Source organism: Anoplopoma fimbria, chromosome 8 (genome assembly GCF_027596085.1).
Source record: "Anoplopoma fimbria isolate UVic2021 breed Golden Eagle Sablefish chromosome 8, Afim_UVic_2022, whole genome shotgun sequence".
Classification (NCBI taxonomy): Eukaryota; Metazoa; Chordata; class Actinopteri; order Perciformes; family Anoplopomatidae; genus Anoplopoma; species Anoplopoma fimbria.
Genome location: NC_072456.1, coordinates 20,269,159 through 20,332,717, shown reverse-complemented (window position 1 = coordinate 20,332,717; position 63,559 = coordinate 20,269,159). Strand labels below are relative to the sequence as shown.

At 42.0% G+C, this 63,559-nt stretch overlaps 2 protein-coding genes across 5 annotated transcripts in view; both read right to left on the bottom strand.

Moving 5' to 3' along the window:
- Positions 1–3,912: 3,912 nt before the first annotated feature.
- Positions 3,913–40,927, bottom strand: tle5 (TLE family member 5, transcriptional modulator). Of its 3 annotated transcripts, none has more exons than XM_054603171.1 (8): positions 40,127–40,927; positions 39,881–40,039; positions 23,319–23,407; positions 18,901–18,964; positions 14,635–14,679; positions 9,144–9,206; positions 8,244–8,318; positions 3,913–6,736 (listed from the first exon to the last, which is right to left on the bottom strand). In XM_054603171.1, the coding sequence occupies exons 2-8, from the start codon at positions 39,905–39,907 to the stop codon at positions 6,509–6,511; spliced, it is 591 nt and encodes a 196-aa protein (XP_054459146.1). In that variant the 5' UTR covers positions 39,908–40,039; positions 40,127–40,927; the 3' UTR covers positions 3,913–6,508. The 3 variants fall into 3 exon arrangements, with proteins under 3 accessions (XP_054459146.1, XP_054459145.1, XP_054459147.1); XM_054603170.1 differs by having other exon boundaries at positions 40,148–40,927; XM_054603172.1 differs by having other exon boundaries at positions 3,913–6,733; positions 40,148–40,927.
- Positions 40,928–47,426: 6,499 nt separating this feature from the next.
- The window catches only part of LOC129094874 (guanine nucleotide-binding protein G(q) subunit alpha), a 25,361-nt gene continuing 9,228 nt past the window's right edge, over positions 47,427–63,559 (bottom strand). The window contains exons 2-7 of one of the 2 annotated variants that reach the window (XM_054603168.1): positions 57,521–57,705; positions 56,673–56,827; positions 55,950–56,078; positions 52,338–52,467; positions 48,217–48,370; positions 47,427–47,653 (exon numbers count right to left, since the gene is read on the bottom strand). In XM_054603168.1, the coding sequence (XP_054459143.1) occupies positions 47,463–47,653; positions 48,217–48,370; positions 52,338–52,467; positions 55,950–56,078; positions 56,673–56,827; positions 57,521–57,705 (944 nt within the window). In that variant the 3' untranslated portion in view covers positions 47,427–47,462. Of the gene's footprint in view, positions 47,654–48,216; positions 48,371–52,337; positions 52,468–55,262; positions 55,392–55,949; positions 56,079–56,672; positions 56,828–57,520; positions 57,706–63,559 lie in introns of both variants that reach the window. The other variant, XM_054603167.1, reaches the window with a different exon arrangement.

Below are 63,559 nucleotides of genomic sequence, written 5' to 3'. Positions count from 1 at the left end.
CGTTTGGATATCTGGATTTCCCACCAACCCACGAACTGTAAAATAAGAGAACCCAGGCAGTTTTTTTGGTATGCCTAGATCAGAAAACAAGTGATTTAACAAGCCATTCAGATTTGGCTCCCCTTCCTCTGACACAAGCAGGCTCATTAGAATATACCACCCCACATCCGAGTACCTCCACCCACTGCTTGAGAACTACCTCAGCAAAGGTGCACTATATTTATCCATGCAAGCCAATCAGAGCAGACTTTTTAGAGGTGGGGGCTTAAAGAGACAGTCGCTTCAACGCAGCGTTTCAGACATAGGGTGAAAACAGGTATATTCAAACAGACAGTATGAAAAAAATAATGTTTTTTGATCATAAAAGCATGTAAACGTGTTCTAGTAGAAACCCAAAATACAAAAAAGATGAGCATGATATGTCACCTTTAAAATAAACAACAGTGCCTATGTTTATTATAATGAAGAACAGTGTGACTCTATGATGCGTTTTTAATAATTTTTGGACAACAGTGAATATCTATGGCACAGAGGAATAAGCTTTATTAGTAGGATAAATTCATTGTCGGATTTGGTCTTTTCATGGGATTTGTTGACAACAACCAAAATACAGAATATGATCAGTGCTAACCTTTAAGGTGCCGCTAATTAAATAACTCCAGTGTGATCGTGGAACTTCTTTTATCTTTTTTCCACAGGCTGTAATGTGCTCTATAGAAAAAGACTGGATGAGAGAAAAACCTCCCCTACGCTGCCTCTGCGTCGCAGCTTGTGAGGAGCGTGTGAATCCTCAGACAGAAAGAGAAAAAATAGGGCACTTTCATATTTATTCAAGTGTCAGATCCAGAGCTGTCTGTAGGGAGAGCGAAAAGAGAGAGAGAGAGAGAGAGAAAGGAGGGGAGGAAGAGGGGAAGGAGGGCTGCAACCACAGGAACTCTGAGGTTTCACAAGCCTGCCTTTTCTCTTTTTCTATCTCTGAACACACACACAGTCAGGAATACACACTCATGTGCCCGCATGGACACACAGAGGGAAAGGCAAACAGGAGGGAGCGAGGGAGAAGGGAAGATAAAGAGAGTGAGGAGGAGATAGAGGAGGAAGGATGTGCTGTCATTCACACTTAGAAAAGAAAAAAACAATTAATAAAAACATCCTCTGCATGTGCATCAGTCTGCCTATCATCAGTGTGTGTGTGAATGAATGAGCTGTGAATTCAACACGCCAAGTTATGTCTCAGGAGTATTACACCGAGCATCTAAATGAGGATTACATGCAGGTGCCAAACAGGCCGTGATCCACCGTTTCTACGAGATGTCACATGAATTCTGGGTAAATGCGGCGCTGAATAGATGAACCTTCATCAACGCAGCCAAAAGAACAGGAAGCGCCCCTCTTCAATGTGACACGCAAACGCTGAAGCACATGGAAGAATACCTCAGAGCAATTACCTGCAGGGTTTTCAGAGTGCAGGTGCTCGTAAACGTAAATCAACAGTTCCTCCTGGTGGATGTGATGTGAACTACAGGAACCCTCAGGCAGTCAGAAGGAGTCAGAATTCATCTTTCTGTATGAAACTAAATAAGTTAAAGTTACTTTGAGGAACGTTTAACTTGTTTATGAAAACAGTCTCAATTTGATACTGATGCCTATATGACCTTCATAAGCAAACAAGACCATCAGGGCAAAGATTGTCTATTTATTTAAAGTTATTCTTAATATAAATAGACTCATCCAACCTTCGACCTGCAGTCAGAAGCTCCGGTGGGAGGAGGAGAGCTAAGCAGCCAGCAGCATTTAGTCTCCTCCACCGGCCAGAGAGGTTTTCTAAAGGGACTCTGGTGTTTGGAAACACTACCAGCTTTGTCCACAGGGACCGCCAAAATCATCACAAAATAAAAGTTCTATGTAGTAGCTTTAAATCGTGGATCTGGTCTAGTCATTTACACCTTGTTGGGTCTTATGATCTGAAGACATGTCCGTGCCCAATTTCTGCCGTTGAAAGCCAAACAACATCATGAAAACTTGCTTTATATCGTATGCTATGAGATTGAGGAAAAAAACGATGAGAACCTGGCCTGCTTCCTCTACAATTGCCTAAACAGCTGAGCAACTCCACACTGCTGAGGAGGATTGTGTGTATTGACCAAAATCTCCAGAGTAGCCACTAAATAGATCTTCTGATGAGTTTGCAGTTCACCCTTTAAGTATTTCAGATTATTTTCCAACCCTTCAGGCGGACGTTAGTTTCCAGTCATTTTTACTCGGTTACAAAAATCAGTTTTTTGAAACTTAGCTGAGATTTTTGTCAAAGCTGATTCCCCAAAAGATTTAAATAATGATTGGTTTGATGTGTTGGGAAAAGAAATTTGAGATTTAGCTGCCTAAAAGGTTTGCAATGATGAATCAACACATCTTAAAACAACCACAAGCAAAAATATGGATGTTGTCAGGACAATATGCATTTGGTTGTTTCAAGCATTACTGTCGGTTAAGACGTTAGACTGTTTCTAATGTTGCACTTTTCCCTGCTGCCTCTGCTTGAAACTAAACTAACATGAATTTATTAACCACTGCAGTGTGCCAAGACGACATTTAATAAAAGGAAAAAGGCCACATCCGATTTGAAATCTGATAACGAAATTCTGTGGGCAAGCTTTCAAAAGTGCAGCTCACATTAAAAAACTGTTTTACAAATAATTGACTTCACTGCATAATGCACATGCGCTTATCTGTGATATTCAACTCATGAGTTCATAGATACCAAATATTTAACTGTGCTGCTTAAGGTTTGAGATACAGCCGTTTTCTTATCATACTCTATTTAGAATTTATGCAAAAGGGACTAAAATAAAATGAAATATATGGAATAAAAAAAGTATTCCCTTAATGTGTCCAAGATCTAAATGTGGTGTAATAAGAAATGATGAGATGAACTGGAACCAATATCTGCCAAAATTTGGGACGTTAAAATAAATCTTATTTGGCTCACTTTGCTAAAAAAGCAATGTGTTTAAACACTCAGAGGATGCAGCACTCATCTTTTAATGGGGGCTTTTTTTGCCTGGACGGTCACCCTAATAAAGTTCACCATAATACCTGCGGTTACCAGGGCGACTTAAAATAAAAGGTTAATACAGGGGGGTAAAATGCTTTTACAGGAATCAAAGTCGATGAGTCATTCAGTCACAATAAAGACCTTCTAACCATCGACCACACAGGCATTGAAAAAGAGACACAGAAGACTTTCTTATGATTTGATTGACTTTATTTGTAAGGCACCAGAAGTCCTTCCTTACTGCAGAACATTTCATATTATTTATAGTAAATGTTTGATGTACTTTTTTAATAGTTTCTTTTTTTTGTTGTTGTTTCGATGAAGCTATGATTTCAGACACAAAACATTTTTTTTTTTGCCAAAGTACACACTTTCAGGTTTTACATTATGCACAAAATAAGTATTTAAAAAAAGACCTTTACAAAGCTCAAAACGCTTACAATGCTTCACGCTATGGGGGCAAAAAGTCGGGAAGGTGGGATGTGGCGTGGGAGTAGAGGGCACGGGGGTCAGAGAAGAGAGGAGGGGTCAAAGGGCAAAAGGTCAAAGTACTGCAGTTTCCCCCCTGGTGTCACATCAGTTTTGTAACACAATAGCACAAGAATCATCCAGGACAGACAAGAAAAAGATGCAGCTATATACACATAAAGCTTTCTATGTATAACTGTATACAGAGGCAAGCGCCTCCAACTACTTGAACAAATACATAGAATTTAATTTGTATGTTTATAACGTCAGCTTTGTAACTCTCGTTCTAGTTCATATTGATTAATATTTAAAAACAAACAGGAGGGGGAAAACAGAACGAAACAAGTGCATCGATCACAGAAAAGTTTGAACCAAACATTCTTTTGAAAAAAAAAAAAAAAAAGTGTCTCAACTAGAAAGAAATCAATCTTGTTTCCCCGGCAGACATGCATTGATGCGTGTGTGTGTGTGTGGGGGTGTGTGTTTGCTGCTGTGTCCACACGCTCTGCATATCACTAGGACGACTACAGTATGGAGCTAGACACACACAGTATGTGGGAGGACGATGTGCTGCAAGCTTAATTCACAAGCAGATTAGCATGTTAGCTTTAGTTGTAGAGAGACAATAACCCGTTTCATCTCTGTGCATCAAACCTGTACAACTGCTAATACACACCAACAATGAGCCTCATCGAAGGAGTCGTTCCACCAATGTCCCCAACAGTATGTCAAAGGGTTTATTCTGAATGCTGTTACGTGCAATTTGTATATTTCTGTCCTTTCTAAAACAATATAAATGTGCTTTATCGTCAATAAGCCAAAGATGGTTTGGAGTGGCGTTTTCCCAAAATTCAAGGATTGTTTATTTTCACACGTCACATCAATTCATTCTCACAGTGTAGCCGTTAAATCGGAGAGAGGAGACTAAGAAAGGGTGTTTGTTTCTGTGTCTGTATGCATGTGTGTGTGTGTCTGTGTGTGTGTGTCTGTGTTTAGGGGGTTCGTAGAACAACAACTTCATACTTTGTCAGGCTGTCTTCAGAATCAAACTGTGTGTATTGTACGTGGCGTTTAACAGGACGCCCTCAAATGTGGGAGTTTCTTTGAACAATTTAGTTGACATTTTAAACACAGCCAGAGTTTGCTGACGTCACATTATTCCCAGCATAGTTTCACCAAACTTCCACCTGACGAGCGGCCTAAGCAGACAAGCTAATTGAAAACAGGGCCCGTGAGGCTGAGGGGGAGTTTTTACTCATCGGAGCAGCTGTGGAGGACGCTTTGTGCTTCTTCTGTGTGATCTGATATTATTTTGTAAGGTCATGGAAATTTCCCGCTCGGTATTGTACGTAGGTGTTACACCGGCTGAATTATGTAGTGTTAGTCAAACGTGACAGATCTGTACAGCGGATCAAAATGTACCGTATTTAAACCAGAAATCACAGAGGGATTTAAAAAAAAGAAAAAAAAAGGGGGGGTCCAGTTGTGTCGCTGAGATGTTCCTTAGAAGAGATCAAAAGGCTTTTTCCTCAACAACTGCATCATGACCGACTCTGTAACGGACCGCATGCTGAGCTTAACGTCACCAGTCTAGTCTCTGTATATTACGTCTGTACACACAGAGTGGATGAATAAGCTATTTCTCCCCTTTGTGACACAGACTTTACTCTGTCATTGTCCTGTCTGTTTATTTTATTTATTTGTTTAAGCTCTGAACCCATCGAGGAGGAAGACACACACTGCCCTCTGCTGTCAAACACGCAACATGCACACTCTCTCTCCCCTCGGTGCCTGCTGGGATATTAGTGCACATTAAAGATGCAGAAGGTTTAATGGGAGGGTGCAGGAGTCCAGCAGCATCTCTGTTCATTTAACTACTGAAGCAAATGTTGCCTTTCGGTTGAGGTGCGGGTTGGATGTATCGTACCTAACGCTCCTCACAGGGTCAGGAAAGGTTGGCCATGTAGAGGTGGATTACTACCTAAGGTCGGTTTGTTAACTACCCTGATGGATCTCAGCAGGAGGTTTGCTCTAAGAAGGTGCTTTTCCTTTCTTAATATAAATGTAGGATTATACACAAAACCTCTAGTGTCAACTGGAGATGTCTTCCCAATATAACAATCCTGCTGTAAAAGCAGAGGTTTTTTTGGTTCGGACTTGTGTGTTTTTGTGTTTGTGATGTTTCTCTCTTCAGCCACGAGGACACGAGGGCACAATTTAAACACTTCTCTGCTCCACAACAATCCACCGTTTAAACTCAGAGCCAACTTGTATCTTGGAATGAATGCATGCAATCTCGACTGCCAAAAAATATCAACACTACGGATCTCCGTCAGATCTCTCTGTTGGGAAAATGAAGTTCGTAGGAGTCCTGTGTTGTGTTGTGTCTGAATAGTATAACAGGTTGCCAGAGAATGTTTAGCCTGCGGTACGGTGCGTTCAGTGTCACAGATGAGTCCTGCATATCAAGGACCGGCTTAGAACAGAGGCAAGAGGTGGGTGCGAGTGGAGGAATAGAGTTATGGAGAAAGAAAAAAAACTGAAACTAAACAGGAATAAGAACTGAGAGACAGAGCGACAGGAAGGCAGGAAGGAACAGAAATAGAAAGCAGTACTTGTAAAAAAAAAAATAAACACAAAATAATTGAAGCTCAATCACATGCGGGAAAAAAAGAGACAGTATTTAAAGAAAAGACACGGGAGACACTCTGATGGCGACAGAGAGAAGGGAGGGTAAAGAAATAACCTGTGTGGTAGACATGAAGCGAGCAGGACTAGTCTGGCGTTAGGGGACCGGAGCCAAAGCCCTCCCAGTAAAAGGAGGTGGTTATGGGGTCTGTATCTGGAGCTGTGTTGATGGGATAGAAGCCCATGTTAGCTAAGGTCAGAGAGAGGGAGACCAGGGGAGAGGCTGTAGACCAAGGGGGGCTCAGATCTAGGGATTCAGGTCTCTGGACAAAAACGGGGCTGCATTGGGGACACCTTCTAATCAGACTTGTCTCCGTCCTCCTCGCGGTGGCTGTCAACTCCTTCGCGTGAAGCTTTCTCCTCCTTGGCCAGCTGGGCTTGGGAGGCCAGCAGGGAGGAGAGGGAGAAGAGACCGGAGGAGGTGGTGACGGCGGGGAGGCTTGGCTGGCTCAGGCCCAGCGGCAGGGGGGTCATGGGCAGGGCCAGGCCCTGGAGCTGAGACAGCTGGTGAGCCTGGAGCTGCTGCTACATGGAAGACAACCAGACGCAACTTAGGCACAGCAGGATAGAGCCGACACACAAATCACCACAAAACACTGAGGGGAATGCAAAATCTGCAATGCACAGACCCATTATACATCACAAATTATGTGTAACATATAACCCCCGAGGCACGGCGCTAATAGCTCAGCCACAAAAGGATAGATGGAAGGCACATATCAAAGCTAAAATACATGCTCGGGAGGAGATGGAAAGTCTGCAGCACACATAACTTATTTATAACAGATGCAATTTTCAATCTATATAGCTCGAAGAAAAGAAGCAAGAGGGGAGAATAGTGTACAAAAATGAAAAAAAAAACAACAACAACAACCTGTCTTACACTTAAAACTGTCTTACAGAGGACACAAATGCTCCAAAATATAACACATAGAAATACCATGGGATACACACGTTACATTTTAACATATAGAAAGACACATTGTTACTGCCAAGCCTCATCATTTTCATCCCTCCCTGGTGTGGTCACACTTGACGTCATGACACATCAGTGGGTTGATGTTATGACAATCCTAACTGATTTATTATTAACTGTATCTAAATGCCCCAGTTTGCACAAGCTACACCTATAAAAGTTAAACCAGAGCTCATATGCTCCATGTCTCTGGGGTGTATATGATGTATAAGTATGATATTAGCAGCTATGGAAGAAAAATATACATAAGCATCAGAAAATTAGGCTTAGGCTCCCCTATGCTAAGAAGAGCAGCTCCAGTCCTAAAAACAGGCCTATGTAGACCAGCATCCTCTGTATCTGAAGCAGCAGACACAAAGACAAAGGCAAGGCGCCTCTTTGAATCATGCATCACACTGATGGAGTGGCTAAGCTAGCTAACACTAGACCCATAGTGAAATGATGGAGTGGCTCAGCTAGCTAATACTAAAGCTCTGGTAAAATGATGAAGTAGCTAAGCTAGCCACTACAAGGCTTACATTGATAAAGTGTAGCCGGCTAACATTAAGCCCCAGAGATGAAGGATTTCAGCTAGCTGGCTAATGCCCCCTCCGTATTGATTCAGTATTTAGCAAGCTAGCTAATCCTGCTATTTTAATGATCAAAGTTGCGCCCATTTTGTGGGGGGTGGGGGGGCTGGAGTAGGGATGCACCGATCGGATCCATGACTTAAACATTGCTTTGCTTGCTTTGTAAAACAAAACATAACAAACAAATACATAGATATAAATGTAATGTAATGTTATTTATCAAAATAAAGGTTTCCAATACCAGATCAAACCATTGTCACCGATAACTGTTCCAGCTGTTTGAGTCAGTATCTGACCAAAAGCAGTTAAGGAAGGGCAAATTTAAATTTGTGTGTTTTAAAATAGAGACATTTAATATTTCAAACTAAAAGCCAGTAAATGAAGGTCATTAAAGAAAACAATACAATTAGTGAGAAGGATCAATAATTGTGCTTTCTAGCCATCATAAGACCCTCAAGCGGGGCTGCTGGGGGCTGGAACATCATACCCTTATGATGGAGTTCATCTCTGGGGGGGTGACCTGCTTGGCCCTCTCTATGGCTGCCAGGACCTGCTGCTGGTGCTGGAGACGGCGGGTGGGTGGGGGTGGGGGTGAAGGCGAGGGGAGGAAAGTGAGAGAGACAACAAAAGCGAGACAGAAACAAGGAGAGGAGAGTTTGGGAGGGGGGGGAGAGAGGTGGAGAGGTTAGATCAATATCAATAGTCCCCAACAGAGACCGACAACCCTCTATGGTGATGCATTCCCCCCCCCCTCCCTCCGGCCATTCTGCTATTCATCTAGTCATACACGCACACACACACACACACACACGCGCACACACACGCTATCCTTGTGTGACATCAGTGAATGGATGGTTGGCTGGTGTGCTGTAATGGGTGGAGGTCAACGCCCTGGTGGGCAGATAAGAGCATGGCTTATCTGAATCACACAACCATTTATCACGCTGACACACACAAACACACACATGTATAGGGGAAAGGAGAAGAGGGAGGTGGAGGAGATGGTGGAGGAGGAGGGGGAGGAGTCAGTCAAAAAAAGGGAAGGGGAGGGAAGACACTGGGAGGACAGATTGAATATGGCAGAGGAGAGTGGGGGGAGGGGGAATAAAGTGAAAGTGAGTTGGAAGAGGAGGGCGGGAGGCGAGTGATGATGAATGACGGGAGGAGAGAAGTGGAGAGGAGGGAAGAGAAGGAGGGAGGGATGCTGAGCGAGGGGGGTCGAGAAAGGTGGAGAGGTAATGAGGCGGGAATGAGGGTGATCTCATTCCAGGATGTAAGGAAACTGTGCGGAGGGTCAGAGGGTGTGTGTGTGTGTGTGTGTGTGTGTGTGTGTGTGTGTGTGTGTGTGTGTGTGTGTGTGTGTGTGTGTGTGTGTGCGTGCGCTTACCTCCTGAGACAGGTAGGGGAGGACTTGTGCGCAGATCCCGTTCAATCTCTTCACTATCTCAGCCTGCGGAAAAGAGAGATCATTGAGTTGATGGGTGATACAGGCGTTACTCTATGTTTTAGTTGTGTGAATAAATTCCCTAGAAAAGACCAAAGCCACATCACCCTAATCCTGCCTTCCCTTCATTGGCTCCCTGTTTGTTTTACAATTGATTTTTAGATTTTGGTCGGGCCCCAAAAATACATAGCAGAAATGTTGACCCCTTATGATCCAGCTCGCAGCCTTAGATCCTCAGGTGGGGGGCCCTTCTGGCTGTTCTAAAGTCGAGGCTAAAGACTAAAGATGATTGTGCTTTTGCCATCGGGGCCCCTCGGCCTTTGAATGACCTTCCTGAGGAGATAAGGCTCGCAGAACCAGTAATCTCTTTTAAATCACTTCTTAAAACCCATTTTTACAGACTGGCTTTTATACGATATCGCTTCAATGCATTTTTTCTAAATGATTTGACTATGTTATTCCACGTATGTGTGTCATAATAGACGCCGCATCCGGTTCACCTATCAACGTACTCTTCAACTGTAAACATGGCCATGAGGGATGATGTGAAAGATAAAGAAGTTGTCTCACGGCCAAGTCCAGTCAAGCATTAGTCCGCCCACACAGGTGTTTTTCCTGATTTGCCCTCATCTCAGGACTATGTGGGTGTGAACAGACTGTGCGTGATTGACAGCTCCCTCACTCTGGTTAGATTTGTTGCACCATTAAGACGAGCCAGCGTGACGTTTTGCTACGTAGCAGCAAGGGGCGGAGAAAACCTCTAAAATGGAGTGCAAATGGCAGATTGTTTATGTTTTTAAGAGACGGTGCCCTTTTCACAAGCAATCAGCCTCAATAAGTCATGTGAAAGGTGTTTATTACTCATTATTGATTTAATGCTTTTGCTTCACATCCACTTATGCTCTCATCAAGACTATCCTGATCCTATCCGGAGCGCATCAGTTTTAAAGCCTTATTTTGACATTTCAGTTTTAAAACGCACAGAGGTAAAACATTCATAAATAAATATATAATCAATCCATTTTCAGTTTTGGTCTTTTCATGGGAATTGTTGACAAAGAAAAAACTAAAAGTACGTCACCGGATTCATCCTTTAAACCCTTGTGATTCAAACCACGCTCATCAGTATGGGAAACATCTGCTATGACCTTCCCAAACTGGAGCACACACATCTTGAATCACACACACACACACACACACACACACACACACACACACACACACACACACACACACACACACACACACACACACACACACACACACACACACACACACACACACACACACACACACACACACACACACACACACACACACACACACACACACACACACACAACACCAAAATCCCTTTATTCACCTCATTAATTAAGTTGCTTGTACTCTATACTCTTTCTCAAACTATTGGGCACACACAAACACACACACATACAGTAACAATCCCCCTTGCAGGCGCACACACACGCACGCACACACACACACGCACACACACACACACACTTTCCTGTTTCTCCTCTCGCACATTCTCTATCTTTCTCACATGCAGGTCTATTATCACATTTGGTTGGTAATCATCCAATCCGTCTGAGATATGCAAAGCAGCAGTAATTGTGTTAGAGCCTAATTCGTGGCACGATGAGGAGAGAGGGGCCCTCCTAACAATCATTAGGCATGCAGAGCACAGCTCCCCATCAAGCGCCTCGCTCCTATCCTGCTCATCATTACACATACACACTCCCTGACATCTCTAAAATGTCTCTCTAAAATGTCTCTGCGGGACTCGCTCCATGCTAACTATGGCTCTTCCTCTTTTTCAGTGCCCTTTATGCCTCTCTCTCTCTGTTTCTCTTCCTCTCTCCCTTTTTTTCTCTCCCCAACCCAGCCTCTGTTTCCTCTTTTATCTGTGCTCTCTATTATCCTCCTCTCTGTGTCTCCCTCAGCTTTTATCTGTCTGAACGCTTCTTCTTCCTCTTTTGTCCAGCCTTTACATTTCACTCTGCTTCTTTCTAGCTTTCCTCAAGTGCAACTGGAGCACACATTCACTGACGAGAGCGTTGTATGTGTGCAAATCAAAACGCACATAATACAAAAAAGTGGGATAGGGCACAAACACAGCAAGGATGTTCAAAAGCATTCATTTCTGATGGAGATGTTTTTATGCCAATTTTGAATCTTTGTCTACATTAACCAATCTTATCTTTTAATCTATGTCTACATTATCTTTTGTAATTTGAAAACAGTAGACTCGCAGGGAAAGCAAACATGGATACCGTAACGTGTTCAAGTTGATTTAGAATGTGTTTTAAGGAAGCGTGGAAGGCCGCCCAAACAAACCTAACATTTCACAGACTTCCTCAGGGAGTCTGTCCTGCTTTTGTCCCTGAATGAGCTTCCCTGTTTGAGTGTGTTGTGCTACGGCGCCCTGCCATGAATACAGCCGGATAACATACTTCATCATTTTTGAAGTACCCTAAAAAGATTGAAAAACCTATAAAAGCTCCTTCCATTGTGCACAGTCACAAAATACTGTTACGCACCGTTATTATTGCACTACATTTAATTGACTATAGTAGCTTATTACTTTGCAAATTCGGATTTTAAATACAAATATATGATGATCTTAAAAAAAGATTAATTTTATATAGATTTAATTAGCAAAAATGAATTTAAAGTAAATCCGTTGAACTCAACTCAATCAGCAACATCATTAAAATGCTGCCTGAAAGTTAACACATCAGTTAATCTAATAACATGATATAAAAACAATAATAACAGTAATAATAATAGTAATATTAATATATGATAATGTAAAACTTTGACCGTGGACATTGGACCAACGTCCATTCTGCCTATTGAGTACTTTTGATAGTCATACATTTGCTTAGAAATGACTAAAACTAATAATCAATTATCAAAATATATTTTTCAGCTCTACTACTTTTACTTATGGATCTAGATACTTCTACCACTACACCCAAACAAGAGCATCGAGTCCAGAGGTCTTCTGCAGTTCAACCTATAGGCACAAGTCCCCTCATTACAGATGTATACATTGGGACTCGGGAATACTGTACAGTGTGTGTAGTGACAATTGCTTTTACATTATTTAGACAAACAATGAAAGCTCCTACACTGTATACAACGTAAGCAAAACATAGAGGAAGAGTTATGTTGTCAGGCAGCAGGACAAACATCCAAGACTAAACATGGAGGGAAAAAAACAAAACAATGGAAAAGACAAAGAGGGAATCAGCTACAACGCAGCTTCATTCAACATATTCCCAGTTCAATCCACGACTCAACCTTGCTTCTCTTCACCGAGACAAAACAGGGAGAAACAGAGAGAGAGTAGAGAGTGAACGGAGAGAGGAGAGGCATTTTTTGAATTGAGTGGGACAGAGTGATCAAGAGGGAGCAATTGAATGTGTGAGAGTGTGAGCGAGAGAGAGAGAGAGAAAGAGAAAGAAAGAGAGGGAAATAGAGACAGAGGTGGAAAGGGAGGAGGAGGAGGAGCAGAGATGGAAGAGGAGGAGGGGGGCTGTGCACAATAGGCCTAGACATGAATGCTCCTCGACACTCGTTTCCACACATCCCCTTCAATTTCAACTCTCTAATGGAACTAGAGATTCTCCGCACCCACTCATACTGTGCACAAAGCAAGTACGCACGCGCACGAAACGCACGCACACATAAATATACAATCGTATGCATTTATAGAGGGGGACACATGGACATTTTTTTTCTTTTTTTAAATTGCAGACATCCAATAGGACAGTTCATGAGCAAAATTGTGTGACAAAAATCACACAAAGACTTCTACGCACGCACGCACACACAAAAACACAACCACACTTGTGACTGAATTTCATTCCTGTGAGATAAAGGAATAGGGTGGGATGATCTGCACACATAAGGCTCAGTGTGTGTGTGTGTGTGTGTGTGTGTGTGTGTGTGTGTGTGTGTGTGTCTGTGTTTGTCCCGCATGCATCACAGCAGTCTTGCTGCCTCAGAGTTTGTGTGGGTGCATATATGTGAAGGTCTTTAAATCATGGAAGCTGCTACTTCTGTGCGTGTGCGTGTGTGTCCATTTGTCAAAGCATACTCGGTTCTCCCAATATGGCTGTCAGCGTGCGCCGTCAATCATAAGACAGTGTGCGTGTGTGTGTTTGTGTGTGGGGAGGGGAAGCACCAGACGAGGTCACCGATAAGGGCCGGCCCTTTGGAGGCCCATCGCTCTCTCCCTCCTACAGGCTGAGCATAAATTACTCCCCCAGCTTCAGAGACACAAACTGTATGGATATTGGCTTTTCACCCCTCCGCTGCCTTTTCTTTTCTTTGTCAAAATGGCCATCTGATTCTAGCTGGTATGTCTTCACTGAATTTGAAGATTTTGGGGAATGGGCTGCTCCTATAATTCAATGCTGGAAAACATCACTTTATCATTTTGGATTTGTTGCCACATCAATATGCACAAACTAAAATAAACTTTCCAAGACATGGAAATGATAAACTTCCCCTTCCTTATACACATTCCCATGCTCCCCATCACTGAGAACTAAAATTGATTTGGCAACAGCAGAAAAGCTGCTACCCCCCACCCCCCGGGAGCCTGCTTTTCTACCCATAGCCTCAGGTGACATCATTCAAATGTCCCTGAACACTCCCAAAGTGAAGGGAGATTATCTCTGTAATTCACACCTGCCAATCAGTGAGCTGCAGGTGCACAGTGGGGAAATGGGTTTGGGAATGCACAGCTGTGTCTGCATCAACAGAATAACAACGTGAGGGGTTTTCTTTTGGACGTTCAAGGTTCTGAGAGTAACATTTTTTTTAATTTTTTTTTTGCAAAGGCAAAGTCACTGGAAGCTGGAACACCTCCAAGGTTTTGATGGCCATGAAGGTCCCCCATCAGTATGAAAAACAGAAATTGATGGACTGCATTGAAGGACTGATAGTCCTTGACAGTTTTTCAAGTCACCAAGTTGAAAAAGATGCTGTCTGAACTACTAATGGTTGGAAGAAGTAAAAAAAAACAACCAAAAAACAAAATCAAAGAAAAACTTTGTGTGGTGCTGTGCTCCTGATTCCGACAACAAATTGCTCTGAAATTGCAGCAGCTCTAATTTGTGGCTCTTGCTGGTTTCTCCATGAGCACATCAAAGGGAATATTGGCTACCTGGTGGGCCGGTGCCTAGGAGAGAAGTTATGCTAAAAAGAAAAGTGATTTCCCGCTCCCTGTTAGCACCAAGTTTAGTGAAAAAGCTTAACTCATGTTTCACTCATAGACTTCTCTTTGGATTCTCCCTGGCAACATCATCATTGGTACTGTAGTATTAGCAGCCATTTGCCAAAACAAACTTACAACAGGTTTATACGTCGTGTGATTGGGACATGTTAGAGTTTTTTCTTAAAGGATTTAACGTAGACTCACCTGTTTGTGCATCTCAATGTTGAGCCCGTAGGACATCTCGTAGTACTGGAAAAGAGGAGAGAGTAAGACAAAGTGGACAAGTTAGAAAAACACAAGCATCAAAAATCTTTTCACAGACAATCTGGTGCACAGGAGGTCCGAGTTAACACGTTATTATGGAACTTTTACTGTGAGTGTGACAAATCGTGTTCAACCACTGATGCTCATTTGGAAAACACTAAAATTAAACTTTAATTGTCTTTTTCAGCTGGAATTCTCAAAAAATATAAATTCATGATTTACAAATTGCTAAGCGCTGTTAATGAAAAAAACAAAAGCTTTAAATTATCTTAATCCAAATCTTTGTCAAATAAGCAACGCCGCCGCCACATGGCGATCAGATTGAATATGGTCAATCTTAATTAACCACGTTTGGACGATGTGAAAATAGAAAAAAAAAAATCGCCCAAACCTACTAAACATCTTTGACATCTCAATAACTCTAAACGTATTCGAACCACAAACACACCTCCATACACGCATATAAAGAGAAGAAAAGACACACGGCTACAAAAAGGAACTAAGAGAGAAAAGACAGGAGTAGAGAAAGAGCCTCTGAGTGTGTACGTGTGTGTGTGTGTGTGTGTGTGTGTGTGTGTGTGTGTGTGTGTGTGTGTGTGTGTGAGTTCAGTGTTAATGAGAGGGCCACCCTCTAGGCGTCAACCCTGTTAATCACCCACTCTGTCTGGGGGGGGGGGGGGGGGGCTGGCTCTGTCACTGGAAAACAAACAACACACAGATCTCTCACGTGCACTGCACAAACACACGCACGCACGCAATTTCCTTCACTCGCAACACTCACTCACGCGCACACTCAATTGTTGTTTTCTGTTCATGCATGTGCACACACATTCATAGACACACTAAACACACACACACACACACACACACACACACACACACACTCTTTTTCTCTGTAGCTGCTCGCGCCCACACGGAAGCTCCCTAAAGTAATTACAGCGCTGGGGAAATGGAGGTGCTGCCGCTGGCCGGGGGAGTGGGGCAACCTGATACGCTATTAGAGAAGGAGTGGGGGGAGGGGGCTGGTTCTTGTGGGGATACAAGGCCGGGCCTGCCCCTGATGGAGTGGAAGTGCGATTGAAAGTGTGCGCGTGTGTGTGTATATGTGCATGGTGTGTCTCTGTTTGTGCGCGTGTGTGCATTAGGAGTGTGTGAGGGAGGGAGGGAGGAGGGAAAAGCCATATTGCATTCATAGTTCAATTTTATCGCAGCATTTTGAGCTGAAGCTGAGGACGGTTCAGGCCGAGGAGGATCCCTTTGTGTTCCAGAGGAAAAATATTTTGTCTGAAAAAACAAGGCGCATATAGCCTGATAGTAAAATACATTGCAGATTTGTTTCGTTTGTTCGTGTTGCCTCCGCTGTCTCGCTGAGTGACAACTCCACAGGTGACTTCAGATTTTTTGTCGTGGTAACCAGCAGGCAGCTGCGTTTTTAAAGAAAAGGCAGCAAACAGGAAAGCTGTTACTGAATGTCATTTTCTTTAACATTCAACATTCTATTTAGGTTTTTCAATGAAGCTTCAAATGTCTGTTGTCATATTTTATGACATGATAACCCTAAAAAAAATCTGTGGTTTTAAATCTAAAAAACATCTACACCACCCGTCTCAGATGGTTTGGTAGCATGGTTTTTTGTTTAGCATAGCTCACTTGTTTCCTCCACTTTATGTTAATGAAGAGAATAACTGGCACGTTTACTGACAGGCAAAAAGCCAGGAAATAGGTCAGAGTGACAGTGTGGTTTACAAAGACGCCCCACTGGAGTTTACAGCATGGACTGTTTCACTTACACACAGTGAGTTTTGAATTTTTCAGGTCGCAATAAATTATTATGAATACTGGATTTTGCTGAATTTAAGGGGCAAAATCGTACACAGAACAGCAAATGATTGTGCTTTCCTGTCCAAATGTGTGTGTGTATATATATGTATATATATATATATATATATACATATATATATATATATATATATATATATATATATACATACATACATATATATATATATATATATATATATATATATATATATATATATATATATATATATGTATGCATGTATGTATGCATCTGTGTCTACGGATGCTATCAAGCCGACAATGACTGTGTGTGTTTGTGTTAGATCGTATGCACTGCACCTGTCTGAAACACACAGAGAGGAAGTGTGTGTGTGTGTGTGTGTGTGTGTGTGTGTGTGTGTGTGTGTGTGTGTGTGTGTGTGTGTGTGTGTGTGTGTGTGTGTGTGTGTGTGTGTGCTGCTGGCTGATGGTGGAGAGAGCAGTGCGGCGGCACAGATTAGATGAGATTAAAGCCAGTCAGAGGATCAATTAGAGGCAAAACATCAGACGGCAACACAGCCACGGCCAGCAACAATGAGATTAGCCCTGAGGTGGAGCAGAGAGCAGGCGAGTGTGTATGTGTGCATGTTTGTGTGTGACTGCGTATGTGTGGAGAGAGACGGGGGTAAAGAGAGGAAATGGAGGGGGTTGGGGAGAGATATTGCACATATACAGTCCCTCCAGACAACAAAAAGGGAGAGAATAATCAAGGACAGTTGCAATTTGTTGCAACTGTGGTGTTATCTTTGTAGCTTTGGCTCACGTTGGTTATGTTATCTTTGCCTGAATCAGTCAGGTTTACTGCCAAGTAGGTTTTCACATACAAAGAATTTGCTTTGGTGTATTGGAGCATAACATGAACACAGTAAAATAAATTAATTTAAATTAATCGGTGTCCGCTAGTCCTGACATGGCAGATATGAAATTTTCAAATAGGAATGATTTGCTTATCTTTGATTAAATATCTTTCTAATTGCAAATATTTCTATCCCAATAACCATCCCATTGTGGACTTTATGGCGCTATAACAAAGTCACCTGAATTCCTTCTTTGCTCCTGATGGACAACAGTCATGATTCCTTTGGCCGCTAGAGGCCTTTGTCACTTGAACGTAAACAATTATAATTTTAGGGCAATTGTGAATTTTTTCTTGGATGGACATTCTCGGTGTAACTGGACTGCGAGACCACAGAGAAGCTTACAGACACTAGAGTCCTTCGGTTAAGGCAACTTCCAAGCCTGCTCTATTTCAAAAGATCCACATCTTTTCAGTGTTGTAAGCACTCTCAATCCATTACACTTAGATAATCTTCTGTTACTTCAAAAGAAGCTAGAGAGTGGTTGCAAGTAAATTGCACATTTCATAATTTGTATAAAAGGCAGAAGACTAACGTACGATTCAAAATATTGACTTTTCAAATAAAAAAGGCTTTCTATGCTTTGTCTTTTTGGTTTGACAGTCAAATAGGCTGCCAGTATTTTTTCATATTGCAATTCAGTGAACTGAAAACACAAGTTTTGTTTAAAAGGACATTGTGTAGGATTTGGAGGCATCGAGCAGTGTTTGCAACCAACTGAATATCCATTTGCTCCCTCCGACCTTTCCAAGACTGCGGTAACGTTAGCTGCCATCCCTCAGAGGCAGTCTTTGCCATAACAACACTACTTTAGGAGCAACAAAAGACCATGGTTTTGCACTCTGTGGCTCAGGTTCCTGCAGTGTGGCCTTTAGATAACATGAAAATGCAAAAGGCTCTCGCAAGAGCCAGTATATGGTTTGTCCGTTCTGGGCTACTGTTGAAACATGGCGATGCAACACGGTAGAGTCTGTGAGGAGGATCTGCACCCTACGTAGATATGAGCGGCTCATTTTAAGCTAACGAAAACACATGGATTCTAAGTTCCAGGTGATTATACACTAATGTAAACATAATTATAAATATCATATCACATTGCTGTTAATGAATCCTCAGAAATGCTAAACACTGGCCCTTTAAAACATATATGATTGTCAGCTTGTGCTTCCTGACCAGTCTGACCTGCGTTTAGCAGCGGCTTCTCATTCCAAGATCTAAGCAATTTTCTTAGTGTGTGCAATTTTAGTGAGTAGTGTACATAGAACAGATGGACAAAGATATGAAACTGCAAGCAAAGATACATAAAAGAATAATTGCACTGAGAGAACTTGAAAGAGTATTAAATAACAGAGAGAATAGAACACAAGAACAACAGTAAAAAATGTCTTTGCACATAAACAACATCTTTATGTAAAGAAATCTAATATTACATTAGTCAAACAGACTGTGGCAAGAAGACAAACCATCAACTCTGGCGGAAAAAAAAAAAACCACACACAGCTTCACTCACCATGATATAATGGCGCTGCATCTCTGACTTCTCACTGGCCAGCTTGTCACACTCGAGCTTCAGACTGAGGAGAGAGAGGAAGAGGAGAGTCAGGCTTTGTTAGTCAGCTCGTGTTCTCTCTAAAGTGCTGACACCAGGTGACTTCTACCCCCCCTTCATCATCATCATCACCAATGGCCCTGTCATCACTTTCATCATCACTTCAACCCTCATCACCACCTCCCACCTGCATCATCATCATCAGCACCACCACTTCCATTGTCATCATCTCGGCTACCATTATCATCTTTTTTTCACCGTTGCCGCCCCCGCCATCATCATTAGCGCCGTCGTCATGCACACCTTTACTAGTCACACAGCGGTTCCACCGAGCTTGACAGGGTGTCAATTGACATGAGGAGGTCAAACTGAACTCTAGACGCGGTGTCGAGCCAAAATGTCTGCTTTCTAAAATCAGAGAAGAGGCAGTGGAGTAAAAAGTCTAAATATAGTGTTGGGAGCGTTTCCTGCGACCCAGTCCCTGTGACAGCCATTAGCTGTAATCATGTCAGCGCTGATGTCACGCGAGGCGACAGGACAAAGGAGGACGCGTCAACAAGTCACCCAGATCGTCAAATGAAAAAGACAGAGAGGGAAAAAAAAAAAAAAAAAAAAAAACATTCCCCTCGATGCCTTTTGACTGAAGCAGCCAGTTACGGCGTGCCAGTCTCAGAAGGCATCACCCCATGTGAGGACAGGATAAGACTCAGATCAAATAAAGATATGCACAGGCACATGGTGGATAGTCTCAGATTTGGGATAAGTCTGAAACCTGTTTGATGGTGTGTATATTTATGCCGGGATGTTCTTCTCAGCTGTCTGCGGGAATGACAGCTCGATTACAGCGAGCGCTGGCTGAATCTTCATCGCTGTTAGTCTTAACTGGCAGACTGAACACAGTGTTACACGGGGGCCAATAATGTCACACACACACACACACACACACACACACACACACACACACACACACACACACACACACACACACACACACACACACACACACACACACACACACACACACACACACACACACACACACACACACACACACACACACACACACACACACACACACACACACAATTGTGCTTCTTCTATAATTATCATAGCAGCTGCAGTGTTAGCTGTGGTTAACTTCAGTTCCGGTTGAGTGATCATCCTTGTTTATTGGACATTATGAGATTATGATGATGATGGACATTATAACAATGAAACATATATAATGAACTATCTTATTTGATATTTAAAAGAGTTGAGTCCATGCTTGTGCTTGTCAGTAGAAGTTGAACACAAAGATGATTTAATAATCAATCTGAATAACTCTGTTAAAGACTACAAACTGAACATAGAAGTCAAAGTAATAAATCTGGATTAAACTCAAAGTTTTAATATAGGCGTACCAAAATAAATAATAAATAACTCAGAAGTTATTCTGGAACTGAACATCAAACTAAATAAATCATTTTGTCTGCGATTATGATGTGCTTTACGCCGTTTAGTAAACCTTTTTTTTGTCCCTCAGAATTGTATCATTAGTAAGTAGTGTATGTACTACATAGTACATAGTTGGGATATGTCTTATTTAATTATCATTGCCGATGTGCTGTTCTGTGGCTTATGACTGGTCAGACACGAATACCAATGCGCTAAAGCAGTTGTTTCCTGAGGTCGCAAAGGTTCAGCCAGCTCTTTCAAACCAAAGTGGCAGAGAAAAAAATCGTGTGGAAGGTTTTTGGAGTTTTTAAATGTAGTGGAGAATTGCTTTCTGGAAAAATATATCTGATGTTTGCTACATTGAAAAACGTATATATTCTAAGTTTGTCACACATTTATATGTTGAGGGCTTACGCCACACATTCACCAATTTATCAGAAAGCCCAGGAATCTCTCCAAACTCCACTCAGAAAAGACACGGGTGTAGAGAATACTGGCTGCATGTGGACTGTCCCACCATGCCACCCAGTTTAGAAACTTTTGCTTGAAATATTTATTCAGAAATCCTGTAATGACCTAGAATGTGACCGAGCACTCACGGCGCTCCAAAAAATTATTCAGTTCACTCAATACCAGAACCTCTTTTCAAATGTAACAGTTATTAGCCCAATATCATCTGATCTGTTCTGACCTGGTCACTTACTTTGATCAATTATCTTCAGAGTTGTTTTTATTCATTCTTAAATTGATTGAGGTCAAGCAATGGCCTCATATGCCATCATCCTTATTTAAAACTATAATTATCTTTATATGCAGAACAATCACAAATCATGCTGTAATAGTTCCGCCTAACACCAGATGCAATCAAGATGTTTTGGCTTCACTTTTGGGGAGCGGTCATGTTGTCCATCTTAATGTACAGTATCTGATGGGAACACAGTAAGTCCACTTTACAAGATGTTCAAGTTTGCTTATGCCTTAGCACCTGACTGATTCCAAAACAGTCATGGGGGGATGGAGTGTGCTTTTTTTGGGGGGGTTGGTGGGCAGATTTCTTCTGCCACCTATTCTTGTGTGTGTGTATGAGCAGCCTCCACTTATCCAAAACGCTCCCCTTCCCTCCTACATAAAACCCTTCCTGCTATCCCTGTGTACATGCGTAGGCTGTGTGGTGGGTTGTCATGACGACAGGCACCCCCTGCTGCCAGCCTACCTGGGATTGGCTTTGTGCCTCCTCTGATTGGTGCTGAGCAGCCCCCGGGCCTGCACCGCTGCTCTCAAACGACACTTTGATGGAGTTTTATTGCCGATTCTTCCGTCTCTAAATCGCTCCTGCTGTCATCTTTATTTTGATTTATGTATTCCCTGATCTATTTATGCATGTGAACGAGGGGAGGGGAGAGGAGGATGGGGGGGGAGGCGGGTAGAGGAAGACAGCGACAGCTACAATGCTTGCTACTATACCCGGGGGATCGCCTGCGGTACATTTGCCTTTTAAAGGCTTCAGCAACAGACATCCACGGCACAGCAGCAAAGCGCTACAAAGCCTCGTCTGTGTCTCCCAAGTCCCCCCCCACCCAACCCACCCCGGCCCAGCCCCCTCCTGAGTCAATAGGCACTGTATGCATGTTCTGTATGCTCAGACAAAAAAGGTATTCTTTCAACTGCGCCCTGGCTCTCTGAAGAGGGTTAAACGGTGCTGCTCACCGTTGTGGGAATTACAAAAACCAAAGGCGAGGAAAAAGCGGCGGCGGGTGTTATTGCTGCTTCAGAATCCTCCGCAAACAAGAGCGATCAGACCGACGCGGGGATTTTGCACACAATTTGTCAGGCTTTCATCTGCCTTCGCCTGTCTCTGTGACCGACAGAGGCAAGCCTCTGGAAGGTTCTGGGGAGAACAGGTACAGAGGAACAAACCGACCTCCTCAGGAAGGAAGGCGGGCTTCAAAGACTCCCCTCTCACAAAGAGGATCTCTCGCTGAGATTCAGACCCCGTGGCGTCCCCCCCTCTTTAAAACTGCTATCAAACAGATCAGTTGAGGTCGAGCCAGGCACTTTGGAAGTGCCTCAGACTGCTGGCACTGTAGCGGTATTTAAGTAGTAAAGCAAGATCAATGGGCGAGGGTAAACAAGATTGATTTAGGTATGAGTCAATAAAGGATGTTGCCTTTATTGAGGAAGAGTGGAACAATGGCAGACGTCTTCATTTTATCACACATGACTGGTGTGTCCCTAAATGTCCAGCAAAGTTTTATCATTCCAAAATGATTTATTACATTTTCTGGGGAAAGATAAACATAATTTGGTGGCACACAAATTGGGGAAGTAGAGACTGAGAGAGTTCTCAGAGTGTTTTTTGTAGTTTTGAGTTAAGAAAGGAACTATTGATGTCCGGAGGAATTTCCTTGAAAGACCTGCTACATTCAAAAAATTAATTAATTCTTCATACATGTTGAATTTTGTGCGTGCCTGTAGACAAACACACAGTTTTGCACGTTATTCTGATCTGCTGTGCACTGACCAAAAATAACAGTGGCTTAGCATCTAATAGGAATGCATTAATTGGTGTACCAACTGAGCGCTCTCTCTATTTTACCTATAATTTGTGTCAAATTCTAGATTTCTTTCCAGGGAACTTCCTAGGAAAGATCTGTTAAATAAAGAGCGGGATAGTGTCCAAGATTGTGACAACATTATGTGAAATTATGTGTGGAACAAGGCCATACATTTACATCAAAACCTATTTCTGGCCATGATATGGCCGCTATACTGCAGCTCCCATCTGCAGTTTAACACTGTGGCTACTGTTACAAAAATGTGTGCAATAAACGAAAACTCTAAGTGACGCATGTATAGCCTGGAGATATGCTTCTTAGTTCAAAGACCTGCTTCTCCTTTGTATTTGCGTATCTGTGTGCATGTGGAAGTGTTTCTGTTTGCACCTGTGGTATTGTGCTTGGAGGAACTGGAACTCATCCTTGATCCTGTCACAGGAGTCAGAGGTTGTGAATTTCAGCTGCTGCGATGAAGCCTGCCAAAGAAAAAAAAACACAGGAGACAAAAAAAAGTTAAAAACAAGTGAAAACACAACAGGGATGAGAAAGAGAGCAGAAGAGAAATAATTAAAAACACGAACATGAAATCAAGCAGTTTTCTATTTTTACGCAGTCCAACGGGTACGACATTACTAGGAAACGGGTTGCCAAGTGTGTTTCCACACACACAAGGGGCCAAATGCATAAACCCATGTGTTGATTCAAGACTAAAACTGCACAAAAAGCAGAAACATGCACACCCATTGTTTTTCTGCCAGTTTTTAAACCCCAGCGTTTGCACTGCTCTGTTATATATCTCAATCACTGTGAAATTCTGAGCCTGCACACAAGCCTAACCCACACACAGACACAATTAGCCATAAATGGATGTCGACACACCCCTATTTAACCTTCTATAGACATAACCCAGACTCTTTCTGTCCTTGGTCTGGCTCCGGCAGCGTCTTCACGGTGCAGAAGCAACTTAGAGAGTTATTACCCACGGCCATTACGAACAAAAGCATATGTTGCGAGCCATAACAGCCCATTGAATTATATTCCAATGTGTGTTATTATTCCAAAATGTCTTTTCCAACATTCAATTGGGGTAACGTGAAACTACATGCTCATGCTGGAACCTTTCTTGCTAGTATACATTTTATTTTAGGGAACTTGGTTGAGATCACGTTGAGTCTTTTGAGGTGTTGAAACGATTTAGCTCCAAATAAAAAGTATCTTAAATTCCTACATTGTGCCATCACACTCAACTGCTCACTCATAGATGTTCTTGTTGGGAAGTTTTTAAATCGGGTAAGGGAACGTAATATACAGTACCAGTCAAAAGTTTGGACACAACTTCTCATTCAATGGTTTTTCTTTATTTTTATTTTTTTCTACATTGTAGATTAATATTAAAGTCATCCAAACTATGAAGGAACACATATGGAATTATGTGGTAAACAAACAAATGCTCAACAAACCAGAATATGTTTTATATTTTAGATTCTTCAAAGTAGTTGATTGAGAAGGTGTGTCCACACTTTTGACTGGTACTGTAGATAAAATCTTTTCTCACGATACATATACATTTAAATTGTTCAAGTGACATAAAGTATGTTTAAGGTCAATTAAAACATTATACCTTTATAAAAAGTTATGGTACCTTTCCACATTAATGCAAGAACAACGAAATAAACAAAGGACTATGGTTTTCTTTCTAATCATCCCAGCTCACACTACAAAAAGAACAACAAATGCAACTCCTGCCACTTTTGTCTTTTCTCTATTTTGTGCTATGAGCAGAGCACAGGTGTATCCTTTGTTTAAGACTTTTTCGGGACCCGTGACGTATGAAAGAGGCGCAACACAGCTGGAACATACACACATTGTGAATTGAATTAAAATGAAATATTTAAGTTGTCAAGAACACTGTTATGCTCATCTGACAGATCATAAAATACAGCGGGAGGCTTTAACAAAACAATGGACAGATGGTGCAGCCGTGCCACACGTCATATTTAATTGACGTCACGTCCGAAGCGTGGATGTCTCATTTTGTTACATGCCTGTTGCCTCCACTCCTCTCTCTCCTTGTCTCTCTTCTTTGCCTTCTGCGCTCGCATCTAAGGTGTTAGGGACTAAGGTGTAAGGAGAGGAGGCGTGGAAAGGAATTGAGGATGTGCAAACGGAAAAATGAGAAGAGGCCCCTGTGTGTTGCAGAAATGGGGATTCAACACTAAGCCAAGGCAAACAGGGCAGGGAAGACATTTAAAGTTGGAATAAGATAACAGAAAAACTGAAAAAAATTCAGAGTGGGTTAATATACAGATTAAACGATTAGTCAATTAATGTATTAATGTATTGTCTTTCAAGCAATAAATTTAAAGATTTGCTGATTACAGCCTCTCCAAAGTAAGGAGTTGTATATGGTAGTCAACCCACTATTTTGGGGTTATGGTCTGTTGGGTAGAAAAACAGCAGATCTGAAGACGTTACCTTGGTCTCTGGGAAATGATGGTAAGCACGTTTGATGTTTTCGTTACATTTGATACATTTTTTATTATTAATTATTCAAGAAAACAGTTTGGACATTAATTAATAATGAATGTAATCGTAACCAGATTGTTTTGGTAGTGATACCCCGGTGTTTAATTTGGTCCTGTGTAACACGGCACTAGCCTAGTGAGGGTTAGAGGTTCATTATCATAATTTGGCCAAACTTTGAGTGTTCACCAAATGACACTCATGTCATGTCAAAAAACACTTGGTTTGGGCCTCCCACAGCGAGCTACACCACCGCTCCGTCACCTAGCCTGGATGTTGCTATTAGCCCTTATTGTAATTCTGTCCACACTACATTCCCCAGGCAGCAGTGGATGGCCTGGTTGTATGTTAGAGCACGGCAAGCATCAAACCCAAATAGGGACAAAATCTCATTATTTCTCAGCAAGCCGCATAATGGGTCAGGTGGGGAAAGAAAAAAGAAAAGAAAAAAAGAAAAATCGACATTTTCCCACTACGATCGAGCAGGCATAAAAAACCATCAGAAATCTGATTGCAGCACTTACGGGAAGCTAGCCTGCCGCTGTTAGGAATGACCTGTCGCTTTGTACCCTGCTCCCCACAGCATGCCGCTCGGCCTCATTTTTAACTACAAATAGGCTGCTCCGCATTCACAGAACCATGGCCAGAGAATATGCTAAGCGACAGGATTGCTTCAGGTTGCAGGAATGAACCTGCTTACTTCAAAGGCTGAATTAGTTTTTTTTGCTTTCTAGCTCAGTAGGCAGTGCTTTGCTCTAACATGGTTTAGGGTTAGGGATGAATTCTTTGTGATCCCTTCTGGGGTAAACATTTATACTATTGGTATTATCTCTATTTGGACATCAAATGTAATAGATTGGATTGTGTTACAACAAGCATTAAGGTTGGAAGACAGTTAGGAGGTCAAAAAACCAAAAAGAAAACACACACACACACAAACATTCCAGCAAAACAGTGACAAGCCCAGTGACCTTCGCCAATACACGTTCAAATGTCATGAGAAGTGCTGACATTGTCATGCTTCCAGCCGACACAGAAGCCACAATCCAAACAAACCAAGCCGCTACTGGGAGACCGAGGCTCCGACTGTAAAGCAGAATAACCTTTTCCATTATCACTCCGGCCAGTATGGCGTGGACCCAACTCTGCAAACAACCGCTCGGATATATGGGTCTGTGCCACACAGAGCCTGTGTCAACACAAGGCACTTAGCTACAGGCCGCCGTGTAACTCACACTGCACTGACTGTTCCCTGCACTCGTGGTTTCTCAACACACCGAGTGTGTTTTTGTGTGTGTCTGCCTACAGGTTACCCCCTGTGCCTGAGGGTAGAGTTGTTGCCCCAGATCCGATTTCCTTCCTGTGTAGCGCAGTATGCAAACGTTTAAAATGTCTCTCTCGGTCAACAGCCCCAGGTTGGGAATCCTGTTCCTCTGGGAATACAGACAGAGACGGAGAAGACAGACGGAAGAATGAAAGGTAAAGGAAAGCAGGAAAAGGAGAGGAAGAGCTTTCAATTTTTAAATGATTGAACCTCCCTTTGTGTGAGGCACGGGGGAGAGCAAACTGTCTTTTGACCGCAGTGGAACTGTTGTTTTTGAAAGGTTAAACGACAACACCTGTGGATTAAAGCAGAATATTTACTTCGGTAAAAACATGTTTTGAATTGTTTAATAAATTTAGATTTTTGGAGGACTGGGCTATTCCTCGCTGTGTGTGACAGAGAGAGAGGGAAGGTGGAAGGGTTGCACGTAATGTTTTTGTAAGTTATTTATAATAATAATTTGAAAGTAAATGTTATAAATGAAGCTTAAAACTCTTCGCCACAGACCTGTATGTAACCCTCACTCGCCATTTCACCCAGAACTAGGATTTGAAGACCACTGACCTACAGACTAATGAACTGCACAAAGTGGCTTTTTTTGCAACTATAATAATTTAATGTGAATACTAAAATCTGGAAGTTACTATAAATGCACTTCCCTACTTTACAGGCATCATTGCAGTTGGTAACAGGCCCTTAAATCCCGAGGAGGACTTCTAGAAACCATAACATTAAGCATAGCCCAACAATAAGTTTAACAACTGGCTACACAGCCTTCAGTTTTTGTTTGCCTCAGGTGACAGAATGTATACTAAATGTTTAATCATGTATAAGTGGAGTGATGTAAACCTGAGTATATAGTCAAACATATGCTGTATGAGAAATAGTCTAAGGGCTTTTTTTTTTTTAATGCAGGTGTAATTGTTGCAACCAGACTAAAGAGAGTAGTTGGCAGTCGTCAGCATCTGGTTGCTTGGGGCAAAAAGATAACTGTCACACTTCACCTTCTACTTGAAATGCTTCCAAGATTTCTAACAGATCAGAACTCTACAGGAAAAAAAAAACCTCATGCATTTTCTGACCCCAGATCAAATGTGGCCATATTTGGCTGATAGTAATTTGATAGCATAGCTGGAGGTGATGTCAATGTACATGCTAGCTTACAACCCTGCTAACAGGACGGGAAGGGAACCACAATGATTTAAGACAGTTTGGTTATTAAAAAGCACATGATTGTTGGCTGCCAGAGGCACAAGTATTGCAACAGTCATATGAGACTGTTTTGTTTTGCTAATGATGTAAGTTTACTGTTAAATCAAGGTCATCTCAAAGCTGCCTAAGTCCTGGATAAAACGTTCAGTGAAAAGCAGGAGTTTGAAGGACGATTCTCACAGAGCTGCCCTGATACTTTTGCCACTACACCAGCGGACTACGCAGCCTCTCCTGACTCCACGTTATAGACACACAGCTAACAATGCTTATTATCCCTCTCTCTGTCCGTGACCAAAACAAGGTGCTCTGTGGGGGCCTGAGAGCCCACAACAGATGGATGCCCATAATGTTAATGAAATACTGCCGTAATATTGTGACACATGCCATCTGCTGTGACAAAAAAAAAAAAAAAAAAAAAAAAAGGTGCCTACACGCTGTGTAAGTGAAAATGTGTTTCTGCGAGTGAGAGGCTAGGCTAACGTGTGCGCGTGTTTGTGTGCAGTCTTTTGTTTGTGTTACAGAGGAATAGCCTAGACAGTGTGAATGTGACAGAGAAAGATGTGTGTGTTAGAGCAAAATAAAAAAAGAGAGCCTTAACATTGAATAGGTGTGTGTGCGCATCTGTGTGTGGGGTGTGATAAGCCTCTATGTATGATTCTTGGCTGCCAGAGGAACAAATATTCACTGCCATGAATCATACACAAGGATACAACAGCCCACACACACATACACACATTCTGCCTCACATGCAAAATTTGCATAGTGCACGCACACACATACATACACGCACACAGCACCTAAATGTAGGACAATCTCTAATTTGATTCTGCCCTGCTCCTTTGAGACGTAATTAAAGCATTAAAAAGCTTTGTGCGCTGCTGAGGCAATTGAGACAGTCTTCAGCGAATAAATGGGATTCATCGTTTCAGGAAATTGCTGCCCCACCCCCACACCCCCCACCCACCAACCCAAAGCCCCCCCCCACACCCTCCCTTCCTGGCCCCATCATCTGGTCCAATCCATGTGAAATCTACTGTGAAACATAATGTCTATTTTAAATAAGAATCAGGCTAAGGCTGTTTCTGCTCCATAGATCAGCCGACAAAGGCGATGGGAAGGGATGGAGATTACGGGGGGGGGGGGCCCTCGGCTTCACGCACACAAACAGACCACACTACAGTGATTAGACACACCAACAATACATGAATACAGTACATACATCCAGTGGAGTATTTAGACACACAACACACAGAGCACACACACACACACACACACACACACACACACACACACACACACACACACACACACACACACACACACACACACACACACACACACACACACACACACACACACACACACACACACACACACACACACACACACACACACCGAGAGAGAGAGAGAATAACAGCAGGATACGTTGGAAAACATCCTCCTCAGTATAAATCCTGCCTGAGGGCAGCGGCAGTGTGGGGATTGTATTTCCTGGAGCCCTGCCTGGCTGTTTACATCTCAGTTGGAGTGTGTTTGTGTGTGGTATATGTGTTTGTATGTGTGTGTTGGGGGCAGGGATGGGGCCTTGGCATTGTAATCACTCACTAATGACTGGATGTTATCTCTCTCCCACTTTTAAATGAATGCCAAAGATCCACACAGACGAGCAGTTGGCCTATTTCTCAACGCCAGGCTGTCTGTTCGCTCCATAGCAACAGTCCCATGGATCTCATTTGAGACATCCACCTCCTCTGTCCATCTTCAAAGCTGACACATTATTATTTAAAGATAACGCAATGAATGAGAAGAAGGGAAAGTATTTCGATTGAAAGCAAAATAATCATTAGCCTTTTTGAGTTTGGTGGCGAGGTTAGGAATTATAGGGGTAAATTCAAGCCTAGTGTTTAGATGCGATGAATTATTGCAGCACACCCGAAGTAATTCAACACAACTCTGCAAACCAAATCCAGATATTCCCATTTTCTGAGCTCATGTCCTCTGATACAAGAGTCTCCATGTAGCAGTCACCCTACTGAAGGGGATAATTATGTCCGGCTCTGTGTATTAGTGAATACAACATGTGGGGTATGTGTTTAACATGTGGGCAACCCTCTCAGCAAAAAAATCCATCATGACATGATTCGCCGAGCCAGACGTTGTGGGCTTAAGCCGTTTGCTAATACACCAGCACCAAACAAGATCACATCCTCCATCTAAGAATAGCTGCAACCAAACAATTCCATCTAAATATCCCAGATTAGTGTTTGGACTAAAGCGTATGTGCCCAGTGATCTGAGAGAGCGACAGGGCTAACTGGCCCGCGTCCAAGCCCTCCCCACCATACTCTGTCTGGGCCAAGCGCGCCTTGCTATGTTAGCCGCTCGGTGTGTGTGTTTAGTGTACGTGTGTGTGTGTGTGTGTGTGTGTGTGTGTGTGTGTGTGTGTGTGTGTGTGTGTGTGTGTGTGTGTGTGTGTATCGGAGGAGGCTGAGGAATAGGATTGTGTCTTCAGCCGCTCTGGACAGGGGCTTTAGAGCGCAGAGAGAGCCTAATCCTGTTTGGGCCAGGAATTTGATTTTGATTATTATCTCTCACGAACCAAGCCAAGGCTTACCCCCATTTCTGCAGTGTTATCCCAACAACACACACACACAACACACACACACACGCACACACACACACACCTCCCCCTTTCAGCCCAACAGATTTGACCTCGTTAAGACGCTTTAAAGAGGATTATTCTACTTTTATCACTTCGGGTGAAGTGCCCTTGCAAACACAGGCTTGGCATGGCTCGGCCTCCCTCCCCACTCTGCGTCACCGTCTTCATGACCTCCTGTCCGAGGCCAGCCAAGCGCGCAGTACCAACACACACCAAAGTGACATCTAAAGCACACTGCCCTGCAAACACAGATGCATGGAAATGTGGTAAACTTTACCCACAAACACACACACACACACACACACAACACACACACACAGGCATGTACACAAACATAGCAGAAACAAGGTGGGGGCCGAATACTGTAACACAACACACACACATACACACACACACAGGAAAATAGTGCCGAGATTGCAAAGCCAAGGGAAATGGGCAATTTGTCAAGAGTGGGGAAAGTGGTGAGGCCGACAGGGCTGTGGGTTTGGAGACCATGGCTGAGATTAAAGCCAGCCTCGCAGAAGGGGGGCTTTAAGATTACACCCAGTACGGTTGTGCAGATGATTGATGCCTGCTTGTAAAAACCAAGGTTATTACTTACAACACCCGGGGAAGGAGGAAAGACATGGAGGGAGGAAAGGAAGATTAGTCCCAAAAGTTCGCAACAAATAAGTGGACAATGAAAGCAGAAAGCTGGAGTGCCAACATGTGGCTGACACCAGGGAACTTGTGTTTCATCTGCTCAACTGAGGCGCCCCGCACTAAAGTTCTAGTTTAAGTTTTAGTAGTTATAGTGCGCTCACTGTGTGTTGGGGCTTTAGCGTGCCTCAACCAGAGTGCTATCCATCCACACATTTCCTACATTGGAAGGTGGACGAATGAACCCGACACGTTGTTGTAACTCTCCGAAAACTGACAACCCAACAAGCAAGTCCGCAACTCCTCTCTTTTGCTATTTTTTCACAATTTCACCTGTCATATGTACAAACTAGTGCAACACTAAGAATTCCTTCAAGAACAAAAAGCCCCAAGGTGTGAGCAGTTATCCACATATTTGAATGATTATCGCGTCTCTCTCTTTATGACAGCAGGTATTTTCACCCCTCCTACAAGTGTGGCCGACTCAAAGCATACAGACACAAAGACATTCCTTTTGCAGCCACCCACTGCATTGGCCAAATAAATGTATTGTGGTAGAATACTTTGTGACATGAACGGCCCAACTCTACCATTTCCAAGGGATTAATGGTGACTTTCCAGTTGTAAAATGTCTTGTAGTATTGTGCACCTCTGTGCAGTGTTGTAGGTGATCGATATTTCTTCTAAGTAATTCAATCTCTGGACTACTTGGACAATTTTTGTTTTCTTACTGGTACCTGTAGCAACACGCCCAATCCACTGCAGCCCCTAGTGTTTTTTTTTTTTTTTTTTTAACCTTCTTCTATTTTTAATCTGAATATCCCCGCAGACTAAGAAAAATTTAATTAGCCCGAGTGGCACAGTTAACAGCGTGTCCCGTTGCAAATATCAAGCGTGTTTAATAAGGAAGGGACTGCTTGTACTCAGGACCAGCAGGGCACCGACCACACAGCAGGGTGGTGACACTACCTGCCAACATGTATTGTGAATACAACACCATAGAAACCAGTGCCGTCTCGTAGCGGACGTCTGTCCTCACCATCTCCCCCCCTCTCCTAAACGAGGGAGGTTTTTCATTGCCTTGCTGTGACTCCTCATGTTGTCTGATTGAGATCTTGGTGGAGATGAGGTGGCAGAGTGTTCGAGTCCGGGGCCTTACTGCTCTTAGGCACACAAACAGAGCAGCTAATTCTCTTGTCGGGACTGGTGTAGTCTCTTGCGTTCTGGCAGGTCTAGGGGCCCCGGTCGAGGCGGGACCACGGCAGCCCCCCATTGTGCTGCTTTGTTCCAGCCCATCACACCGTTCTGCTCTGAGGAAAAAGCGGCCCCACCCACCACCACCATCACCACCACCCTCCCTCCTTCCTTCCCACCTCCCACACACTCCTCGTAGGGAGCCACTGCTGAATACTGATGCAGCCGCTTCATTCCACACACCCCCATCTTCACTCCCACACAAAAATCACACACACACACACACGTTTGAGCATGCACGTAAAAACACAAGCACAAACTGATTACCATTCTACATTTTCCTCTACACGCACAACATCCTTAAGTGATGCGTGTACACACACACACACACACACACACACACACACACACACACACACACACACACACACACACACACACACACACACACACACACACACACACACACACACACACACACACACACACACACACACACACACACACACACACACACACACACACACACACACACACACACACACACACACACACACACACACACCCATAAATGCCACATAAACACACTCATATTTACATCAAAAGCTCCTACGGACTTGAGCTAAACCAAAAATATGGTTCAACTCAGTCCAGTGGACATCTGATTATATTTAGATTTCACGTTCTGTTTGCTGCGGTACTTTATGTAAAGCAAAGCGGCCCAGGCAGACAAAGAGGTAGAGATACAACTTGCAAATCTTATTTTAATCAATGTAAAAGAGGAAGTCGTGGTTTATCATTTCATGGTATCATAAATTTTGACAAAGCTCTTGGTTATTTCACATGGTATGTTCAGTCTCATGACCGCAATAAACCACACACTAAGCGGTCTTGTGTTCCTTTGGCCTTGCCTGTTCCTTATGAATATGCCACAGCTTCTTTATATGGGTTTTTAAAATCTGAAAATAAAATTTACTTAGATTTAATTGAGTCCATATACATTCTTCTTCAGTTATTTCTGTCCAACACAACAAATAACCATGAGGTGAAAGTTGTGTAACTGATTGGCCAAGCAGGGACCGCATCCTTCAAAGTGTTGGCGACATGTTTTCTGTCGCGTTAATTCGGTATTTCCTCCAAGCCAGAGGCTGCTCTGGCGTGCGCCGTGAACTCCAAAGGAATGGTGCAAAAGATGTGTGTGCGTTTTTGTTTTGCTTCAGCCGTATTCACACTAATAGGAACGCGCCTAAAGCTGTATAACATGGGGCACCAAATGCAGACCTTTTCAGAAATGCCTTCCAAAGAGAAAGCATTTAAAAATTCTGACATTCTACCACCACATAAAGGCGTCACATAAATATTTTCACCGTCACAGGCGTTTTAGCATCGTTTTCTAAATGATTTCCATCCATACTAGCATGCCTTGGATGAATATCACATGACTAATCATGTACACTGGGCATGCGGGTGCCGGTGTAAACGTGACAACGATTAAGCAAGAGAGGCTGTAATGTTCGCTATGACTCATTAACAACGCAGCTCTCTGTCCCTTCCTGTTTCTTTAACTACTTTACGAAGATAATTTCTATTCAGTTTCTTCTAAACTAAACTTTCTACTTTTGTTAACGGTTTTATCTCCATATTAATATAGTACGTCTAGACAGAGATATTGATGGCTAACATTGGCTTAACAAGGTGCAAAAGCTAACCAAGTTCATTTAACAAGTAGCTTAGCGAAGGAAAGGTCCAGATTTGTGGAGGAATATATTTGGTGATTAGCACCACCTCCTGACAATAATAGGAAACATTATGAAAAAAGCTTGCTAATATTAGCCCTCCTGAATGTTATTAAACTACATTAGCAGTTTGAGGGTCGGTTAGTTAATAAGAAAAAACATTAACGGCTTAGTACCAATGCGAGGTCAGTGACTGCATGACCCATCCTTCATTCGTGTAAGCGTTGGTTGCAGTGCACAGGAAGGATATCAGCTAACAGGAAGTAAACATGGACCCAAGCTGTTGCCTAGCAATGTAATTATGTTGAAATTGTCCAGTGCTGCCTTCAAATGCGGTTTTGTTTTCGGGTCTTCACAAGAAAAGTCCATATGAACGGCGCCCTCTTGCGGTATTAACAACCTCGTAAATCGTATTTTTCTGAAAGCTCTGAGATCATGAGCTGCTATGCGTTTGCTGACATTGACAGAAATAGCAGAGGCCATGGAATTTATATTTTGTGCATAATAAGTTAGTATATTGTTATTTTGGTCAAACATAAAAATAATAAAAAATATGTCTAATGAAAATCGTGATACTCCCAACAGTCTCATTTTTTTCCTCAATCATTACACCTTTGCATTTCCTGCATTACATTAGCTGCTTGCTAGCTCGCTAAATGACTTGCCTCTGTGGCTTCTAGACACCGAAAGAAACCCTAATATTGCCGTTGCAGCTGTGTTTTCACTACTTAACCACTCAAACTCCAAGCACATTGTGTAAACGACATCCCATGTCATAACCACAAGCTCAGTTCCATTTGAAAGCAGCAGGGTGTACAAGTTACTGACTAGTGGAGTCAGGGGGTCAACCTAGGCCATGCTTGCAACACAGTAGCGGAAATCCCTGCTAGTGGTAACCTGTGACAACAGTCTCATGTATGGGAGTCATCCAGGTTGAAAGTGCATATATCCAGGGCACCCTGTGTTTAAGGGGTTAAGATGCTAACCGCAAACCACTTCCCCGCTTAAGAGTTCAGCTCGGGGGCCTTTGTTGAATCTCTGTCTCTCTCTCCCACATTTCCTGTCATCTCTCTACTGGCGCCATCTAGTAAAAGGCACAGAAAGCCTTTTAAGAAAATGGTGTATAAGTCAGTGTGTTTAGTTGTGTATTCAAATGTTACTTCTCTGCCTCCTTGAGTCCAAGTCAGCATGTGTGTGTTCAAGAAGAGAAGGGCTGCACCAGGCCACACCCCTCCCTTTCAACCAACCCCAAAGCATTTTGACAATCATCCACTGTGGCCCTTCATAAAAATCAACATCACCTGTGACCCATGGCCTCGACTCGACCACTCAACAGCAGGGCCTCCTGCAGGGTGGAAGGGGGGGGCTGTTTGGGGGCTCTGCGGGACTCTGTTTGTCATGCTAATCAGCTGGCCTAACCTTAACGACCCAGACATCTGCTGGCCTGCGTGTGTCAAGCCCCACATTCAATTTGTCCCCCAGATACAAAAAGCAGATAAGACCCTTGAGGCTGCAAAGAATGTCCCTATGTGTGTGTGTGTGTGTGTGTGTGTGTGTGTGTGTGTGTGTGTGTGTGTGTGTGTTAGTCCTTGCCGTTGATGAGTGAAAGGGAAAAATCCTTTTATTTCTATGCATGTTCTAGAGCGATAATTACCAGCAGAGAAGAGAGCTAAAGTGTATGTTCGTGTGTTCGATGCTGTGCACATGCTTTCTTCTGTGTGCGTGCTTCAATGTCTAATACCCCCCACGACAAGCGCGCACACACAGCCAGGCTTGTTGCTCACACGCGCGCGCACACACACACACACGCACAAACACACGCGTTTGTGAGTGTGTGTGTGTGTGTGTGTGTGCAGCGGAGCGACGGAGAAGGGGTGGGGGGAGTTTGTTTAATGGGCGAGACAGGGGACCATGGGGATTAAGCTCCCCCCAGCTGGAGGCTTTAGAGGAAAGGCTGGGGGCTGTCCTGTTAATTCAAGTGGGCTTAATAATGCCTGTGCACCCTCTGCCCCTGACCCTCCCACCACTACATCAGATCTGGGAGGAAACGCATGATAAAGGGAGACAAGCAGGGGGAGGAGGGAGTGTGTCTTGTGTGTCTGTGTGTACAACCTGTGGCCATCTCTACAGTGGAGCATGGGGCTCGGGGGACTTGAGAGATTTTGCCTCCATATTACTTGCGCTACTCTCCGGTTTTTGGCACAGGGCCTTTCTGTTGCTCCACTTTCACGCCACAGCCAGCTTTGTTGAAGCTGCATTAGGATTAATCAACACCCAAACAATATGGCAAATGCTATCAACTGGGTCAGGCACTGTGCCGCTATCAAACGAGGCTTTTTCATATTAAACCAATGAACTGTGCCCGTAACCGGTGACAGCGGATTAAAATGCACCAATTGACTAAAAAGACACACCAATCCTTTTTACACCATGGTGTTCTTTGTGTCTAAAAAGGGACAACTATCTGTAATAAGCTCAGATTCATTGCTCATTGTTTTTGCTTTCCAGATTTAACAACGATTGTGACTTCCACTAGGCATGAGTATTAAGTTCGAGCACACAGTATGTACCCAATACAACAAACAAAATGTCAGCGTGGGGGAATATAGCGGTGAACCTGTAACGAGCGTCTCTGGAAAGAAAGCAGCTACAATACAAATGGGAAAAAATGGCCCGAGCCAGCGATAGACAGAAACATCTTCCTCTTATTCTTATTCCACACGAATCATCTGAGGCAAAGGCATCATCTTCTATGATTCACACAGAAAACGCCTTGACATTATGTTATTGCAATGTGACCACACATCACCACTACCGCCAGTACAGCTTCCTCTGCTGCTTTAATTAAGACCCATCACACATGAGTGGATCCTTGATTGTGCATATCCTGGTGGAAATATAATGCTTTGGTTGATATATATGGAACTTTAACACTAATGTTACTACAGAGAGAACAAAGGAAAATCAGAGGCAAAGCAGATTCGGTGCTGACTGAGTCAGTTTGAGAGATCCATCATCTGTTATTATGAGGCAGCGCTGTTATTCTCTCATCCTCCAGCTCCTTATCTTTGACACTCATATCTATACGAGTGTCACACATTCTCCCCATCCTCGGGCTCCTGTGACAGCAGCAGCAGCTGAGGGGGGAAGAGGAATTGAAGGGGGAAGAAGTGTGTGTGTGTCTGTGTGCACTGTATATTTATGTTTTAAGCTACAGCAGATTTGAGGGGGGGCAGTTCACAGGTGTATTTGTGGAGGCTTGGAAGTGCCTTGTTGTCGGAGGTTTAGACTAAAGCAGCTGCAGACATGTGAACAGCCATCCTAAATTCCCAAACCCCATTTTTAATCCTGTGTGTTGGGTCTTAATACTCCAATCAAGCAGCATAAGGGCACTCAATTGGATTAGAAAAATAACCTCCTATCAGCCAAGCAGGAGTGGAGAGGCCCAGGTTCTCTCACCGTGGAGAAGCCGACTGAGTTCTCACCCCATCAGGAGGTGACTGCTCCACCATTTCACCCAGAGGAAGGAGGGTGGAGAAAACTGGGCTCTAAATTGGAATCTCACCCAAGTAAATCCCTGAAATTAAGTATGCAGGTAAATATTATCTGAAAATTATGAATGGGCAATCCGTATTTTTAACAAAACTGAACAACAGTAGGAGATTTTTAGCTTTAGGATATTGGCAGTGATGTAGTACAGCCTGAATAAAAGGCACCACACAGTGAAGACCTGCTGGAAGAGAATAAACCACACTTATTTTTCTTGCTCATTATAGTAGAGGTGTCAACTAGCCAGCTTGCTTGTTAGAAAGTATTGTGTGAATAGGAACCTACAATAATGCCATTTTTCCACAGCTGGTTAAGATTAAACTTCCTTTTCCATCACTAAAAAAAAAAATCACCTTTTTTCTGCAAAGCATTACGAAACCTTCCAATTGCCCAGATTTTTTCACCTGCTATCCCACAATGCTATGAACTTTGCATTGCATCGTATTCAATGGGTAGAATACATTTTGACTATGTGACATGGGCTATAACACAACCCAAAAGAAAGCTATTCTTACTGTTCAAACAATGTAACCGGCTGCTAATATGAAATGGTCACTGTTGGGATTTTGAGCAGAAATATGAAGGCTTTTATATCTCAAATGTATGTTTTCCCTTTTCATCTAAAATGGAGGCGTGATAAGATTTAATTTGATATAGTGACAGATATTAGATCGAGGTTATGTTTGCTGAGAACACAGCCCAAACTGTGTGTTTTTTATTTGAAGTTGAAATCTCACTAAAATCATCTTTTTAGATCATAATTTTCAGAACACTTGAGTTGAACTGAGTAGGACGCACAGCTTATACAGGATTTTCGCTCATCTGACAAGCCGGGCCAGAGGTTTCTCAAATCCTCACATTCTGCGCCCCTTAGTCTGGGAACACACATCAGCTCCTGGCTCGCATCAGCAGCAGTACCACAATCAGGCTGCCACACACACACACACACACACACACACACACACAAACAAACACACTGACCGCCAAAGGGCAAACCCATTCAAGTCACAAAAGACATTCAGGTTCTAGCCTCAGCAAACAACTCTTCCGCTTTGAGCAGTAAAAGTACTAGTGGTGGTGACAAGACGTTGCCAGGGAGAAGCAGAGGGCACGGTCCCTGGCAACAGAACAGTCTTCTGGCTGTTGTGTTAACCTGCGCCCAGACTGACACAAATGCCTTTTTGTTAGATTTGCCCTTGCGAGGGAAAGGTGAAATGGCAGCCAAGAGCAGGAGGTGGAAATACAGGTATGTCACCATATTTCCGTTTCAGACAAGTTTCTTGTTGCGCCACAAGAAACCAATTAAGTTGGCCTGAAACACAAATGATTTTCCTCACAGCTCCAAAGCAGGGCTGACACTCTGGATATTTCTACAGTGACAAGTAACACAAATCCTGCAAGTCACTTAACATAAATGTTTGACCAATGGGCTGAGAGAGCCCTCATCACTGATACATACATGCCCTGGACTTAGTTTCTGTTACCATGGAAACTTGAGATTTAGGGGGGGGGGGAATTGAAGAGATGTGCGCTTTTTACAGTCATAGAAAAACACCCACCTGCACATAACAGTGTGCAGATTTTTTTTTTTACGATGACAATGACAACATCATTTATATTTTGTTATAACAGAACCAAAGCAAAGCACTGTAAAAAAAAAACCCAAAAAAAACAACAACATACAGCTGGTTATGGCATTTTAGAGAATGCAGCCCATTGAAAATACACTGACACCAGGGTGTGAATGTCATGTAGCTGTGAAATATGACAGCATTCATTAGAGGTGTTAGATTTGGAGGATGCCATCATCTGGAAAAAGTTGAACACTTTAAATCCAAAATACATAAAAGGGCTTTTCTTCCATGGTGTCGCTGTAATCCTCCAACCACACATCCTCCTGCAGAACTTACCAGAACTAAACACTGCAGTTATAAAACAACGTGACTTTTAATTAAGTAACAACATACTGCAACAAAAAAAAACCCAACTAAAAACACACTAATTGCATGCATTACTCCCCTAACATGTAAATCTGGTTTCTGCAGAGCAAGTACATACAATTCTGCAAAAAAGGAATAAAAATGTGAAATGTAAAAAAAAAAAGCACTTACTGAGTGTCTTGATTGTGGAAACATCATGTCAATTCCTTGTTTGTTGCTTTTCCTTCCTCAACACGACCCACGGAGTGCCCCGTGTTTATATTTCCCCTGCGTTGGTCCTTTGTCCAGAGCTAGCCCAGCCTAGCTAACAGTAGCTAGCGGACCCTCAACCTACAACAAAAACACACAATGAAGCCGAATATAAGTGATGCACTTTGCCGTCGTTCGTCTGGGTGACGCAAGAACGTTCTGCTGTACCTGTCCGGACCCCGTATTTACCGTGTCTGCGAACAGGAACCCACCAGCAGCAGCAGCAGCAGCAGCAGCAGCGCTGGTTCCTCGGTGGCTAAAGCTAGTTCTTCAGAAGCTGTCAGTCAAAACGATCCATCGCATCAGTTGCGAGTTCTTCCGCCTCAACGCACGAGCGGCAGCGGCAGCGAGCTCAACGCATGTAAATTCGAATTTTTGAAAAAACGTTAGTCACACTAACACACGGCGGTGTTTGGGGGTTTAGGAGGTAAGGGGAGAGAAATGGGGTCTTCCGTGTCGCTGTGTGGCGGTCCTTTAAAAGCTTTCAACCTGATGAAAAAAGTAGGAGGACACAAAAAAAGAAAAAGGAGAAGAAAAAAAACGGTGTAATTCTCAGAAATAACAAAATGTCTGCGGGTTCGTTTTTTTTTTTTTTTTTTTTTTTTTTTAAGTTGGAACACGTTCCGTCCAACGGCTACAAAATAAGTCAACGCGAACGGCAACGCGAATCTGGCGGTTGGTGAATCAACGTTCGATTCGAACTGATTCCAACGGCTTCAACGGTTAAACTCTCAACGTTTACTCGTGGAGAGAGAAGAAGAAGAAGAAAAAAAACCACACAGTCGGTGGTTCGTCAGCGGCGGAGCTAGAAAGTCAGTCCGTTCCTGGAGCTGCTGGCGGCGGGTAGAGCTGAACGCCCCCACACAGAAACACGGCGGATAGACGGGCGCTGAAACGCGCCGGTGCCGCAGAGATCTACACGCCGCAGATCTAGCTCGACAGGCGGCTGATGTCTGGGCACAGAGCGCCTCATGTGGACAGGTCGCCACACTGCAGCCAGTGGAGGTGTGTGCGTGTGCGTGCGTGTGTGTGTGCGTGCGCGTGCGTGTCATAGATGTATAAATAAGTCATCAAGCCACTACATTAATACTAACAAACATTATATGAATATAAATATGTGCAATACAAACATATGTGCAATACAATAATTATTCTGTCTGTATATATAATATTTAAACATTATTGTGGATTTTTACATTACATTACATTACAGTCATTTAGCAGACGCTTTTATCCAAAGCGACTTACAATCAGTAGCTCAAAGCTTATATTTTTTAGCTTTTTTTACTTATTTAATATTCTTTATTGTGTGATTAAACCACATTACTTTTTATTATTGTAGACGTGTCAACCAGCCAGCTTGCTTGTTAGAAAGTATTGTATGAATAGGAACCTACAATAACGGCATTTATCCACAGCTGGTTAAGATTAAACTTCCTTTTCCAACACTAAAAATCACCTTTTTTCTGCAAACATTACGAATCCTTTCAATTGCTTATTTACAATACTTGTTTTTTTTACTACATCTCTTGTTTGCACTATCCTCTCTGCTGCTGTAATCCTGCAAATGTCCCCACTGCAGGACTAATAAAGGATTATCTTATCTTATCTTATGAATTAATATAATTATAACCTTTTCATAGTATATGGCTTTAAATAATGTAATGCCTCAGCCACCTTTCACAAAATGATTGACTAAACAAAATGCAAATGCATTAAATTAAGCAAATCTTCATTGCAGGTATAAAAGTAAGCAGACTGTTAGCAGTATAAATTATATTTGAGTTATATCCTTATTTGTGCCTTGCCACCAACCATTCTTTATTTATAAAAAAAAAAAACGACTTTATCTTTACATATCAAATAGTTGTTTGCTGCTATATTAATGTTCTGAATCCTGTATTTTCAGTTTTTTTAATGCTCTCTTCTGTTACTTGAGCTTTCTTATGTCGGTGATGAAAACTTATTGGATGTTCACATTAATTTACAAGCTGGTGGTGTCAATTGTGTTTTGAAGACTAGACAGTCATAACATTAGCTGCTGAAGGGAACCAAACCAGAATCTGTGCACATTTCAGACCATTTAATTCAAAATTACACGTGTACAGTTTATTATTACAGCTGCCAATTAACCATTTTCAAAGCATGCTGTAGTTCTTTCACTCTTGCAGATGGTGAATACTATATTTAAAAGCGCCACTGACTTTAATGCCACAATGGTATAAAAACTAACTTGTCATCTGGCTCTATTAACATCAAAAGGTTGGGGGGGGGGATCTGTTAGTGTTACGTGATTATTGTCTTAATTTAAACATTGTACCAAAACAAAAAGAAAACGGTTAACTGGAAGGTAAGGAAACGCATTCAGATTCTAAATTAAAGTGTGCTCTGAAAAATTGCGGCAGTTATGTTAAATATACAAATCTCGTATTAGTTGACATAAGAATAATTATGGTCCTTCAATCGCTATATGTAAGAAAAACACTTTCTCACTCCAAAGAAAATGTACAAGGATGCAATAAGAGAGTATAGGAACATATTTTATTCCAATTTAAAACATTTAAAGGAGAAGGCTATGAAAATCATTTTCATGTTTGAATGAGGTTCAGGCAACAGTGGTTGAAATGAAACATACAAAAGAGAAATATGGCTAAAATACTGTAAATCAATAACCATTAGGACCCTTTTCATGAGGGCGTTGCATGAATACAGTATCTCACCCACCCACTCCCTCCCCAACCTGACAAACACATGCAATTAAAATGACATATATCTTTAAAAACAGCAGTTCATCAATAATCTTAAATATAGAATAAAATTGTCCTTTTTTTTTTTTTTTTTTTTTTTTTCCTTTAGGTAATTAATCACATACTTAAGTGTTTATTTCTTTTAAAAACTGGACCATGAAATTCACAGGCCCTCTGATTTTTCACAACATTGGCACTTGTTAAGAGTCTGGCTTTACAAAGAAAGGGGATTGGCACACTCATTGTACATAATTTACATTTGGTATACTTAAAAAAGAAGAAAAAAAAAAAAAAAAATCAAACAAAAATACATTACTTTCAATTTGTACACCACTACACAAAGTTTTATTTTTTACTCTTTTAAAAAAGTCTGTCATCTTAAGTGGTCCTAAATACACATGTTAAGGTGTGTCAACCTTAAAGAAACGAAACAAAAGATGCAAAGAGAGCTTTTAATATCGCTGTACGTCCATCCCTCTAATCAGAATGGATCTCAAGCATAAGCAATAGCCATTAAAAGTGTACACATACATACACACACGCACACACCTCAAAGAGTACCAACGAGCGCGCTTGAACGGACATGTAAGTTGCATGAATGCAGGCCCATTGCAGTGGTGCAGTTTCAGTGCCTTCGACCCAGGGAGAGAACACACCGTCCAATCAAGTAAGGGGGGGGGGGGGGAATAAGAAGAGAGCGGAGAATGGCGGACATGTTTACACACAGCATATTCGTTCATTCACTCACTCGCAATTATAACCACCAACATATTATAACGGCCATTTCAGTACCTTCACTTGGTAAGTGTTTCAATAAATACAGTAATACTGAGGCTTAACACACAAGCTTCATTTGGGGGAAGAAAAAAAAGAGAAAAGAGTGGATTGGCAAAAAAAAGTTTTACCACAGAGCTCTGGGTCAGGTTATGACAAATTAATTTTTCATAGCTTTTTCTGTGGCTGATTGATTTTGTTTGGCACAGTGTTTTTGTACTGGATTGTCATACAAAACCCTCTACACAATGCTTTCTATGCAGAGCAAAGCAAATACAGTACAGTACAAGTCAATGGAAAAGGAAATGACTCGGCTCTGCTGTTGGCTCTCATCACTGGTGGTGTAACCATGGGACTTTTTTTCTGTGTTGGTCCTGCGGCTGTGAGGGGGGGCTAACCAGACGAGGCATGGAGTGCACAAATAGTCAGTATGTGAAAACTGATACAAATAAAGTTTTTAAAAGAGTACAACATCGTGCCTACACCGGTCCCTGTAGTGGTCGCCTTCATTTTGTTAAATCATCCTCATAGCAGTCCATTCAAGTCTATTTGCCGCACAACAAGACAATAAAGTGTACAAAAATCTATAAATAAAGACCCACACACCTGCCCTTAAGGTGGAAACCCACAGTCCAGGGGAATGGAGTGTGCTTCCTGAAAGCCAAGCCGAGGATTTAAAAAAAACACACACAGACGTCACCGTGTTATCTCAGCAGTAAAAGCAGAACACAAAATGTCTTTCCAAGCTCGGTTACAGTTTGTCAGCTAGTTTTATTCATCCGCATATCAAAATACATAAGCTCTTCATTTCAAACCTAAAAAGTGTGCTGAATTGTGACGAGTGAGTGTGAAAAAGCTTCGCCCTGTACACGGGACAAACTGGTCCAGAAAAAAAGGCCTTTAGATGTTGGCTGAAGCACCAAAGATTAAACCACGACCAATAAACGCTGGAGAAAAAAAAAATAGATCTCCGCAGAGGAATAGCTTGAATCGTCAAAGAGAGAGCTTTGCAACATCTCAATATGTTGTCTCAACTTATAGAAAAATGATGGCACTTAGCATAAATATACATGTCCCTTCTTCATTAAGTGTCTCAGGATGCACACAGTCTAAAGATAATGGCTTTATCAACACAATGTACACATTTACACTAAAGATGTGAAGATTACTCACACTGGGTACATTTGAATAAAACCAAGGCTAAGTAATACAAAGGGACGGGTGGATTCCATTCCATACTGTTTTTTCTTTATTTGTAAACCTTTTGGCAAACACTCTAAGATACACGGAGGGAGTATGGTAGGATCTGTAATCATTTCTTTGATGTTTAATCTGACCCTTCCCACTCTTTCAATGTGCACAAAAAGGTCAAAATGTCCCGAGAAAACTCCCCTCTTCTCAGTCAAACATGGAAACACTACCAGTGAGAAGATAAGCCAAATATGCATAACCACATAGTGGAAAATATTATAAAAGCCAAGAAGATCGTCATATAATATCATGACAGTAAGAGGATGGTGAGTTTAGAGATAGCCAGGACACTAAAAATGTGCTATTGCACCCTTGGGAAACGACTTGGGAAACCCCACTTCGTCTTCCGACGTTTGCCATTCTCCTCCTCTAAAAAGGCAAAAAAGATGGTGAACAAAGAGCCAAACAGCCAGCAGACTTCCCCTGGAGGAATGTCATGTAGGCGTCTGTGGACTGCTGCATTCCTCCCTCACTGAACCTGCGGCCATCACCCTCAACAGGATGTCAACACACTCATCGCCCCCCTCCTGAATTAATTGCACCTTTTGCTCTATGCCCTTCATAGAGTCATGTCATTTCTACCAAAGCTGCTAGAAGTAGCCCTTGTGATGAAAACATTAATGAAAACTAACCTGAATTACATCGTGAAGACAAATATATAGCCACCTATCAACGTTCAGCTTAATGGAATATTCAAACAACTACCAGGCAAGAGACACGATATGGGATTGGTACCAATAGCCAACACATATCCTTCAAAATTACAAAAAAAAAAAAAAATGCAAGCATCCTTGAACAGTAAATATAATCAACCACTACGTTTTTTTTTTTGTCTGTTTTCATTTTCCTATTTGCATAAAGCACAAACCCGACATGGAAAGTGTTTTGTCCCCCCCATTGTCGAATATTTCAAAACAGAACTGCGACAACTAAATACATGAAGTATCATTAGAAAGATAGAACACTTGTCCATAACATTATCTTGATATTTCACAGCAGTATAAAATCTCCTCCTGTCTCCTCAGTTTAAAAAAAACTTTGAGCTGAAACTAGGGAGGAAGTCTCATTTACTGCATCAACAATACTCAGATCTGATTGATAAATTAGACATACAAAAAAAAAAAAAAAAAAAAAAAAGAACCATTTACTCTCTTGCTATCCATTACGGTTTATCAAATGTTCGCCCAATAATATGGCTAAATAAAGTCGATTACAGAGAGAAGCCATATGGATGATCAAGACCAACTAACTGGCAGCGCAAAAACTTTATCTACAACCGACTATTGCACTGAACTGATCTGGTATCATTTCGCACGTTGTGCACAGGAAGATTATTCTCACCATCAGAGGGAACAGAGAAAATAAATCACAGTACTAATTAATACGTGTGTGTGTGTGTGTGTGTGTGTGAGAGTGATAGACATAGTCAGACATTCCACATGAAAAAATGCCACACGTGCGAGTTGTTATGCCATCAACATCTGATCGATCCACTTAATTATTGAAGCACTTCAATTTGGCAATACCTGTTTCCAAATACATTTGTTAGTATCTGAACTATTTAAAAGATGAACAGGATACCGGCTACGTAATTATTAACAGAAACAAAAAGTAGGTGGTTTTAATTTGGCAATGCGATACAAAATGACAGGGGTGTTGATAATAACACAAACAGTATGTAATAAAAAAAAATGGTAGTGTTGTCTCTTAATTCTTAGATTCGTCATGTATGTTAACACTTGTAAAAAGGAGCATTGCATTCCTTTGAGTAGTCATCTTCAATTGAATTGTAATTGGAGATCAAAATCAGTATTAATATAACCAAGAAGTTAACATAGCTGAAAATATTTAAAGTCTACGGAGAACGTGTAGTCGTCTCCGTCCGGCCCTCACTCTGTGTGAGCAGCAAGAAAACATTATTTACATTCAACAGAGCTCATGTGCTCTGATTTGGGGGTAGGGTGAACCGAAAAAAAAAGAAAAAAAAGAAATCAAGTACACAATTTAATACCCAGGGAAACCAAGTACCTCACTGCACCCCGGCACTGCCTGATAATATATTCCTATCATCATAATTAGTGACCCTTTGCAGAGGAGCAGAGTCCTGGTCCTGCAGCCTGGCCTCGTGCCCTCCTGCTGTAGTGTATAGCATGCATGGGTTAAATAAGAAGAAGGGGAGAGAGCCCTTTGTCCTTAAAAAAGCCTGGTCTACCCAGAGAAGGCCCTCTACCCACCTCCAACACACAAGCACTGGTGATAATGTAGTGTAAAGAAAGGAAGAAATGTGAGCAGGGCCCGAATGAGGACCAAGAGGAGCCCCGGAGCAGACCAAAACCAGACCAAAAAGAGAGGGGGACAAAATGGAGGGAGTGTTATATTTGTGTTTGTACAAGAAGAGGGATTATCAGAGCCACAAAGAAGAGAACCATTCTTATGTAAAAAAAAAAAAAAAAAAATGGGCAAACCAACAACCAAGGAGCTCAGTGGACGATGGGGACAGAACATGGATAGTGTTGGTCTGGTAAAGAATGAAGCAATGCTTAACTCTTTGAGCCGCAGTGTGTTTCATGCAGATTGTGTGTGTTTTCTAGAAGTGGACTCTGCATTGTGTGTGTGTGTGTGTGTGTGTGTGTGTGTGTGTGTGTGTGTGTGTGGGGGGGGGGGGGGGGGGGGGCTGCAGGTCTTGCTTTCTCCCTCTCTTTCTCTCTCCCTCTTTCCGTTTCTCTTTTTTTTCACACCAGGTTGTACTCTTTGAGGTTGAGCTGCAGGATGGTGTCTTTGACGGCGGCAAAGACAAAGCGGATGTTCTCCGTGTCGGTGGCGCATGTGAAATGGGAGTAGATGATCTTGTCACTGTCTGGGTTCAAGTCCACAAACATCTTCAAGATGAACTCCCGACCTGCTTGGGCGTCCCTCTGGGGGCCTGGAAGAACAATAAATCATTATTTTTTTTTATAGCTGCTATTGAGCAGTACATTGGCATAATTTAACCTTTACTGTTTTCTTTGAGTCATTTCTAAGTGTTATTTAAAATATGAGCATGCAAACAATTAAACAGAATACCCCAAAAATAAATAAACTAGCTTGATCAGTCAAATGATTCTGTTTGTGTTGTAGTACAGCATCATAACCATAGGGTGGCACTGTACAATCAAAAATACAAGTTAAAGGTTCTTGTCTGTGTGTGCAAATAATGATACTGACACTTTTGGAATGAAGTAACTTCCACTGTTGAGATAAGACACAGACAGTTTGGTGTTCATACTGATAAACAGCCTCTAAAAACGGTCAGTTACTGGCTAAAAGTACACTGAAAAAAAAAAAAAAAAGAGCCACCACATTACTGATATAGCTTCTCCACTTAATCCTTGAACATACTTCACTGCTGAGGCTAACTACACAACTACGCACGGATAGGAAGACTGTATAAAATGTACGTAGTTGTTAAGATGTCTTTTTTTTGTTGTTGTTAAGAAGTCAATTTACCATCAAACTCTGGGAAGTAGTCAACCAGGTGAGAATACATGATCTTCTCCTCCAGCAGGTCCTTCTTGTTGAGGAAGAGGATGACGGAGGAGTTTTGGAACCATGGATATGTGATGATGGTCCTGAACAGAGCTTTACTCTCCTCCATTCGATTCTAACAGGACAGAAAAGGAAAGCAGAAAATTGGTTTGTATAAATATCACAGGGTTCACATTTTATTTTCAGGATTATCTCTAAAAGTTTTGGGGTTAACATTCAATTAGCAGCACCAACAATGAAGAGACCCTGGTGCGTCTCTGAAACGCTGCCAAAGCAGTGCTGAAAAGGGCCTGCCAGTTACATTACTGGGGGCGAGTCTGAATTGGAGAATGTAAAGCCTTTATTTCCCGGTTTGTTGGCTGCTTTCTCCTTTCTTTGTTTGCCGTTTACCTACATCTATATTTGATGAAACATTTAGGCTGAACAGTGCTTAGAGCAATGACCAACGGAACCGAGTGATTTCCAGTACAATAAACTTTGTCACATTCTGTTTTTGGTGAAAGGGTCACTGGACTTCTGCCATAACGGGACATGATTCACAAATAAACTGAAAGAAACCATCCAGTCGGCAGGAAAAATACTACCAGCGACCATCAAAATGCAGCCAAATGAGACTTCAGATTCAGTTTCTCTTCAAAGACAAATACATGAAGAAACGTTTCACAAGACACATTTAAGTTTATTTATTAAAACCTGCAATAATATGTTACTTTCAGTTATCATTATGATTTTTAACATTGGTAGCATAGCTAAGCTGTTATCAATGGCTAGTTAGAGAAGCAAACACCCTCATTGTTTCGTGCAACCCTCCAAAGAAGACGCTGTTGGGTTTTTGTTTGTATCCCTCAAGACTCGGTCTGACACAAAACATTATCTTATTAGAAGTGATGAACTGCAGCTGGATGACATCAGTTGGAATGTATATACAGAGAATACAGGATATTGTAGTAATGGATGACATACAGTCAGGGAACACTCAAGATTGTCAAAACAACCCCCAAAAAATGGCTCAAGACTTTCCCTGTTCTGTTAATTCATCCAGGCACATTCCAAACATAAGATTTATTCCTCCAAAGAAAACTGTCAAGCAAACATAGAAAGCAGAGCAAGTGGAGTTAGAAACCTACTCGTGTAAACTAGTAAAAGCTTAGAGCCGCTGTCAAACACCACCCTTCTTCCTCTTTCTGGTCTAAACTCCTTGCCGACATCCATCCCCAAGTTTAGTCTTGGCGAGACATAATATGATCCTGGACAGACTTGACACACTGAAATCAAAGATGTGTGAAAACAATCTCGTCAGGCTCCGACTGGTCTGAAGGGTCAAAGTCTCGGTCTCGAGCCTGTCAACACGACAGGATAATCCCTGCAGACCGTGATGCCTAAACGCTGCCCAGCCTCAGCCGTCAACCATTTAGAGTCGGAGCTCGGTAACAAAATCAAAACCTTCCAGTGGGGCCTGCCACCTGTGACCATGTGACATATTACAAGCAGGAAAAGCAAATATACAGCAACGTGCAAAAATGTCCTTGTGCGTACAATAAAAAGGCCCAGTGAAGATAAAGTACAGTACGTGTGCATTAACAAACTGCTGCCAGAGTGGGCAAACATCGACACGGTTGAAGCTGCAGCGATGTGCCGCACATGTAGGGAGCCAAGCTGCCAGCTGGGCCTGGATTATGAAACTCGTTTGTCTTATGACGGGAAGCCCGTTTCACCAAACATTTGAGGTTATGGAGGTAGCTTCAGGGTTAATTCTGGGTTTGCAGATCCACGACGGAGGTTCACTTCTTACCGGGACAGATCACCATGGTTACTTATGCCCAACACCTAACCGGCTCCGGAGCAGGTTATGTTGGAGATAAGAGATGAACCCGTATAAAAGCACCGCCTACTGACCAAACAAAGCTCGCTACGTAGATCGTTAACAAATATTACACAAATACGGAGAAGTTAAAGTCATCGTCTAGACCAGTGATTCTCAAATGGGGGTGTACGTGAAGGCACTCCAGGGAGAGTGCCTTGAGATTTATTTTAAATATATTTAAAATTAGCATCCATTCAAAAATCCTTTAAAAATAGTTATTTAATAAATATTCAATAAAATATAATTGTAAGTTCATGAACTGAATTCAATGCAACAATGCAATCTTCAGTGTTGACAGTTTAATAAATCAGACACTGATGGCAGAGCGCTGTGTATTACATCTTTTTTTTCAACCAAAAATGCTTTGCGCTGGTTAGGGGGTACATGGCTGAAAAAATATTTCACAGGGGGTACATCACTGAAAAAAGGTTGAGAACTACTGGTCTAGACTAAAAGCAACATAATCGTTGACTGTTTGAATTAAAATATTTATGACATCACTGTCATCTAGAGCACGATAGATCTGACTACAATTACATGTGTGTATTACATAAAGTTAATGTGTTGCAGATGTGTTCTGATGGCGTTTTTAGCGTTATTCTTTCGTCTGTAAACGCGGCGGCCTAGAAAAGGGAAAAATAAAATAATCAGTATATATTCTATCATCATACGTTCATATGATATCATATATTCACTAAAGTGTGTTAGCCTCTTGAGCTGTGTGTTGCAGTGTGACATGTTGGAGTCGTGTCTTATACTTAATGGATGCACCGTTACTTTAATGTACGCTTTGGGTTATTATATTTATAGAAAGAAACCTTCTCACTGCCTTGAGAAGGTTTCTATGTTTTTATATTTATTTTTAATTTGCTCCCAAGTCCGTTTCGCACCACTTGAGTGCAGTTGAAAGAATTAGAACACATCCAAGCAACACATTTATTGAATGGAATACAGACATGTGATTATAGTCAGATCTACCGTGCTCTATATGAAGCAGTGATATTATAGATCTGTTCATTTACGCATTCACACAGTAGGCCATTCATTTGGCTGTTTAAACTGTCTTACTTTTCTCCTGAGTTACGTGTTTAACTTATTTGTCCGATGTTGTGGTTTTTTTCTCTTTATACCTGAAATGTGGCGCTTTGCTGACAGCAGGCTTGTCCGTGTTTGTGATTGGTCAGCTGCTGAAAACAACCCCCCCACCCCCTTTTATGTAAACGCGCTCACAGCCAGATTGGAAAAACCTGGGTTGAATTACCCGCGTTGATAACCAGCTTTGTGGGACCGCTTAGTGGAATTCATGGTTGTTAGGGTCGGTTAGGCCAGATATCCTAAAGATGCTACGGGTATGTTGAACTCGCTGCGTGAAACAGGCCTCTGGTCAGTGAAAGGGCTTGTTGTCGGGAGAGGAGCAGAGGGCATGCTGGGGGTTGATCACAGTAGCTTTATTAGCGATAATTCTATCTGAACAGTCAACGAGGACATTGCCAACGACATTCACAAACTATATATCCAAGGAGTTTGCTGACAGAGAGTCTAAGCTGTGAACACAACATTGACGTATTATGACCTTAAAAAGTTGATATGGTGAACATGTTAGCAAACAGCTGGTTATTTACACATCCGGCAGACACGGCTCAACATTTGCATTCATTTCAAGTTGTGTTTTTGGCCACCTGACCAACGTACGCCCGATATTCACTCTCCTTTTATCTCTTTTAGTCAGCACAAAATTCTATGATAAACAGCTGGCTCCTTAATGCTCCACTATGAGAGTCTGAGCTTTTTCAGATAAAACAGCTGCCTGCTGCGGCTGGAAATCAGGTTTATGAGAGCCGTGGAACCAAAACATTAAAACTAGGGTCCGTAAAACCAAAACAATAGGCTTTATGGAGCTGATGGGAACTTTGAGTCTGGTGATCATTGTCTGAAGGATCTTCACTACAAGACAAACCTTTCACATTACACATGTGGATGTATCCAGGTGAACGACATTTGATTGTCCAATTAATGTGAATGTTTGCAATTGAAGTTTGAATATCACATTCCAGCTGTAGGATGTTTAAGAAGCTGAATTTAAAAAAAAGAGAGAGAAAACCTGCGAATGTCTTGTGATTGCATGTTAAAATATGACAAGACATGAAGCCTCATTATGAACGCAGCGTATGCACTCAAGCATTCAGAGATCACAACCGTTTCTGTGTCGATGTCTCACCTCGTTGTCCGACTCCACCAGGACTTGGTCGTACTCGCTGAGCGCCACCAGAAACATGATGGAGGTGACGTTCTCGAAGCAGTGGATCCACTTCCTCCTCTCTGACCTCTGACCCCCCACATCCACCATCCTGAGTGGAAAACGAGGAGATGAGATGGAGGGCCGCCAAACAGGTGGAGGAGAAAGAATCACATAAAAGAGAAGAAATGAGAATTAGATCAAATTATCTTTAAAGATTGAACTTTTGTTTAACCCTGAAGCCAACAGCCAAAGAAGCGGGTCTCTTCAAGACAGGAATATGATTTTCAAGGAGAAAATATATCAGTGCAAAGAGGCATTCGTCTTGTATAAATATTTCATTTAGGACACATTATTTTTTATATTTTAGATTTGTATCCAGTGGTGGCCAATCAATAAATTTCAAGGCCAGTGTGGTCTCACTATTGCTAGTACTTGAACATAACTAATATCTAATGAGCCTATCGTAGTACAAGCCAAACACCCCTTTTGCACCGATAACATAAACAGAAAAACCTGAACAGAGAATTTGAAGCGTGAATCACGGAGAGGACAGAGCAAACCTTCTCTACACTGAACCAAAATAACTACAAGGAAGTGTGTGTCTGTGTGTGTGTCTGTGTGTGTGTGTGTGTGTGTGTGTGTGTGTGTGTGTGTGTGTGTGTGTGTGTGTGTGTGTGTGTGTGTGTGTGTGTGTGTGCAAACAATGCAACCCCTCTCTCCTTTCTCTCCAGAGTCCATGCAGAAGAGTCCATGCAGGAGAAATATTTTCTTGTTTAGAAGTGCCTACAAAAAGGGTACTAAATGTGACGGACATGAGAGGAGCAACAGATGGAGGTCGGAGCAGGGCAAGATTATTATTTTATTTTTTTTTTTAGAAAAAACAAGATGAAAAGATGGAATATTTAAGAATTGGAAAATTAAGAAGAATGCCAGAAAATTGAAATGATGAACTTGATATATAGGTTTCATTTCTGAGGCAAGAGATGGTTATTGACTCTTGAATAAGCTGGTTTTAATGTCCATGTTTTTGTTTAGATTAATTTTTCTCCCAAAAGAGGTACTCAAACCAGGAAAATGTAATTTAATAAAAATTAAACTGAAAAGCTAATGCTGTCTATAAGAATGGAAAAAGGAGCAAAAAAGGGTAAAAGTCAGATTGTTTGATCCGTCAATATACCAACTAAACTTCTATTGAAATTGCAAACTCAGACAATGAATTAAACTGTGATTGCACTGATCAGTTGAGTCAGTTCAAGTCTGTATCCCGGAGAATTTAAACAGATAGCATTCAAAAGACGGTGAGACGTTGATCACACATCACGAAAGGTGAACTCAGTCATTGAGTCTGCCAGAAGGAGGGAGGGAGGGCATTGATAAATGTCCTCCAGAAGAGCCAGCCTAAAATAAAACTCCTTCACATCAGACCTCCTTTTTTTTTTTCTTTTCTTTCCTCTAGCAAGGATGAGTGACCTACTTAGCACGCTAAGCTCTCCTACGCTGAATGGGCCAAGTGAAATTGCATTTTCTTTGACTTCAAAAGCCAATTAAAAAGGAGAAGGAACCAAGTCTAATGGAGATGTGTATATGAAAGGCTTCCTTGTTGCAGCTACGGTCCTGTCGACTGTAAGCAGAGGCCGTATAACACCACATGTGCTTGTTACTATACATGAGCTGGAGCCTGAGGAACTTCTCATCCGGAAGTAGCCTCCATGTTTAATTACTCAATCTCATAAATCACTAAACTAAGAAACCAGAATAATTGTGCTCTCCTTGACAGAAAACCTGACATCTCACACTCATTCCCACTTCATATTTGTATTTTCGGTCACTTAACACAAGACTGATGTCATTGAGAGCGTGTAGTGAATCACCAGCAGCAGCAGCAGCAGCCCAGCCGAGCAGAGCAGAGCCTATCGGCTGGCTGCAGCAGGGAGGCTGGGAACCTCTTCAGCACAACCTCATTGCAAGCAGAGTTATTTCTAGCCTTGCCAAGCGTAGGAGGGGGCTGACATGATGGCTTCCTATCGATTCGCACTCTTCTGTAATCGCTCTTGTTCCCTGAGTCCAACTCTATCTTCTCATCTTCCCTTTTTCTTTTTTTTTTTGTAAGAGAGGGAGGAGGGGAAGCTGCTCTCTGTATTGGTGGCAGGTCCTAAGACTGTCTCTGTGCCAAGTCCTGGAGGCTATGTGTCTGGACTGCACAGAAAAACTATTATATAAAAATGAGCCGTTCCGTTTCTAAAACATGCAGACTTTGTGGAGTTACAGCTTGAGCATTCTCATGAAGCATCCATTCATAATTATTTACACAACTTTATCTTATAACCACACAATCATCGAGACCTGTTTTTTTACTGTAGCAAATTAGAGACTGCAGTTAATATGTTAATATGTAGAAGTATGTGTATTTTCGTTATAAGCTGCACATCTGCAAATTAAGAGTTTGGTCTAAAATGTGCCCAAAAATGGTAAAAAAAATAAATGTCCACCACAATTTCCCAAAGATTATTAAATTGCTTGTTTTGACCTACTAACGATCAAAATCAGACATTCGGTATCACCATATAACCGGAATGGAGCGATCCTCAGTTTCATGATAAAAAAAAATTCTGCCAGTGCGACGATTTCACTGTGAAACTTCAGACTTCATAATCGAAATGTCTCGTAGTAGAATATTATGGGGCACCTCTAATACATTCTATGACTACAATAACCCCATGGACATGGGACATATATTCAGACAAAATGAAGACATAAAGATTGTAGTGGGTGACGTTTAAACATGTTGAATGAATATGTTATGTTGAGTCAGACTCAAGGTGGCCTTTTGATTTCAAAATGAAAACAGAACACCAGTGGGGCACAGAAGTGGTGTTAGTCAAAGTAGTGTCGTTCTCCTTCTACCTGAAAATGATGCTTTGCAAGTCGAAAGGGTATTCTATGATCCCAGTGGTTGGGATTCGAACCCTAAGCACGTCCTGTTGGGTTGGTAGATAGCAGGGTTCAGCAATACGATCCAGATCACTTAGATAGCTAGAGACAGGAAGGACAACAACAGACAGACAGACAGAGAGAGAGGGGGAAAGAGAAAGTGAAGCATAACAGCAGATACAGCACCCCCCCCTCCTAAAGCAAGTGGATCAGTCCAGATGTAACTGCAGACAGCCATTCCCAAGAGTTACGAGGGGGTTAGGTGACATTTTGTACCTCTTCCCCCCCAAAATTATCCCTTAGAAACTTAGCTTCATCCTTGATGGCAGCTCCCAAAGACAAAACACTCCTCAATGTATCATCTGCTCCCCCTTAAAGTGCTCACTGTGAAGGTTGAAGGAAGCAGGAACTTTTAACTTGACTCCAAATAGATGATTTAGCACACAAGAAGCCATATTTGAAATAAAAAAATGACTGCCTTTTTAGCGAGACTTGAAAGGAGGGTTGGGGTTCTCGAGGCCAGTCTTTGAGAGCGTCCCATCAGGGATGTGCAGTACAGGGTAGGTGGGCGACAGCGGCATCGACGGTTTTCAACTGGCCGACCAACTGTCGGGTAGCTAGCCAACCAGTGACGTCATCGGCAGCACTCAACACCAGTACCTGAAGATAATATTCTCCAGGTCAAACGGGTACTCAATGATACCGGTGGTGGGCACTCGAACCCGCAGCACATCCTGCTGAGTGGGCATGTACCCCGCCGATGCTATTCGCTCTAAGTCATTAAGGTAACTGTGGAAGGGGAGGGAACATATGATAAAGATGCACATGTGGAAAAAACCTCAGGTCTCCACAGTATGAGACCCCTCATGCACATGTGCAAAGAGCAGACACAATTACATGTCACACATTTAATTGAAAACAACATTTAAAAAAATATATATATATATTTGCATGAGCCAGCAGTAGCTCTTTAAACTAGGTATACACATTTAGAAGCTTGAATTTTTTACCCCCAATCCTCAACTTTTTAAGGAGCCATATTAGTCTGAAATGGATTAATGTAGGTTGGAATTAGCTCGGATATTATTAGGAGTCGTTTATAAATCTGCCAACATCTCCTTTTCCACGACTCTCCCCATGTGCCTCAACTCTCTTCCCTTCCTCGGGCCGAGTGCATGAAATCACAGGTAGGAAACTGCTGAAAAAAGGTCTAATAGCATCTGGCAACATTTTCCGAGCAACTGGGATTTCATTCCACATGTCTATACTTCTGAAACTTCATCACATTGCATTGAAAATCTTTACAAATCACACAGTGATACTGCATCTACACATTAAGTTAAATATCAGTCATTCTTGTAGATTCAAAGATCGTAGACGTACTATTTGGTTGAGTCGGAGAGCTGGTACTCTCTCCTGCGATCATAGGCCTCCTGGATGCCAGGGTCAGCCCACAGCATCTTTATCGCACTGGTGTACGGCTGCTCGAACGATGAAATCTTCTCCACGTCCACCTCACGCACCACCTGGGCATTGTTCTGGGAGAACAAGAAACAAAGCAAGAACGGCACACTTTTAACAACAACAACAACATGTCAGTTTATTATCCGAGTATTTTATGCAAGATTCAATTTGTGAGTGAAATTCACAAGTGAGTGCCTCCAAATCTCAAAGTCGGTGGTATCAGGTGCTTTTTGGGAGTCCAATGTCTTTCTGTATTGGCCACATTTACAATTTCTACAGTGCTATATTCCTAGAAGCATACATTTTACATACATATCCCCACTTTTAAAATACCCTTTTCTAGATTACACAGTACGAGGCCTGGGTTCAGCATAGTGATGAGTTTTCAGAGGCCACAATTCACTCCCGCCACATGCAGCACATGTAGATGCGGCGACCGGTAGCTCCCATGTACTTCGTTACATTTTTGTGTTAATTAGTCGTCTTTTCATCTTTGTATCGCTGTCATAAACCATATGTGCTCAAGTAACACTCATCAACATTAGAAAAGGTGGACAATCAAAAAAAATCCATTAAATAATCAATTATTTCATTAGCTGCTGTTCAGCAGTGTATGTGCCTCGCAACCTAGCAAGTATAACCAAGTATTCGTCTTGGACTGGGAACTTCAAAATTGTGAACTATAAAAGGTAAACTAGTTATTTTAATCTGTGTGGACTGAACTGTGAGCTCTGGGGAAGTGTGGGCTTGGTACAAACAGTACGCACCTTGTTCTGCTCGTACTTGTACGGGATCTTCAGGGTCTCAGTTGCACGGATCATGGCCTGCATTGAGGTGAAGATGTTCTGGTAGACCAGTTTGGTGAAGCCCTTCTTATCCTCATCTGTGTAGCCTGACCCATGGATTATTCTCATCTGCTTGATGAAGGTGCTCTTGCCGCTCTCTCCAGTACCTGAAAAGACAGACAAAGAGGATCAGAAATGGATACGGGCAATTGCTGACAGCGGGAAAAGGTACAACTGTTGTCTTCCTACCCTTGACATGACCCAAGAGCAAAACAGAAAGTTTAAGTATCCTACAGTGCTGACCAACAACTGGAAAGAGAAGAAAAAACTAACATGAGACGTGATGATAATTCTTGGGTGCAGAAAAACTGGGGAAAATTAAAGAGTTTAATGTGAATAAACAGTAGAACGAGTATGACTATTAAATTCAAACATTTGTTTGAAAAGACGGCCAATTTCACAATACCCAAAAATGAGCTCTAATCCGTCCACCCTGGTCTAACGCATAAATTAAAAATACACAGCATCGTGAATTAGCTCTTTCACATTATTGTAGTCAGCAAATGTATTTCTCAGAGCAGTGAGATCCTAAACTGTTCTCAAGAGAGAGTCAACGAAGCATAACATCCGTGGCCAAATTTGAGCCTTTTTTTATAGAACTCATATTTCTGTGGTAATAAATTGGCCGGTCTTTGCAACAGGCTGACCTTGTCTGTCCAACTCTAACCTGCTGCTGATACACAAGACTGTGAAAGAATCCACACCATCATGCCCCCAGGCAGTGAGCCAGACCTCAAAGCCAACTCAGTCTGTGTTTTACCAGAACAGGCTGCTGAACTAGCTGAACTGTCATTCTTCCACATGGTGTCTGCTCCTGGCTCACTTATTATTAATAATTACCTTTTCATCTCATTAAAACTGTAAAGTATTTTGTATCTGTTAAAAAATGTACAGATACAAAAAAAAAAAATGTTACTTATTCATGGTTGTATGCACTTTTGGTGATCAAGAAATGTGAGCTACATAATCCTGAGTATGGGACTTAAACCAAAGTCTAAAATATATGTGGACAAATGTTTCTGAGATGTGCAATGTAACAATGAAATGTAGTCATTGTTTTGGCTGTGGGTGGACAGTCTGGGTAAGTGGAGCAGCCAATAGTAACCACGAGGGCTGCACGGCTCACCTAAGCTCAACAAAGACCTGGGTAAACCGAGTTCACTCCTGCAATTTTGTATCACAGTGACCATGCATGTGCACACAAGCATAAACACACAGAAATGTCTCGTCATATAGAAGAAAACATGCAGGAGAAGAAATACACATCAGCCCACAGATCCCTCAGACACTCACTTCTGCAAAAGAGCTTCCACAGCTGAACCTGGATCTTTATATGGACATATATTCAGTGAGCAAGCTATGCAGCTTTGTATACATCAACTTAAAGAGGAACAGTCAGAAGACAAGGCAGGTAGCGTCTTACCCAAACGCAACTTCTAGATCCATTATGCAGCTCTCTTTTCAGAGCAATCCTCCTCTATTCCACCACCTATTTTCTTCCTGTACAATCCTGCTGGAGCTCTCCACCACTGATCACCATCTCACTTCTCTCAAACGTTCAAGTCTGAGTCACTGCAGCTTCAGCTAAACGTATTCTCTCTGATTTCTATCTTCACTCTTGTCTTTGTCCCGCTGATCCCAACTAGTGCTGCTACACACAATTATTTTCGCCATGAATTAATCTAAATATTACTTTTTCTACTAATAAAACGATTCTCTAGTTTAAATGATCTTTTAAAATGTATAAAGTGCCCATCACAAGTTAAAAGATATCATGTGATGACAATCAAAATGCTGTTGTTTGAACAGATACACAAACCCAAGGATATTAGTTTTACATTGCAATGTTTGGTATTGTATCTACTTTTTAACGTTGCACATAATCTAAATAACCACACAGACTGTACCTGCAGACCATATATGCTGACAAACATGTGAAATACATCCATGCATGCAGACATCCCATAATGTAGCAAAAAGAGAAGTAAGCTTGGTGTGTTAGCATGCTAACATTTGATAGTTTACAATAAACAGAAGGTACAGTTGAGGCTCATGGGAAGTTCATTCATTTGAAGTGTTTAGTCACAAACCAAAGTGCTGGGTGAATTTAAATGTCGGCAATCCAGGGTACAGTTGTCAACACACTTTATACATATCAACCTCAAGGTGGCGCTAGAGAAAAAGTCAGTAGGAGTCATCCTCCTTAAGACAATGAATATCAGGACAAAAATTAACTGCAATCCCACCAATAGTAGACTAGTTTAGATATTTCGGTCTGGTCTACAGCCTCCAATGTGTCCAACAGTGACATAACAGTGAAAGGAAAGCTGCACACCGCTCATAATGTTAACAGCCACACTGTGTAGACAGAACTGTAGTGGCTGATTGGTTTGTGGAATGTGCTTTGTGTGATAAAGTACAGCTGGTATTCCCAAGACAAAGTGGCTGAAATGTCTTCCAAGGATGACAAGAGTCAAGTTTGACTGTCGCTGACAGAAGAGCCCAGTGGAAGGAGTGCCCTGAGCGCCGCCTGTCCTCTAACCAGACAGGATCTTTCTCTGTGGAAAGCAGGTCAGGCAACATTGGAGTTCCCCCTTCAGACAGAGTATGTCTTTGAGAGAGGGACATAAATAGCGATTGTCAGGACACAGCACTGGAGAGTTCACTTTCTCATTGACTAAAGAGCTGTAGAGGAGGGAGGTAGTTACTAGGATGTGAGGGCTTAAGAAAAGGAAAATACTGAGGGTTACATTTTCTCTACTTTCATAATTTTCTAGCACAGAAGTAACAGGAGATAACATGGGATGAATATGTCAGCTTGGTTTTTTTAATTGAGTGTGTGTGTGGTATATTCATGTGTGTTTGCATTTTCCAAAACACACAAAACCAGAGCAAAGTTGGCATGGCAAGCCAGGGTCAAAAGGACAGAAGGTGTCGTATGGCGAACATATTGTGAAGCCTCATGAGGAAAGTTTGGGATTTATAATATTGGGACTATATCCAAATAAAAATTGACCTGACTTGCCGGCATGATCTGCCTAATTCAACAGATCCCATTGTTCTCCTGCCCAACTGGAAAACCCAGCAGAATCATTTCTCACGGACAAGCTACTGTACATTCACTGGAGCTACTCCTGAGGGGTAATGCTAGTTGCCATGGCAACTCCTGTCCTGGACTCATAAATACATGGCAGAAAACACCAGCTGATAGGCCCAACTGATAGGCTTCAGTACGTCTCCACAGAGTCTAGTCAAACATGCAACTTTGACGTGCTTTATTTATTTATTTTAAACCCACAATGTCCTCAACCAGTACTCCACTCTAAGCCTATGGGAAATAGAAAATTATAAAAAGCAAATAATGGACATCAAGATTTGAATCTTGTAAGGATATCATTCTCTTCTAAATATTGGATACTTGCACATTTTTTTATTTAAATTTGTGAACCCTAAAAAAGTAAATCTAGATCGTTTGTTTCATGTAAGAACTTTGGTTGAAAGAAAATAGTTCCTTCATGAAACTGCTCACAACAAGGTCTGTGGATTATCCTGAGTAACAGGGTCATGATATCTGGAAAGAGACATTGGTGTTGAGAATTTTAAATGCATTTTTGGGCGCTTTGAGCACCACAAGTCAAGTGCCATAAAGTCTGATTATACTCACGAGATAGCAGACATATCTGCAGCCGATATCTCCAAAACTAGGCAGCTCACACGAAAACTGGATTGATTACACTGCACGTAAAAATGATCTGAATCAGACTTCTCACATGTGAAAATTTTATGGTTTATTTGCTCCTCTATGACACTAAACTAAATATCCCCGAGTTGTCGACAAAATAAGACTTTTGAGGATGTCATCGTGGGCAATGGGAAACCACAAAACTTTTATTTATTTTTTTATTTTTTTAACCATTTTCAACAACAACAATGCAACAATATAAATGCAAACCAGGGGCATGATGTTATTATGTTCTATCAAATTTGCTAGAAAAAAAAGGGATGGCATGCCTGCTATGCCTGTAGGGACTGGAAGCAGCTGAACACACAAACTGCCCCGCTGTCGCACATCGATGCAATTCATAATTACAGCTCTTAAACCACAGCCAAAACACTGGTACTGTCCAAGTACCGGTACCAATAAAACGGGGTATCGTACCTCTGTTTTAACGGCAGGGCGGGTATCACAACACCTTTCATGTATCGGTAATCCGTGCAACACCAGAACGGGGTAGTCGTTCTGCTAAATAACTATTAACTCAAAAAGAACAGGAAACAAATATTTGAAACAGATCCGTTTCATTGGGTCGGGCCAGCTGGAGGCCACGGCAGACATTTCAGCTGTGGTTTACATGAAGAGCAATAACTTGAAGCAGAGTTTGGCATCCATGTTGAAAGGGAAAGAACAAAAGAGAGTCGAGGAGACAAGAGGGAAAGGAAGGAGGTGCAAAGTGTGACAGAGTGGTGGAGGAGGGAACTCCAAGTAAATGATTCCTTAAAACTATAAGTGGACATAGCTTCAAACAGGAAGCCATTTCCACTTTAGCTCAGTGTTGGGAAAGGTTTGCTGAAGGCCTGTCTGACTCTACAGGAACTGAATGACTGAATGACTGTCTAGTGGCTCTTTTCTCTCCCCCAGGAACATTCTTACTGTAGGAGAAGAGAACTGGGTTTGGCTCCTGAATTGTAGTTTCTGCATCCCAAAAGGATTCTTGATTTTTAAGAAGAATACCAACCCTTACTTAACGGAACTTTTGGATCACTGTGCTTCTCACATCCTGAAACTGTTTTATCGAAAGGCTGACTGCCTGATTCCAGATCTGCAGATTAAAAACACCCTTTGTCCAACTTTACTGTCTGTGCATTGACAGAGAGTGTCACAATACTTGAAACGCCATATTGGCAGATGCTTCAGTGTGCAGCTGCTATGAATACAGTTACCCGTTTGAATGTGTGTGCGTGTGCGAGAGATCAAAATTGTTTCATATTAATTTCCCATGTCACTGTTCCTGTCACGAGATGGAGCCCCTCCACCCCCACCAACCCTCCTCCTACAGGTTATATGTGTAGCTAAAGGGACAAGACCACATGGGACATGAAAGTGAAGGTACTTAGTAATAGGTGGAAAGCAGGAACAAGACTGTGGAAAATAACAGTACACTGTATTAAAACATTATTTCTGCTATAGCCGCTCTTAAAGTGAAAAAGGTCTGATTTTATCAGCCGAAACTCACAGATTCAAAGATATTATTGCATGTAATGGCTGATAAAATACTTGTATAAAGTGCGTGGGCATGATAGAATCAACATCTTTAATATATCAATCTGCTACTTTAGATTAAATCCAATGATTTTTGGGGGGTTATCCGATTAAATCATTCGGTCAATAGAAGGTCAGAAAGTAGTGAGACTTCACAAAGTGGTCTTGAATTGCTTTGTTTTGGTAAACCAAAGGTCCAATCCAAAGTTTATTCAGTCTACCATCATTGAAAACAAAGAATAACCCAAATATTCACATCTGAGAAGTAACCTTGACAAAATGACTTAAAAAAGGACCAGTGTGTAGGATGTAGTGGCATCTATCGGTGAGGTTGCAGAATAAAACCAACTGAATACCCCTCTGCTCACCCCTCCCTTTCCAAGCCTTTCGGAAAACTACGGAAGCTTTCAGGTAACATAAAAACGCTAAAGAGGGCTACTGTAGAAACATGGCAGAGCAATATGGTGGACTATGTGGAAGAGGACGTGCTCCCTATGTAGATATAAAAGGGCTAATCCTAACAAAAACACAGGTCTTAGTTTATACACTAATGAAAACAGGGGGCAGCAAGCACAGGATCTGTAATCCAGATCTTTGATCATTAGCATACTTTTCCTTCTTAAGCACTTGCATGTCAATTTAATCGTTTTGCCTATTTTGGTTCCCATTTAATGAAAACACTAGTTGTACTGGAACAGAAG

What these genes read in the sequence shown, in the direction of transcription:
- tle5 (XM_054603171.1), bottom strand. Translation starts at nt 39,907, where the DNA reads ATGATGTTTCCACAATCAAGACACTCA. An exon ending in CTCCAAGCACAATACCACAG is followed by an intron (nt 18,965 to 23,318) that starts GTGCAAACAGAA and finishes CTCTCTCCTCAG; the next exon opens with TCTGAAGCTCGAGTGTGACA. An exon ending in TCCCCTACCTGTCTCAGGAG is followed by an intron (nt 8,319 to 9,143) that starts GTAAGCGCACGC and finishes CGCCGTCTCCAG; the next exon opens with CACCAGCAGCAGGTCCTGGC.